The sequence below is a fragment of the Panulirus ornatus genome, chromosome 19, assembly GCF_036320965.1.
Source record: "Panulirus ornatus isolate Po-2019 chromosome 19, ASM3632096v1, whole genome shotgun sequence".
NCBI lineage: Eukaryota > Metazoa > Arthropoda > Malacostraca > Decapoda > Palinuridae > Panulirus > Panulirus ornatus.
Window position 1 is genome coordinate 26,012,543 of NC_092242.1, and position 72,089 is coordinate 26,084,631.

Here is a 72,089-nt window from a genome sequence, read left to right on the forward strand (position 1 = left end):
AAGTAACGTAAGGGTAAGAGAGATGTGTGGAAATAAAGAGAGCGTGGTTGAGAGAGCAGAAGAGGGTGTTTTGAAATGGTTTGGGCACATGGAGAGAATGAGTGAGGAAAGATTGACCAAGAGGATATATGTGTCGGAGGTGGAGGGAACGAGGAGAAGTGGGAGACGAAATTGGAGGTGGAAAGATGGAATGAAAAAGATTTTGTGTGATCGGGGCCTGAACATGCAGGAGGGTGAAAGGAGGGCAAGGAATAGAGTGAATTGGATCGATGTGGTATACTGGGGTTGACGTGCTGTCAGTGGATTGAATCAGGGCATGTGAAGCGTCTGAGGTGAACCATGGAAAGCTGTGTAGGTATGTATATTTGCGTGTGTGGACGTATGTATATACATGTGTATGGGGGTGGGTTGGGCCATTTCTTTCGTCTGTTTCCTTGCGCTACCTCGCAAACGCGGGAGACAGCGACAAAGCAAAAAAGAAAGAAAAAAAGATATATATATATATATATATATATATATATATATATATATATATATATATATATATATATATATATATATATATATATATATATATATATATTCCTAAGTACCACATGTGTCTGCTGCATTAAGTTCAACCTGTGTCTGTTGGCGTTTAGAAATATAACCAGGATGGGTCTGATGATTTTGCTCTTCAGCCAGGCTGGGTTCACGAGTGAAGCCTAGTCCCTGACGAAGACGAAGTCCTCCTTGAGGCTTGCTGTGAGGGTGAACCCCTTGGACTGAATCATATGAATGAAGGCTTCCCTGTCATCCTCACCCTTGTACTTCCGCTCCACCGCTAACATCTGTGGTAAACCAAAGGCTGTTAGTAAACCATGACGCATTATGTTATTATACCATTACGCACTGTGTTAGTAAACCATGACGCACCATGTTACTATACCATGACGCACTATGTTGGCATACCATGACACACTGTGTTAGCATACTATGACGCACTATGTTAGCATACCATGACGCACTACGTTAGCATATCATGACGCATTGTGTTAGTATACCATGACGTTCTGTGTTAGCATACCATGACGCACTGTCTTAGTGTACCATGATGCATTGTGCTAGGATACCATGACGCACTGTGCTAGCATACCATGACGCATTGTGTGAGCACACCATGACGCACTGTGTTAGCATACTATGATGCACTGTGTTAGCATACTATGATGCATTGTATTAGCATACCATGACGTACTGTGTTAGTATGCCATGACGCACTGTGTTAGTATATCACAACGCTCTGCGTTAGCACACCATGACGCACTGTTAACATACCATGATGCACTGTGTTAACATAAAATGACGCACTGTGTTAGCATACCATGACACATTGTGTTAGCATATCATGACGCATTATGTCAGCATATCATGACGCATAGTGTTAGCATACCATGACGCACTGTGTTAACATAACATGATGCACTGTGTTAGCATACCATGATGCACTGTGTTAGCATATCATGACGCACTGTGTCAGCATACAATGACGCACTGCGTTAGCATAACATGGTACACTATGTTAGCATACCATGACGCACTGTTGATGTACCATGACGCTCTGTGTTAGCATACCATAATGCACTGTGCTAGTATACCATGACGCACTGTGTTAGCATACCATGACGCACTGTGTTAGCATACCATGACGCATTGTGCTAGCATATTATGAGGCACTGTATTAGCATGCGATGACGCACTGTGCTAGCATACCATGACGCACTATGCTACCATAGAATAATAGCATACCACAGCTCACAGTGTTAGTACACAACAACGCGCGGTGTTAGTACACAACCACTCACAGTGTTAGTACACCACTACTCACAATGTTAGTACACCACTACTCATAGTATTAGTACACCACAACGCGCGGTGTTAGTACACCATCACTCACAGTGTCAGGACACCACCACTCACAGTGTTAGTAGACTAACACTCACATTGTTAGTACACTACCACTCACGGTGTGAGTACACCACCACTCACAGTGTTAGTATATTACCACTCACGGTGTTAGTACACCACCACTCACAGTGTTAGTACACCACCACTCACACTGTTAGTACACCACCAATCACGCTTTAGTACACCACCACTCACAGTGTTAGTACACCACCACTCACAGTGTTAGTACACCACCACTCACAGTGTTAGTACACCACCACTCACAGTGTTAGTACACCACCACTCTCAGTATTAGTACACCACCACTCACAGTGTTAGTATAACACTACTAATAGTATTAGTACACCACAACGCGCGGTGTTGGTACACCACCACTCACAGTGGTAGTACACCACCACTCACAGTGTTAGTACACCACCAATCACAGTGTTAGTACACTACCACTCACAGTGTTAGTACACCAACACTCAAAGTGTTAGTATATTACCACTCACGGTGTTAGTACACCACCACTCATAGTGTTAGTACACCACCACTCACACTGTTAGAACATCACCACTCACAGTGTTAGTACACCACCACTCTTAGTATTAGTACACCACCACTCACAGTGTTAGTACACTACTACTCATAGTATTAGTACACCACAACGCGCGGTGTTAGTAAACCACCATTCACAGTGTTAGTACACCACCACTCACAGTGTTAGTACACTACCACTCACAGTACTAGTACACTACCACTCACGGTGTTAGTACGCCACCACTCACAGTGTTAGTACACCACCACTCACGGTGTTAGTACACCACCACTCACACTGTTAGTACACCACCACTCACACTGTTAGTACGCCACCACTCACAGTTTAGTACACCACCACGCACAGTGTTAGTACACCACAGTTCACAGTGTCAGTACACCACCGCTCACAATGTTAGTACACCACCACACACAGTGTTCGTACATCACCACTCACGGTGTTAGTACACCACCACTCACAATGTTAGTACACCACCACAAACAGTGTTAGTACACCACCACTCAAAGTGTTAGTACACAACCACTCACAGTGTTAGTACACCATCACTCACAGTGTTAGTACACCACCACTCACAGTGTTAGTACACCACCACTCACAGTGTTAGTACACTACCACTCACGGTGTTAGTACACCACCACTCATAGTGTTAGTACACTACCACTCACGGTGTTTGTACACTACCAATCACAGTGTTAATACACCACCAATCACGGTGTTAGTACGCCACCAACACAGTGTTAGTACACCACCAGTAACAGTGTTAGTACACCACCACTCACACTGTTAGTACACTACCACTCACGGTGTTTATACACTAACACTCACAGTGTTAGTACACCACCACTCACGGTGTTTGTACACTACCACTCACAGTGTTACTACACTACCACTCACAGTATTAGTACACCATCACTCACAGTGTTAGTACACCACCTCTCACGGTATTTGTACACTACCACTCATGGTGTTAGTACACCACCACTCACTGTGTTAGTATATTACCACTCATGGTGTTAGTACACCACCACTCACAGTGTTAGTATATTACCACTCATGGTGTTAGTACACCACCACTCACAGTGTTAGTACACCACCGCTCACACTTATTACACCACCACTCACAGTCTAGTACACCACCGCTCAGTGTTAGTACACCACCACTCACAGTGTTGGTACACTACCACTCAGTGTTAGTACACCACCACTCTCAGTATTAGTACATCACCACTCACAGTGTTAGTACACCACTACTCATAGATTTAGTACACCACACCGCGCGGTGTTAGTACACCACCACTCACTGTGTTAGTACATCACCACTCACAGTGTTAGTACACTACCAGTCACAGTATTAGTACACTACCACTCACGGTGTTAGTACACCACCACTCACAGTGTTAGTATATTGCCACTCACGGTGTTAGTGCACCACCACTCACAGTGTAAGTACACCACCACTCACACTGTTAGTACACCACCACTCACAGTTTAGTACACCACCACTCACAGTGTTAGTACACCACCACTCACAGTGTTAGTACACCACCATTCACAATGTCAGTACACCACCGCTCACAGTATTAGTACAGTGCAACACACAGTGTTAGTACGTCACCACTCATGGTGTTAGTACACCACCACTCACGGTGTTAGTACACCACCACTCACAGTGTTAGTACACCACCACTCACACTGTTAATACACAACCACTCACGGTGTCAGTACATCACCACTCACATTGTTTGTACACCACCACTCACAGTGTTAGTATACCACCACTCACAGTGTTAGTACACCACCACTCATAGTGTTTGTACTCATGGTGTTTGTACACTACCACTCACTGTGTTAGTACACCACCAATCACGGTGTTAGTACACCAAAACTCACGGTGTTAGTACACCACCACTCACAGTGTTAGTGCACCACCACTCACACTGTTAGCACACACCACTCACGGTGTTAGTACATCACCACTCACATTGTTAGTACACCACCACTCACAGTGTTAGTACACCACCACTCACAGTGTTAGGACACTACCACTCACAGTATTAGTACACTACCAATCACAGTGTTAGTACACTACCACTCACGGTGTTTGTACACTACCACTCACAGTGTTAGTACACCACCACTCACGGAGTTTGTACACTACTACTCACAGTGTTAGTACACTACCACTCACACTATTAGTACACCACCACTCAGAGCGTTAGTACAAAACCACTCACGGTGTTTGTACACTACCACTCACGGTGTAGGTACACTACCACTCACGGTGTTAGTATATTACCACTCACAGTGTTAGTACACCACCACTCACAGTGTTAGTACACCACCACTCACACTGTTAGTACACCACCACTCACACTGTTAGTACACCAACACTCACACTGTTAGTACACCACCACTCACAGTGTTAGTACACCACCACTCACAGTGTTAGTACACAACCACTGACAGTGTTAGTACACCACCACTCACAGTCCTAGTACACCACTACTCATAGTATTAGCACAGCACACCGCGAGGTGTTATTACACTACCACTCACAGTGTTAGTACACCACCACTCACAGTGTAAGTACACCACCACTCACAGTGGTAGTATATCACCACTCACGGCGTTAGTACACCACCACTCATAGTGTTAATACACCACCACTCATAGTGTTGGTACAAAACCACTCACAGTGTTAGTACACCACCACTCGCACTGTTAGTACACCACCACTCACAGTTTAGTACACCACCACTCACAGTGTTAGTACACCACAACTCAGTGTTAGTACACCACCACTCAAAGTGTAAGTACACCACCACTGTCAGTATTAGTACATCACCACTCAGTGTTCTAGTACATCACTACTCATAGTATTAGTACACCACAACGCGAGGTGTTAGTACACTACCACTCACAGTGTTAGAACACCACCACTCACAGTGTAAGTACACCACCACTCACAGTGTTAGTATATTACCACTCACGGTGTTAGTACACCCCCACTCATAGTGTTAGTACACCACCACTTATAGTGTTATTACAAAACCACTCACAGTTTAGTACACCACAACTCACAGTGTTAGAACATCACCACTCACAGTGTTAGTACACCACCACTCAGAGTCAGTACACCACCGCTCACACTGTCAGTACACCGCCACACACAGTGTTAGCACACAACCACTCACGGTGTTAGTACACCATCACTCACAATGTTAGTACACCACCACTCACAGTGTTAGTACACCACTACTCACAGTGTTAGTACACCATCACTCACAATGTTAGTACACCACCACTCATATTGTTAGTACACCACCACTCACAGTGTTAGTACACCACCACTCACAGTGTTAGTACACCACCACTCACAGTGCTAGTACACCACCACTCACGGTGTTAACACACCACCACTCACAGTGTTAGTACACTACCACTCACAGTGTTTGTACACTACCACTCACAGTGTTAGTACACCACCAATCACGGTGTTAGTACACCAGCACTCACAGTGTTAGTGCACTACCAGTCACGGTGTCTGTACACCACCACTCACAGTGTTAGTACACTTCTACTCACGGCGTTTGTACACCACCACTCACAGTGTTAGTACACTACCACTCACAGTGTTAGTACACCACCACTGACGGTGTTTGTACACTACCACTCACGGTGTTAGTACACCACCACAGAGAGTGTTAGTATATTACCACTAACGGTGTTAGTACACCCCCACTCACAATGTTAGTACACCACCACTCACACTGTTAGTACACCACCACTCACAGTTTAGTACACCACCACTCACAGTGTTAGTACACTTCCACTTACAGTGTTAGTAAAGCACCACTTACAGTGTTAGTACACCACCACTCACAGTGTTCGTACACCACCACTCTCAGTATTAGTGCACCACCACTCACAGTGTTAGTACACCACCACTCACAGTGTTAGTACACCACCACTCAGGGTGTTAGTGCACCACCACTCACAGTGTAAGTACACTACCACTCACAGTTTTTGTACACTACCACTCACACTGTTAGTACACCACCAATCACGGTGTTAGTACACCAGCACTCACAGTGTTAGTACACTACCACTCACGGTGTTTGTACACTACCACTTATGGTGTTAGTACACTACCAATCACGGTGCTAGTACACCACCACTCACAGTGTTAGTACACCACCACTCACGGTGTTTGTACACCACCACTCACAGTGTAAGTACACTACCACTCACGGTGTCTGTACACTACCATTCAGTGTTAGTACACCACCACTCGCGTGTTAGTACACCACTCAGTGTTACTACACTACTACTCACGGTGTTAGTACGCCACCACTCACAGTGTTAGTACACTACCACTCACGGAGTTTGTACGCTACCACTCACGGCGTTAGTACACCACCACTCATGTTGTTTTATCACCACCACTCACTGTGTTAGTACACCACCACTCACACTGTAGTACACCACCACCCACACTGTTAGTGCACTACTACTCACGGTGTTTGTACACTACCACTCACAGTGTTAGTACACTCCCACTCACGGTGTTTGTACACTACCACTCACAGTGTTAGTACACTCCCACTCAGAGTGCTAGTACACTACCACTCACACTGTTAGTACACTACCACTCACGGTGTTTGTACACTACCACTCACAGTGTTAGTACACTCCCACGCATGGCGTTTGTACACTACCACTCACAGTGTTAGTAGAGCACCACTCACGAGGTTTGTACACTAACACACATAGTGTCAGTACACCAACACTCACGGTGTTAGTACACCACCACTCACAGTGTTAGCACACTACCACTCACGGTGTCTGTACACTACCACTCACTGTGCTAGTACAAAACCATTCACAGTGTTCGTACACCAACACTCACAGTTCAGTACTCCATCACTCACAGTGTTAATACACAACCACTCACAGAGTTAGTACACAACCATTCACAGTGTTAGTACCCCACCTCTCAGTGTTAGTACACTACCCCTCACAGTGTTAGTACACTACCACTCACGGTGTCTGTACACTACCACTCAGTGTTAGTACACTACCACTCACGTGTTAGCACACCACCACTAACAGTGTTAGTACACCACCACTCACGGTGTTAGTACACAACCACTCAAAGTGTTAGTACACTACCACTCACGGTGTTTGTACACTACCACTCACGGCGTCAGTACACCACCACTCACGTTGTTTTATCACCACCACTCACAGTGTTAGCACACCACCACTCACAGTTTTAGTACAACACCACTCACGTGTTAGTACACCACCACCCACAGTGTTAGTACACTACCACTCAAGGTGTTTGTACACTACCACTCACAGTGTTAGTACCCTCCCACTCACGGTGTTTGTACACTCCCACTCATGGTGTTAGTACACGACCACTCGCGGAGTTTGTACACTACCATTGACAGTGTTAGTATACCTACACTCATGGTGCTAGTACACCACCACTCACAGTGTTAGTACAATACCACTCACGGTTTTTGTACATCGCCACTCACAGTGTTAGTACACCACCTCTCACAGTGTTAGTACACCACCACTCACAGTTCACTACACCATCACGCACAGTGTTAGTACACCACCACTGACAGTGTTAGTACACAACCACTCAGTGTTAGTGCACCACCACTCATAGTGTTAGTACACTACCACTCACAGTGTTAGTACATAACCACTCACAGTGTTAGTACACCACCACTCACAGTGTTAATACACCACTACTCACAATGTTAGTTCACAACCAATCAGTGTTAGTACACCACAATTTAATGTTAGTACACAACCACTTACTGTTTAATACACTACCAATCATAGTTTAATACAGTACCACTCACAGTGTTAGTACAACACCACTCAAAGTGTTAGTACACCAACACTCACAGTGCTACTAAACCACCACTTACACTATTAGTACACCACCACTCATAGTGTTATGACACCACCACTCAGCGTTAGTACGCCACAACTCACAGTGTTAGTACACCACCACTCACGGTGTTACTACACGACCACTCACGGTGTTTGTGCACCACCACCCACAGTGTTAGTACATCACCAATGACAGTGTTATACACCACCACTCACGGTGTTAGTACATCACCACTAACAGAGTTAGTACACTACCACTCACAGTGTTATTACACCAGCACTCACAGTGTTAGTACACCACCCCTCACAGCGTTAGTACACCATCACTCACAGTGTTAGTACACCACCACTCAGTGTTAGTACACCACCACTCACAGTCTAAGTACACCACTACCCAGAGTGTTTGTACACCACCACTCACAGTGTTAGTACACCACCACTCACAGTGTTAGGACACCATCACTCAGAGTATTAGTACACCACCACTCACAGTTTTGGTACCCCACCACTCACAGTGTTTGTACACAACCACTCACAGAGTTAGAACACCACCACTCACAGTGTTAGTACACCACCACTCACAGTGTTTGTACACCAATACTCACAGTGTTAGTACACTACCATTCACAGTGTTAGTACACCGCCACTCACAGTGTTAGTACACCACCATTCACAGTTTAAGTACACCACTACTCACAGAGTTTGTACACCACCACTCACAGTGTTAGTACACCATCACTCACAGTGTTAGTACACCACCACTCACAATGTTAGTACACCACCACTCACAGTATTAGCACACCACCACTCACAGTGTTTGTACACCACCACTCACAGTGTTAGTACATCACCACTCACTCAGTTAGTATAGGAAAACTCACAGTGTTGGTACACCACCACTCATAAGGTTAGTACACCACCACTCACAGTGTTAGTACACCACCATTCACAGTTTAAGTATACCACTACTCACAGAGTTTGTACACCACCACTCACAGTGTTAGTACACCATCACTCACAGTGTTAGTACACCACCACTCACAATGTTAGTACACCACCACTCACAGTGTTAGCCTACCACCACTCACAGTGTTTGTACACCACCATTCACAGTGTTAGTACATCACCACTCACTCAGTACAGGAAAACTCACAGTGTTGGTACACCACCACTCATAAGGTTAGTACACCACCACTCACAGTGTTAGTACACCACCAGTCATGGTGTTAGTACAGCACGACTCACGGTCTTAGTACACCACCACTCACAGTGTTAGTGCACCACCACTCACAGTGTTAGTACACCACTATTCCTATGTGAGTACAGCACCACTCACAGTGTTTGTACACCACCATTCACAGTGTTAGTACACCACCACTCACAATATTAGTACACCATCACTAACAGTGTTAGTACACCACCACTCACACTGTTAGTACACCACCACTCATAGTGTGAGTACACTACTACTCACGGTGTTAGTACACGAACACCCACGATGTTAGTACACCACCATTCACAGTGTTAGTACACCACTACTCACAGTGTTAGTACACTGCCACTCACAGTGTTAGTACACCACCATTCACAGTGTTAGTACACCACCACTCACAGTATTTGTACACCACCACTCATAGAGTTAGCACACTACCACTCACAGTGTTAGTACACCACCACTCACAGTGTTAGTATACCACCACTCACAGTATTTGTACACCACCACTCATAGAGTTAGCACACTACCACTCACAGTGTTAGTATACCACCACTCACAGTGTTAGTACACCACTGCTCACTGCGATTGTACACCACTACTCACAGTAATAGTACATCACCACTTACGGCGTTAGTACACTACCCTAAGTGTTTGTACACCACCACTTAGGGTGTAAGTACACCATCACTCATAGTGTTAGTACATCATCACTCTCAATGTTAGCATACCCCCACTCAAAGTGTTAGTACGCCACCACTCACAGTGTTAGTACACCACCACTCACAGTGTTAGTACCTCACCCCTTATAGTGTTAGTACACCACCACTCACAGTGTTAGTGCACCATCACTCACAGTGTTAGTACACCACCACTCACAGTGTTAGTACACCACCACTCACAGTGTTAGTACACCACCACTTACAGTGTTAATACACCTTCACTCATACTGCAAGTACATTACCTCTCACAGTGTTAGTGCACCATCACTCACAGTGTTAGTACATCACCACTCACAGTGTTAGTACACCACCACTCAAAGTGTTAGTACACCACCACTCACAGTGTTAGTACACTACCACTTATAGTGTTAGTACACCACCAAGCACAGTGTTAATACACCACCACTCACAGTGTTAGCACATCACCACTCACAGTGTTAGTACACTATCTCTCACAGTTTTAGTACACCACCACTCACAGTGTTAGTACACTACCACTCACAGTATTAGTGCACCACCACTCACGGTGTTAGTACATCACTACTCACAATGTTAGTACACCACCACTCACAGTGTTAGTACAGCACCACTCACAGTGTTTGTACACAATTACTCACAGTACACAATTACTCAACCACTCATGGTGTTAGTACACCACCACTCACGGTGTTAGTACACCACCACTCACAGTGTCAGTACACCACCACTCACAGTGTTAATACACCACCACTCATACTGTTAGTACACCAACACTCACAGTGCAAGTACACGACCACTCAGAGTGTTAGTGCACCATCATTCACAGTGTTAGCACACCATCACTCACACTGTTAGTACACCACAATTCACAGTGTTAGTACACCACCACTCACAGTTTTAGTACACCACCACTCACAGTGTTAGCACACCACCACTCACAGTGTTAGTACACTACCAGTCACAGTGTTAGTACACTACCACTCAAGTTGTTGGTACACAACCACTCACAGTGTTAGTACACCACCACTAAGAGTGTTAGTACACAACCACTCACAGTGTTAGTGTACCATCACTCACAGTGTTAGTACACCACCACTCACAGTGTTACTACACTACTACTCACGGTGTTAGTGCGACACCACTCACAGTGTTAGCACACCACCACTCACAGTGTTAGTACACTACCTCTCATAGTTTTAGTACACCACCACTCACAGTGTTAGTACACTACCACTCACAGTATTAGTACATCACCACTCACAGTGTTAGTACACCAGCACTCACAGTGTTAGTACACCACCACTCACAGTGTTAGTACAGCACCACGCACAGTGTTTGTACACAATTACTCACAGTGTCGGTACACTACCACTCAGTGTTGATACACTACCACCCACGGTGTTAGTCCACCACCACTCACAGTGTTTTGTACACCACAACTCACAGTGTTAGTACGTCAAAACTGACAGTGTTAGTACACCACCACTCACAGTGTTAGTACATCACCAGTCAAAGTGTAAGTACAACACTCCTCAAAGTGTTTGTACACCACCACTCACAGTGATAGTACACCACCACTCACAGTATTAGTAGAATACCAATCACAGTGTCAGTACACCACCACTCACAGTGTTAGTACACCACCACCCAGTGTTTGTACACCACCACTCACGGTGTTAGTATATCACCACTCAAGTGTTAGTACATCACCACTGACAGTGTTATTATACCACCACTCGCAGTGCTAGTACACCACCACTCACAGTGTTGGTGTACTACCACTCACAGTGTTAGTATACCACCAATCACAGTGTTAGTACACCACCACTCACAGTGTTAGTACACCACCACTCACAGTGTTAGTACACCACCACTCAAAGTGTTAGTACACCACCACTCACAGTGTTAGTACACCAACATTCACAGTGTTAGTACACCACCACGCACAGTGTTAGTACACCACCACTCAGTTTTAGTACACCACCACTCACAGTGTTAGTACACTACCACTCACGGTGTTAGTACACCACCTCTCGCGGTGTTAGTACATCACCACTCACAGTATTAGTACACCAACACTCACAGTGTTAATACACTACCACTCACAGTGTTAGTACACCACCACTCACAGTGTTAGTACACTACTACTCACAGTGTTAGTACACCACCACTCACAGTGTTAGTGCACTACCACTCCCGGATTTAGTACACCACCACTCACAGTGTTATTACACCACCACTCACAGTGTTAGTGCATCACCATTCACAGTGTTATTACACTACCACTCACGGTGTTTGCACACTACCACTGACAGTGTTAGTACACCACCACTCACAGTGTTAGTACACTAACACTCACAGTGTTAGTACACCACCAATCACAGTGTTAGTACACCACTACTCACATTGTTAGTACACCACCACTCACAGTGTTAGTACACCACCACTTACAGTTTTAGTACACCACCGCCCACAGTGTTAATACACTAACACTCACAGTGTTAGTACACCACCACTCATGGTGTTAGTACACCACCACTGAGAGTGTTAGTACACCAACACTCACAGTGTTATGACACAACCAATCACAGTGTTAGTACACCACCACTCACATTGTTAGTACACCACCACTCACAGTGTTAGTATACTACCACTTACAGTTTTATTACACCACCGCTCACAGTGTTAATACACTAACACTCACAGCGTTAGTACGCCACCACTCACGGTGATAGTACACCACCACTGACAGTGTTAGTACACCACAACTCACAGTGTTAGTGCACCAACACTCACAGTGATAGTACACCACCACTCAGTGTTAGCACACCACCACTCACAGTGTTAGTAAACCACCACTCACAGTGTTAGTACACCACCACTCACAGTGTTAGTACACTGCCACTCACAGTGTTAGTACACCACCACTCACAGTGTTAGTACACTACCACTCACAGTGTTAACACACTACCACTCAGTGTTAGCACACCAGCAATCACATTGTTAGTACACAACTACTCACAGTGTTAGTACACCACCACTCGCAGTTTTAGTACACCACCACTCACAGTGTTAGTACACCACCACTCACAGTGTTAGTACACCACCACTCACAGTGTTAGTAACCACCACCTACAATGTTAGTACACTACCACTCACAGTTTTGGTACACCACCACTCACAGTGTTAGTACACCACCACTCAGTGTTAGTACACCACCACTCACAGTGTTAGTACACTACCACTCCCAGTGTTAGTACACCAACAATCACAGTGTTAGTAAACCACCACTCACAGTTTTAGTACACTACCACTCACAGTGTTAGCACACTACCACTCACGGTGTTAGTACACCGCAACTCACGGTGTTAGTACACCACCACTCACAGTGTTAGTACACCACCACTCACAGTGTTAGTACACTACCACTCACAGTGTTAGTACACCACCACTCACAGTGTTAGTACACCACCACTAACAGTGTTAGTACACCACCAATCAGTGTTTGTACACCACCACTCACAGTGTTAGCACACCACCACTCACAGTGTTAGTACATCACTACTCACGGTTTTAGTGCATGGCCACTGACAGTGTTACTACACCATCACTCACATTGTTAGTATACCACCACTCACGGTGCTAGCACACCACCATTCACAGTGTTAGTACACTACCACTCACGATGTTTGTACATTACCACTCAGTGTGTTAATACACCACCACTCACATTGTTAGTACACCACCACTCAGTGTTAGTACACTACCACTCACGGTGTTAGTACACCACCTCTCACGGTGTTAGTACATCACCACTCACAGTGTTAGTACACCACCACTCAGTGTTAGTGCACTACCACTCACAGTGTTAGTACACCACCACTCAGTTTATTACACTATCACTTACAGTGTTAGTACACCACCACTCAGTGTTAGTACACTACCAATCACAGTGTTAGTACACCACCACTCAGTGTTAGTACACCACTACTCAGTGTTTGTACACCACCACTCACAGTGTTAGTACACCACCACTCACAATGTTAGTACACTACCACTCAGTGTTAGTACACCACCAATTACAGTGCTAGTACACTACTATTCACAGTGTTAGTACACCACCACTCACAGTGTTACTATACCAACACTCACGGTGTTAGTATATCACCACTCACAGTGATAGTATACCACCACTCACAGTGTTAGTACACCACCACTCACAATGTTAGTACACCACCACTCATAGTGTTAGTACACCACCACTCACAGTGTTAGTACACCACCACTCACAGTGTTAGTACATCACCACTCACGGTGTTAGTACACCACATCTCACGGTGTTAGTACATCACCACTCACAGTGTTAGTACACCACCACTCAGTGTTAGTACACTACCACTCACAGTGTTAGTACACCACCATCAGGTTAGTACACTACCACTCACAGTTTTAGTACACCACCACTCACAGTGTTAGTACACTACCACTCACAGTGTTAGTACACCACCACTCACAGTGTTAGTACACCACCACTCAGTGTTTGTACACCACCACTCACAGTGTTAGTACACCACCACTCACAATGTTAGTACACTACCGCTCAGTGTTAGTACACCACCAATTACAGTGTTAGTACACTACTATTCACAGTGTTAGTACACCATCACTCACAGTGTTACTATACCAACACTCACGGTGTTAGTACATCACCACTCACAGTGATAGTACACCACCACTCACAGTGTTAATACACCACCACTCACAGTGTTAGTACACCACCACTCATAGTGTTAGTACCCCACCACTCACAGTGATAGTACACCACCACTCACAGTGTTAGTAAACTACCACTCACGGTGTTAGTACACCAACAATCACAGTGTTAGTACATCACCACTCACAGTGTTAGTACACCACCACTCACAGTGTCAGTACACTACCACTCACAGTGTTAGTACACCACCATCAGGTTAGTACACTACTACTCACAGTTTTAGTACACCACCACTCATAGTGTTAGTACACTACCACTCACAGTGTTAGTTCACCACCACTCACAGTATTAGTACACCACCACTCAGTGTTTGTACACCACCACTCACAGTGTTAGTACACCACCACTCACAATGTTAGTACACTACCACTCAATGTTAGTACACCATCATTTACAGTGTTAGTACACTACTATTCACAATGTTAGTACACTACCACTCACAGTGTTAGTACACCACCATCAGGTTAGTACACTACCACTCACAGTTTTAGTACACCACCACTCACAGTGTTAGTACACCACCACTCACAGTTTTAGTACACCACCACTCACAGTGTTAGTACACCACCACTCAATGTTTGCACACCACCACTCACAGTGTTAGTACACCACCACTCACAATGTTAGTACACTACCACTCAGTGTTAGTACACCACCAATTACAGTGTTAGTACACTACTTTTCACAGTGTTAGTACACCACCACTCACAGTGTTACTATACCAACACTCACGGTGTTAGTACATCACCACTCACAGTGATAGTACACCACCACTCACAGTGTTAGTACACCACCACTCACAGTGTTAGTACACCACCACTCACAGTGTTAGTACACCACCACTCACAGTTTTAGTACACCACCACTCACAGTGTTAGTACACTACCACTCACGGTGTTAGTACACCACCTCTCACGGTGTTAGTACATCACCACTCACAGTGTTAGTACACCACCACTCACAGTGTTAGTACACTACCACTCAGTGTTAGTACACCACCATCAGGTTAGTACACTACCACTCACAGTTTTAGTACACAACCACTCACAGTGTTAGTACACTACCACTCACAGTGTTAGTACACCACCACTCACAGTATTAGTACACCACCACTCAGTGTTTGTACACCACCACTCCAAGTGTTAGTACACCACCACTAACAATGTTAGTACACTACCACTCAGTGTTAGTACACCACCATTTACAGTGTTAGTACACTACTATTCACTGTGTTAGTACATCACCACTCACAGTGTTAGTACACTACCACTCACAGTATTAGTACATCACCACTCACAGTGTTAGTACACCACCACTCACAGTGTTAGTACACCACCACTCACAGTGTTAGTACACCACCACTCATATTGTTAGTACACCACCACTCACAGTGTTAGTACACTACCACCCACGGTGTTTGTACACCACCACTCACAGTGTAGTACACCACCACTCACTGTGTTAGTACACCACCAATCACAGTGCTAGTACACTACCACTCACGGTTTTAGTACACCACAACTCACAGAGTTTGTATACCACCACTCACTGTTAGTACACTATCACTGTGTTTGTACACCACCACTCACAGTAGTTACATCTACATTCGTCAAACAGAATATTCGTAAGGAAACATTTTCATGTGATTCTATAAAAAAAACGATTAAGTGTTTGTAAATTGCTCTAAGACTTACGAAGAAAAAGTTAAAGGAACGAAGTCGTGAACTTTCAAATGACATCGGTCAAAAAGATTGCACAGGGCTACAGGAGCTGGACGAGACCATAACTGACATATTTTGGAAATAACGAAAATAAGGTACACATGGGCTCCTTAGGAAAGCTTGAGGTAATGATGATTATATTCATTCCCAGGTAATTGTAAATAAATCATATTCAACCCCAAATTTCATCTCATCGTCAATGGTCTACAAGTTTCCTGGCAATAAGTTGTTTGAATGCCAATTGATTTCCAAGTCAACTCCACAGGGAAAAGTGTTCCACTATGTACTTGCAGAAAATCGATTGACTTGAATTTCGTCGTGGAAAAATATCTCACAATATTTACAACTTCTGTGACACTACTTACGTCAACAGTGATCTTGTCGAAGGGGAAGAGGTCGATGACGCCCCACTCCACACCTTCCACGTCCAGCACGAACAGGTCGATGTGCGTCCTGTCTAGGGCTTTGAGGAGTGACAGGAGTGGCATGCAGTGTACAGTGACCACGTTGCCCGTCTCCCGCTGCTCAGGCTGTCAACACACCGTACCACAAAGTAGAATTAGCGACCACGCCTACATCAGGGTCACCCGCCACCGAAACACAGTGCACACCTCACTGATAGAGATCATGTTTACACCCTCAAATACATGTCTGTACACTTCCAGCCTCTGCTACATGACTCCGCCTGTCAAACGTGTCATGGTAACTTAGTGTGGTTAACAAGGCTAGATTCCTACGGCACCAGAAACTCATGACACTAAACACTCACGACACCAGACACTCATGACACTCACGACACCAGACAATCACGAATGATTTGGTACTCTGGGGTTGTATCATCTTTCCCTATAACTTCCGTTGTTAGGTAAGCTGGGACTGCATCATCTTTTCCTATAACTACCTTCGTTATATAAGCTAGGGTGGTATCATTTTCATCAGTCTCTCCCCTTTTCTCCATCAACAGTGGTGTCTCTCAAGGTTCTGTCCTTTCCCCTACACTTTTTCTCCTTTTTGCAACGACTTTCTCTCCACAGATAACCTTCAATTCTGGTTCTTCTCTCACTCGATCTGCATGTCGTCTTGACACAGCCTCCCCAATAAACTCAGACTTGGACAGGATATCTCAGCGTGGTAGACGAAATCTAATTAAGCATAATGCCTCCAAGACCCAGTTTCAACCCATCTCTATCGGGAACTCATCACAAACTCTCGTTTTTACTTTAACGATTCTGTAATTCCACCTCTCGACTTCATGCATATACTTGGTATTGCTGTTGCTCCGATTATACAAGGGATTGATTCGTCCTTGTATGGGGTACTGCTCTGATATCTTGGGTGGTTCTAGCTCTGCATCCTTGCTTGATAGAGTTGAGTCGAAAGCGATCCGCCATATAAACTGTCCCAGGCTAACTTCCAAACTTGTCTACCTTACCCTACGCCGCAATGTTGGTTCACTTTCCCCTCTTCTATAGGTATTACTTTGGTTTTTGCTCTAGAGAGCTGACTGCTTGTGTGCCCACACTACTAGCTAGACCACGCAATACTCGGCAAGCTGCTGCGTCACATGACCACTGTGTGGCCATCAGCAACTCAAGGATGGGCCGTTTTGATACCTGCTTCTTTCCCTACACATGGAAGTTTTCGAACTCTCTACCGTCTTATGTTTTTCCCAATAACTATGACCTGGCACATTTCAAGACAGGTTCTTCACTTCCTCAAAAATCCGTAAATACTTTCCCTTGTCTTTTCCTTTTCCGTTTTATAAATCAATATTTCAATTAAGGCCTGGCCTTGATGTAGCCTTTGTCCGTAACTGGAGCCTTCAACATAAAAAACACAACCCCCCCTTTGTTAAGTAATCTGGGGTTGTACCACCTTTCCATACAATTCTTTGTTAGGTAAGCTGGGGTTATATCATCTTTCCATATAACTCTCTTTGTTAGGTAAGCTGGGGTTGTATAATCTTCCCATATAATCAACTTTGTTAGGTAAGCTTGGGTTGTATCATCTTTCCATATAATCAACTTTGTTAGGTAAGCTGGGGTTGTATCATCTTTCCATATAATCAACTTTGTTAGGTAAGCTGGGGTTGTATCATCTTTCCACATAATTCCCTTTGTTAGGTAAGCTTGGGTTGTATCATCTTTCCATATAATCAACTTTGTTAGGTAAGCTTGGGTTGTATCATCTTTCCATGTAATCAACTTTGTTAGGTAAGCTGGGGTTGTATCATCTTTCCACATAATTCCCTTTGTTAGGTAAGCTGGGGTTGTATCATCTTCCCATATAACTCCCTTTGTTAGTTAAGTTGGAGTTGTATCATTTTCCCATATAACTCCCTTTATTAGGCAAGCTGAGGTTGTATCATCTTCCCATATAAATTCCTCTGCTAGGTAAGCTGGATTTGTATCATTTTCCCATATAACTTCCTCTGTTAGGTAAGCTGGGGTTGTATATGTTTCCATATAACTCCCTTTGTTAGGTAAGCTGGGGTTGTATCATCTTTCCATATAACTCCCTTTGTTAGTTAAACTGGGGTTGTATCATCTTCCCATATAACTCCCTTTGTTAGGCAGGCTAAGGTTGTATCATCTTCCCATATAACTTCCTCTGCTAGGCAAGCTGGGGTGGTATCATCTTCCCATATAACTTCCTCTGTTAGGTAAGCTGGGGTTGTATCATCTTCCCATATAACTCCCTTTGTTAGGTAAGATGGGGTTGTATCATCTTTCCATATAACTCCCTTTGTTAGATAAGCTGGGGTTGTATCATCTTCCCATATAACTCCCTTTGTTAGGTAAGCTGGGGTTGTATCATCTTCCCATATAACTCCCTTTGTTAGGTAAGCTGGGGTTATGTCATCTTCCCATATAACTCCCTTTGTTAGGTAAGCTGGGGTTGTATCATCTTCCCATATAACTCCCTTTGTTAGGTAAGCTGGGGTTATGTCATCTTCCCATATAACTCCCTTTGTTAGGTAAGCTGGGGTTGTATCATCTTCCCATATAACTTCCTCTGTTAGGTAAGCTGGGGTTGTATCATCTTCCCATATAACTCCCTTTGTTAGGTAAGATGGGGTTGTATCATCTTTCCATATAACTCCCTTTGTTAGGTAAGCTGGGGTTGTATCATCTTCCCATATAACTCCCTTTGTTAGGTAAGCTGGGGTTATGTCATCTTCTCATATACCTTTCTCTGTTAGGTAAGCTGGGGTTGTATCATCTTCCCATATAACTCCCTGTTTTAGGTAAGCTGGGGTTATGTCATCTTCTCATATAACTTTCTCTGTTAGGTAAGCTGGGGTTGTATCATCTTTCCATATAACTCCCTTTGTTAGGTAAGCTGGGGTTGTATCATCTTCCCATATAACTTCCTCTGTTAGGTAAGCTGGGGTTGTATCATCTCCCCATATAACTCCCTTTGAAAGGTAAGCTGGGGTTGTATCATCTTCCCATATAACTCCCTTTGAAAGGTAAGTTGAGTTGTATCATCCTCCTATACAACATCCTCGTCTGGCGTTCTCATGTATTTCCAATTTTTTTTTCCATACAACCGGTTGTTAGTTCGTCAGTAACTCACAGGAATATTTTGTTTTGCCTAATGTGGATATCGACATCTGAGGAGGATAGTACTTCCTTTGTTAAGTGGTTGACCTGACTGACGTGTGTTCCATGTTACTCTGACCTGGCCAACACAGCATAAAGTACTGCGGCTATGATGACTACATATTTGAAAAACTTGTTTTTGACTTTGAATTTCTTACTGTGTCGAGCTATGACCTTAGTTCTGGAAGGAGTGTATCAAAAAATTATTCAAGATTTGAATGTTTTATCCTTACCGTGCGAAAGATAGCTAAGGTTGTAAGACTTACCATACGAGAGATAGCAAAGGTTGTAAGACACCGTGCGAAAAACAGCAAAGGTTGTAAGACTTACCGTGCGAGAGATGGCAAAGGCTGTAAGAGTTACCGTGGAAGAGGCAACAACAGAAGGGAGAACACTAACATGAACTTTGTTAAGGAGTTGACTGCCGACGGCACTGTATGCCACACTCTCCTTGACGTAGTCTGGGCTCATCCAGAAGCTGGTCTGACGAGAAGGACGTGCATTAGACTATAACACACACACACACACACACACATATATATATATATATATATATATATATATATATATATATATATATATATATATATATATATATATATATATATATATATATATATCATAGTGAATCATAGGGTGGGGGAGGGGGCGAAAATCCTGGGAGCCTTGAAGAATGTTTGGAAGTCGAGAACATTATCTCGGAAAGCAAGAATGGGTATGTTTGAAGGAATAGTGGTTCCAACAATGTTGTATGGTTGCGAGGCGTAGGCTATGGATAGGGTTGTGCGCAGGAGAGTGGATGTGCTGGAAATGAGATGTTTGAGGACAATATGTGGTGTGAGGTGGTTTGATCGAGTAAGTAATGTAAGTAATATATACATATATATATATATATATATATATATATATATATATATATATATATATATATATATATATATATATATATATAATGTATATATATATCATAGTGAATCATAGGGTGGGGGAGGGGGCGAAAATTCTGGGAGCCTTGAAGAATGTATGGAAGTCGAGAACATTATCTCGGAAAGCAAGAATGGGTATGCTTGAAGGAATAGTGGTTCCAACAATGCTGTATGGTTGCGAGGCGTGGGCTATGGATAGGGTTGTGCGCAGGAGAGTGGATGTGCTGGAAATGAGATGTTTGAGGACAATATGTGGTGTGAGGTGGTTTGATCGAGTAAGTAATGTAAGGGTAAGAGAGATGTGTGGAAATAAAAAGAGCGTGGTTGAGAGAGCATAAGAGGGTGTTTTGAAATGGTTTGGGCACATGGAGAGAATGAGTGAGGAAAGATTGACCAAGAGAATATATGTGTCAGAGGTGGAGAGAACGAGGAGAAGTGGGAGACCAAATTGGAGGTGGAAAGATGGAGTGAAAAAGATTTTGAGTGATCGGGGCCTGAACATGCAGGAGGGTGAAAGGAGGGCAAGGAGTAGAGTGAATTAGATCGATGTGGTATACCGGGGTCGACGTGCTGTCAATAGATTGAATCAGGGCATGTGAAGCGTCTGGGGTAAACCATGGAAAGTTCTGTGGGGCCTGGATGTGGAAAGGGAGCTGTGGTTTCGGTGCATTATTACATGAAAGCTAGAGACTGAGTGTGAACGAATGTGGCCTTTGTGTTCTTTTCCTAGCACTACCTCGCACACATGAGGGGGGAGAGGGTTGTTATTCCATGTGTGGCGAGGTGGCGATGGGAATAAATAAAGGCAGACAGTATGAATTATGTACATGTGTATATATATGTATATGTCTGTGTGTGTATATATATGTGTACATTGAGATGTATAGGTATGTATATTTGCGTGTGTGGACGTGTATGTATATACATGTGTATGTGGGTGGGTTGGGCCATTCTTTCGTCTGTTTCCTTGCGCTACCTCGCTGACGCGGGAGACAGCGACAAAGCAAAAAAAAAAAAAATAAATGAATATATATATATATATATATATATATATATATATATATATATATATATATATATATATATATATATATCCCTTGGGATAGGGGGGAAAGAATACTTCCCACGCATTCCTCACGTGTCGTAGAAGGCGACTAAAGGGGACGGGAGCGGGGGGCTGGAAACCCTCCCTTCCTTGTATTTTAACTTTCTAAAAGGGGAAACAGAAGAAGGAGTCACGCGGGGAGTGCTCATCCTCCTCGAAGGCTCAGATTGGGTGTCTAAAAAAGGAGAGATAGGTAGTATGTTTGAGGAAAGAAACCTAGATGTTTTGGCTCTGAGTGAAACGAAGCTCAAGGGTAAGGGGGAAGAGTGGTTTGAGAATGTCTTGGAGTAAAGTCAGGGGTTAGTGAGAGGACAAGAGCAAGGGAAGGAGTAGCACTACTCCTGAAACAGGAGTGGTGGGAGTATGTAACAGAGTGTAAGAAAGTAAACTCTAGATTGATATGGGTAAAATGGGTAAAACTGATGGAGAGAGATGGGTGATTATTCGTGCATATGCACCTGGGCATGAGAAGAAAGATCATGAGAGGCAAGTGTTTTGGGAGCAGTTGAGTGAGTGTGTCAGTAGTTTTGATGCACGAGACCGGGTTGATGGGTGATTTGAATGCAAAGGTGAGTAATGTGGTAGTTGAGGGAATAATTGGTGTACATGGGGTGTTCAGTGTTGTAAATGGAAATGGTGAAGAGCTTGTAGATCTATGTGCTGAAAAAGGAATGGTGATTGGGAATACCTGGTTTAAAAAGAGAGATATACATAAGTATACGTATGTAAGTAGGAGAGATGGCCAGAGAGCGTTAATGGATTACGTGTTAATTGATAGGCGCGCGAAAGAGAGACTTTTGGATGTTAATGTGCTGAGAGGTGCAACTGGAGGGATGTCTGATCATTATCTTGTGGAGGCGAAAGTGAAGATTTGTAGAGGTTTTCAGAAAAGAGGAGAGAATGTTGGGGTGAAGAGAGTGGTGAGAGTAAGTGAGCTTGGGAAAGAGACTTGTGTGAGGAAGTACCAGGAGGGACTGAGTACAGAATGGAAAAAGGTGAGAACAAAGGAGGTAAGGGGATTTGGGGAGGAATGGGATGTATTTAGGGAATCAGTGATGGCTTGCACAAACGATGCTTGTGGCATGAGAAGCGTGGGAAGTGGGCAGAAGAGAAAGGGTAGTGAGTGGTGGGATGAAGAAGTTAGATTATTAGTGAAGGAGAAGAGAGAGGCATTTGGACGATTTTTGCAGGGAAAAAATGCAAATGACTGGGAGATGTATAAAAGAAAGAGGCAGGAGGTCAAGAGAAAGGTGCAAGAGGTGAAAAAGAGGGCAAATGAGAGTTGGGGTGAGAGAGTATCGTTAAATTTTAGGAAGAATAAAAAGATGTTCTGGAAGGATGGAAATAAAGTGCGTAAGACAAGGGAACAAATGGGAACATCACTGAAGAAGGCTAATGGGGAGGTGATAACAAGGAATGGTGATGTGTGAAGGAGATGGAGTGAGTATTTTGAAGATTTGTTGAATGTGTTTGATGACAGAGTGGTAGATATAGGGTGTTTTGGTCGAGGTGGTGTACAAAGTGAGAGGGTTAGGGAGAATGATTTGGTAAATAGAGAAGAGGTAGTAAAAGCTTTGCGGAAGATGAAAGCTGGCAAGGCAGCGGGTTTGGTTGGTATTGAGGTGGAATTTATTTAAAAAGGGGGTGACTGTATTGTTGACTGGTTGATAAGGTTATTTAATGTATGTATGACTCATGGTGAGGTGCCTGAGGATTGGCGGAATACTTGCATAGTGCCATTGTACAAAGGCAAAGGGGATAAAAGTGAGTGCTCAAATTACAGAGGTATAACTTTGTTGAATATTGCTGGGAAATCATATGGGAGGGTATTGATTGAGAGGGTGAAGGCATGTACAGAGCATCAGACTGGGGAAGAGCAGTGTGGTTTCAGAAGTGGTAGAGGATGTGTGGATCAGGTGTTTGCTTTGAAGAATGTATGTGAGAAATACTTAGTAAAGCAAATGGATTTGTATGTAGCATTTATGGATCTGGAGAAAGCATATGATAGAGTTGATAGAGATGCTCTGTGGAAGGCATTAAGAATATATGGTGCGGGGGTGGGGGGGGGGGGAGCAAGTTATTAGAAGCAGTGAAAAGTTTTTATCGAGGCTGTAAGGCTGTGTACGTGTAGGAAGAAAGGAAAGTGATTGGTTCTCAATGAATGTAGGTTTGTGGCAGGGGTGTGTAATGTCTCCATGGTGGTTTGATTTATTTATGGATGGGGTTGTTAGGGAGGTGAAAGCAAAAGTTTTGGAAAAAGGGGCAAGTATGCAGTCTGTTGTGCATGAGATAGCCTGGGAAGTGAGTCAGTTGTTCTTCGGTGATGATACAGCACTGGTGGCTGATTCGTGTGAGAAACTGCAGAAGCTGGTGACTGAGTTTGGTAAAGTGTGTGAAAGAAGAAAGTTAAGAGTAAATGTGAATAAGGTTATTAGGTACAGTAGGGTTGAGGGACAAGTCAACTGGGAGGTAAGTTTGAATGGAGAAATACTGGAGGATGTGAAGTGTTTTAGATATCTGGGAGTAGATCTGGCAGCGGATGGAACCATGGAAGCAGAAGTGAATCATAGGGTGGGGGAGAGGGCGAAAGTTCCGGGAGTGTTGAAGAATGTGTGGAAGTCGAGAACATTATCTCGGAAAGAAAAATGGGAATGTTTGAAGGAATAGTGGTTCCAACAATGTTATATGGTTGCGAGGCGTGGGCTATTGATAGGATTGTGCGGTGGAGGGTGGATGTGCTGGAAATGAGATGTTTGAGGACAATATGTGGTGTGAGATGGTTTGATCGAGTAAGTAAATATAGGGTAAGAGAGATGTGTGGTAATAAAAAGAGTGTGGTTGAGAGAGCAGAAGAGGGTATTTTGAAATGGTTTGGTCACATGGAGAGAATGAGTGAGGAAAGATTGACCAAGAGGATATATGTGTCAGAGGTGGAGGGAACGAGGAGAAGTGGGAGACCAAATTGGAGGTGGAAAGATGGTGTGAAAAAGATTTTGAGTGATCGGGGCCTGAACATGCAGGAGGGTGAAAGGCTTGCAAGGAATAGAGTGAACTGGAACGATGTGGTATACCGGGGTCGACGTGTTGTCAATGGATTGAACCGGGGCGTGTGAAGCGTCTGAGGTAAACCATGGAAAGTACTGTGGGGCCTGGATGTGGAAAGGGAGCTGTGGTTTCAGTGCATTATACATGACAGCTAGAGACTGAGTGTGAACGAATGTGGCCTTTGTTGTCTTTTCCTAGCGCTACCTAGCGCACATGCGGGGGGAGGGGGTTGTTATTTCATGTGTGGCGGGGTGGCGATGGGAATGAATAAAGGCAGAGAGTATGAATTATGTACATGTGTATATATGTATATGTCTGTGTGTGTATATATATGTATACGTTGAGATGTATAGGTATGTATAGTTGCGTGTGTGGACGTGTATGTATATACATGTGCATGTGGGTGGGTTGGGCCATTCTTTCGTCTGTTTCCTTGCATTACCTCGCTAACGCGGGAGACAGTGATAAAGTAAAATGAAAATTATAATAAAAAAGTAATATATATATATATATATATATATATATATATATATATATATATATATATATATATATATATATTTTTTTTTATCATACATGGCCGCTGTCTCCCGCGTTAGCGAGGTAGCGCAAGGAAACTGACGAAGAAATGGCCCAACTCACCCACATACACATGTATACACATAAACGCCCAAACACGCAGATATACATACCTATACATTTCAACCTATACATACATATACATACACAGACATATATATATATACACAGTACATATTCATACATGCTGCCTTCATCCTTTCCTGCCGGACCTCGCCACACATGATATGGCATGCCCCCCTCACCACGGTGCGCGCGAGGTAGCGACAACAAAGGCCACATTTGTTCACACTCAGTCTCTAGCTTTCATGTGCAATGCACCGAAACCACAGCTCCCTTTCCATATCCAAGCCCCACAGCTCCCTTTCCACACACAGGCCCCACAGTTCGCCTTTGGCTGCTGCTTCCCACAGTTTCTGTGAGAAGTCTAGCCACTCGAGAATTAGTTATTTTGGTATGTCCTTCTTCCCTCGAACAGCAGAGTTGTGGGATTCTCTTCCATCTTTCCCTCTCCATATAACCATTAAGAGTATGGTCTACAAACACCTGCAGAGCCATAATTAGTTTCAGATCTTTTCCTTTAACCTTTCTCGTTTACCCGAGATGGCCTCTAATGAGGCATGGTTTGCTCGTGCCATGTTGGTTACTATGTGAGAAAGAAGAGTAAATGAAGGATGTCTTGGTAGGTTCAGACAACATACAGAAATGGAAAAAAGTCATATGGTAACAGAGAATGGTGAAGAGACGGGGCCCCACGAATGTACAGCTCCCTTCTCGTACGACACAGTCATATCTACAGTGCAACAGTTAAGAGTAACAGAAACAATGGAAAAATAGACAGATTCTTGAGTAAAAAAGAATTAGAATAATTGTTTTCAGATTTTTCTTCACCTTGTGTGGGTAGGAGTTGTCTGAGAGGCAGAACCTGGCAGCGTGGGCCCTGCGGTGCTTGTGGAGCAACTGTTGGAACATGTCGGGTCTGGGCTCCACCAGGAGGCCAGTCCAGGACAGATGCTGCTCCAGGGCGAGAGTGGGCGAGAGTAACACTCCGTCCAGCGCTCCAGCCTCGACGAAGAAACCTTCCTCCTGCACACACACACACACACACACACACACACACACACACACCACGCCAACAAAGACAGGAATAACGTACCATCAGTACAACATGACTAAAGCAAAAGGTCATAACACAAATGTTCTCCACCAAAGATACATGAAATTAATCTTCGTTTTTATTCGGTTAAACCAAGCATTACCTGAACCTTGTAAGTTACGTGTGAAGTTAAGGATAATCATCTAAGGTGTCAAGCCCTTGTACTACATTCTCTGTACTAACCAAATTACCTCTAATGTCGTATCATTTGTATCACAAATTGGTCTTCCAGATCGTAAATGGTCGTTTTAGCAACTGGAAATGTGATTTTCTGGTTCTGTGGACAGCTGTCGCTCAGGAAAACATAACTGTCCTAACTTAGTGATGTCCGGAACCGTCTTAAGTGTCAGTAGGTTGTAGACAGCAGCCGCCCGGAACCATCTTACATCCTCAGTGTCAGTAGGTTGTAGACAGCGCAGCACGGAACCATCCATGTCACTAGGTTGCTGTCTTTTTATGTATGTCACTAAACCTGAGTTACTAAGTTCGTCCTGTTGGAGATGAAGCAAGAGTTGGCTCTAAGTGCTAATGATGTGCCTGAGGGTGCCCTTATTGTCTCTCTGCTGCCTGTAAACACCCAGGTTCCACTGCTTGCCCAGTGTGGACTCAGCCTTGGACGTCTTACTTGACGAATCACATATGTTTCTTCTCATTACCTTCCTTGATGAAACACCAGTTAATCTCTCCAGTTAAAGTTACGTCAATGTCTCTCACATACCGTCCTGGCCACCGTGTTATCAGGTGGTCGTCTTTGATGTTGGTCTGAATCACTTGCTTCTGTCGCTACACAAATATACCGGATACACGAAATCCGGTGGGAATTTTATGAAATGTGTGAACACATAGACTGTGCCCCAAAAGGCATAAATGTTTGAACACATACTCTGTATCCCTAAAGTTACCGATGTTTAAAACCGTAGTCTATATCTCTAAAGCCATAGACGGTTGTACTTAAAATATCTCCCTAAAGGCATTAATGTTTAAACAGATTGTATCCCAAAGAAACAGATATCTGTACTCAGACTGTGTCCCTAAAGGCATGAACATCTAAACAGACTGTATCCCTAAACATATAAATATTTGTACTTAGACTGTATCCCTGTACTTAGACTGTATTCACTTATAATGTTCTCTATTCATGAGCAACTCAAATTCATTGCCAGTGTCATGACATCTCTTTATTTCAGTCGGAGCTTTCCTGTCTTGCTGCTAACCCATCTAAACAGACTGTATCCCTAAAAATATAAATATTTGTACTTAGACTGTATCCCTAAAGTCTTGAATATTCAAACAGACTGTATTCCTAAAGTCGTAGATATTTGTATTCAGACTGTATTCCTAAAGGTATAAATGCTTAAACACAGACTGTATCACTAAAGCTATAATTGGTAAAAGTAATTCCTTTTTGTATTTCAAATCCGCTGTGATGTCACTGAAGAAAATATTTTGAGTGGCAGAACAAAAACCGTCTGTGTTCAGGCTTCGGGAAACGTCAATGTGCTGGAGGTAGCTGAGCTGAGACCCTAAACCACAACCACACAGAGGACAGGAAAGCTCGCGTTCCACGTGATTCCCAGAGTTTTAATTTTCTGGCGATTCAACAGATGACGCTAGCGTCATTTCCATTTTCTGGGGTGTTTACCAGAGGCTATACAGATAGTATTTTGGTCTTTACTCTGGAATTCAGAGGGAAACGTCAATGTCAGACCGTCAGTACATGAAAATGGGTGGAAGAGCGCATGAATGTGTCCTTTGTGAAAAATGACACTGGCCCAGAGTACATTTATCATTCTTGCTTTCACTTATAATGTTCTCTATTCATGAGCAACTCAAATTCATTGCCAGCGTCATGACATCTCTTTGTTTCAGTCGGAGCTTTCTTGTCTTGCTGCTAACCCATCCCGTCCCTGCTGGCGGGCCCTCGTCATGTAGCTCATACCATGACAATCATTAACCCAAACATACTCACTTCTCCCCTTAGTTTCTATCCTTCTCGTTCCCTTCTTACTAGACAGTCTAAGTACCTTCTTGCCGAAGTAACTGTTGATCATCTTGACGTAAAACTTCCACACGGGGGAGTCTCTCCAGCCGCCAGTGTTGTCCACGGTGATGTTGTAGGGCAGGTCGGACGGAGGGAAGATGCGATCTCCTCCGCCCTGTCGCAGCCACGCCACCAGCCGGTTGTCGGCTGCATCCAAGGGCCCCTCCAACAGCACCTCCACCACATCTGCAACCTCTCATACATGGTTTACTAACCCCAGGACATGCACTTACTGGGGGTCAATATTATCCTACATAAAACAATTTAGACCTCTAACACATATATCCTCTTTGTCAACCTTTCCTCACTCATTCTTTCCATATGTCCAAATCATTTCAACACACTCTCTTCTGCTCTCTCAACCTTTTTTCGATAAAGATAAACCGCTCAGGAGAGCAAATCACGGTTTAGCAAAGGAAGGAACTAGGAGAGTGAGGGAGTAGGTGTGTGTGTGTGTGTGTGTGTGTGTGTGTGTGTGTGTGTGTGTGTGTGTGTGTGTTGGGGAGGACGGTGAGGGGGAATCTGAGTGTGAACGGGATCTGAGGAACAAGGCGTCCAGTTTGGTAGCGGTATAAAGGATGGATGGGACCTTGGCGGTAGGGATCCTTGGAAAGTAGCGTTAACCTCACAGACAGAGGAATAAGAAATGAGAAGGTCAAGTAGGGACAACTTAGGCAGTATAAGTAGCGGGTTAGCACAGCTACAGGTCAACTCTCAGGTAACTTTTATGAACAAGGCTGGTAGGGTCCAGTGTGGGGAGGGTCAGAGTTAGGCGGCGAACCCAAAACAGATGGAGAACCGTCTCTTTCCCGCTGCTGCACACGCAGACATTAACAGTCAAATTTCAAACATGCATATCGACAGTAAAAAAATGGCAAATTCAGTTCAGAATTCAACTTCATAGAAAAAAAGTTTAATACACACAAATGCCCGGAGCATCATTACGAAACGCGATGAACTTATATCCTACGCAGTTACTGGAAAACCGAACAGTACTGCCATCTCAGAGACGTGGGTAAACTCTGACAATAAACACTGAATCGTCGAGTTAGCAACACCAGGATACAAACTATTTACGAAAGATCGCTTGTACAGGGTAGGTGGTGGAGTTCTGATCTACGTTCATAACATCCTAAGTGCTATTAAGATAAAAGTAGACACACACACACACACACACACACACTTACAACTCTCTTTATATTGACACTACAGTAAAGAGGTTATAATAGTAGGAGACTTCAACGGTCCAAACATTAACTGGAACACGTTAACAGGTGACCGAGAGGGAACGAGACTAACGGAACTGATTGAAGACGCTTTTCTGGAACAGTAAATTAGAAAACCAACTGGAGGTAAAAACATTCTTGATCTTGTCCTCACCAGTGAGACAAACTTAACTCTTGCGAAGTAGAGGGGAGTTTGCCAAACAGCGATCAGTGCTAAATTATTCTTTTAACTCCGTATTCACAGTTGAAGAAACATCTCGACTACCGCAACCAATGAAAATGCTTCAAGGATCTGATGAAGAAGAGATGAAGGTCAGAGAATATAAAGAGCTCTGAAGTACTTAAGTACCTGGAGCAATTAAATACGAACAAATCCAACGGCCCAGATAACTTAGCTTCAAGATTTGTAAAGGTCAGGAGACAGCTGATATACCCCATAACGAAAATATTCAACAAATCTCTCTCGGATGGTCAAGTGCAAACTGACTGGAAACCAGCAAATGTTACTCCTATGTATAAAAAAGGAGACAAAAAGTGTGCCTTGAACTACCGCCCAATTAGCCTTACGTCAGTGCCAGGTAAAATGATGGAAAAATAATACGAGATAGAACTCACATTTCTAGAACAAAATCATATCGGACAACCAACACGGTTTCCGCTATAGAAGATCCTGCCTGACGAATTTGCTGGAATTTTTTGATGTTATTTAGCAGAAATGGGACGAAAATTTACCGTCTGATGTAGTATATTTAGATTTCCAAAAGGTTTTCCATAAAGTACCTCACAAGTGACTTTTGAATCAACTTAAAACACATGGAATCGATGTACATGGATCAGAGAGCGGAAGAAAGCAGCGTGTAGTAAAGAGGGAAGCTTCAGATTGGCTAGACGTAACGAGTGGTGTTCCACAGGGGTCAGTTCAAGGCCTAATTCTTTTCATGAAATACATTAATGACCGAAAACTTGATCTCATATCTAAGATCTTCAAATTTGCTGACGATACTAAACTAAGAGGTAGAGCTGTAAACAGCCCGGACTGCGAAATGATTCAGAGATCTTAACTTACTAGTAGAGTGATGAGACAGATGGCAAATGACGTTTAATGCACACAAGACTATACGTTACGATTACAAACTATTCGGAAACTCTCTAACTACAGTAAATGAAAGAAAGGACCTTGAAGTTGTCATTAGCAACAATCTGAAATACACTAAACAGTGTCAAGCAGAAAGTAAAAATGGCAACCGAATGTTAGGTTTCACAGCCAGGAACATAGATTACAAGGCTCCAGAAACAATTTTAACACTATGAATACCTAGTAAGACCACACCTTGAATATTCACTTCAATTTTGGTCCCCAAACTATAAAAAAAAAACTGAAGAAAGATTAGAGCAAGTACAAAGACGGGCGACAAAATTGATCCCATCCCTTAGGAATCTGGCATACGAAGAGAGGCTAGAACGACTGAATCTCTTCTCACTTAAAAAACGTAGACTTCGCGGCGACTTAATCCAAGTGTTCAAAATTTCTGAACAAGTTTGATAAAGTAAATCACGAACAAAATACAAGAAAATACGGAACAAATGGAATAAAACTCAAGCTAAAATATGTAGTATGGACGTGGGAACAGCTCCTTTTTCCTACAGGTGTGTTGAGCACTGGAATATGTTATGGTCAGACGTAGTAAATGCAAAGACTACAAATACCTTCAAAAGTCGTTTAGACAGATATCTTATAAATTCAGGTATACTCTGAGTAAAACACCAGATATAGACTGTATGAACGACAGCGGTAACAGGAACACTTCAAGGCTAATGTGCAGCAGCGGGGAGTCGATGATAACTTACAAAACTGCTGAGAGAATTACATTTTCTCAAGTTAAACTCCTTCCATTTACCATACAACAGTCGTGGGCCAATCAGGCCTCCTGTTGCCTCTTTTCCCATGTAAACTCATGTAAACCACACTCTTTTCATTACCACACAACTCTCTTACCCTTTCATTACTTACTCGATCAAACCACCTCACACCACATATTGTACTCAAACATTTAATTTCTAACACATCCACCTACCTCCGTACAATCCTATATATAGCCTACGCCTCGCAACCATATAACATTGTCGGATTTACTACTCTATCAAACATACCCATTTTTGCCCTCCGAGATAACGTTCTCTCTGTCCACACATTCTTCATCGCTCTTAGGACCTTCGCCCCCTCCCCTACACTATGACTCACTTCCGCTTCCATGGTTCCATCCGCTGCCAAATCCACTCCTAGGTATCTAAAACATATCACTTCCTCAAACTTTTCTCCATTCAAACTTACCTCCCAACTCACTTGTCCCTCAACCCTGCTGAACCTAATAACCTTGCTCTTACTCTCATATACTCTCAACTTTCTCCTTTCACACACTTCGAAACTCAGTCACCAACTTCTGCAGTTTCTCACTCGAATCAGGCACCATTGCTGGTCATCGGCGAACAACAAATGAGTCATTTCCCAGGCCCACTCATCACCAACAGACTGCGTACTCGCCCCTCTCTCTAACACACTTGCATTTACCTCACTCATCATCTCCATAAACAAATTAAACAACCATGGTGGCATCACACATCCTTGCCGCAGAACGACCTTTACTGGGAACCAATCACTCTCCTCTCCTCTTACTAATACACTAATACACGTTTGATAAAAACTTTTTCATATGCCTTCCCCAGATCCATAAATGCTACATAAAAATCCATCTGATTTTCTAAGTATTTCTCACATACATTCTTCAGTGCAAACACCTGATCCACACATCCTCTACCGCTTCTGAAACCAAATTGCCCCTCCCCAATCCGATGCTCTGTACATGCCTTTACTCTCTCAATCGACACCCTCCCATATAATTTTCCAGGTATACTCAACAAACTTATGCCCCTGTAGTTTGAACACACCTTATGCTCTTTGCCTTTATACAGTAACACTATACATGCATTCCTTCAGTCCTCAGGCACTTCACCATGATCCATACATACACTGAATATCCTTACTAACCAATCAACAACACAGTCACCCACTTTTTTTAATAAATTCCACTGCAGTACCATCCAATCCCGCTGCCTTGACGGATTTCATCTGTAAGGCTGTTACCACCTCTTCTCTTTCCATCAAACCACTCTCCATGAATCTCTCACTTCGCACACCACCTGCGACTAAAGTACCCTACATCTGCCACTCTCTCGTCAAACACATTCAACAATCTTTCAAAATACTCACTCCATCACTGCCTGTTATCACTTCCCCCATTGCCCACTTTACCGATGTTTCCGCTAGTACTCATGTCGTTTGCACATTATTTACCTCCTTTCAAAACATCAATATTCTTCCTAAAGTTTAATGATACTCTCACACAAACTCCCATCTGGCCTCTTTTTCAACCCCTGCATCTTCCTCTCGACCTCCTGCCGCTTTCTCGTATACATCTCTCAGTCATTTGCACTCCTTCCTTGTAAGTGCCGTCCAAAAGCCTCTCCTTTCTCTTTCACTAGCAGCTTTACTTCTTCATCCCACCACTCATTACCCTCTCTAATCTGCCCACATTCATATCTTGTTCATGCCATCACTGTTTCCCTAAATACATCCCATTCCTCACCCACTCCCCTCACCTTTTGCCATTCTACTCTAAATCTCTCCTGGTGTTTCTAAGCTCACTTACTCTCAACACTCTCTTCTCCCCAACATTCTCTCTTATTTTTTGAAAACCTCTACAAATCTTCACCTTCGCCTCCACTAGTGATCAGTTATCCAACCAGTTACTCCTCTTAGCACTTTTACATCCAAAAGTCTCTCTTTCACACGCCTATCAATCAACACGTAATCTAATAATGCCAGTTGACCAACTCAGCTATTCATTCTAACTCCTTTACCACGAAAAATATCATTGAATCTTCTATCATCAAATACACAAAGAATTGTAACATAAATATCACTGTTGTGATTTTAGACAAAAGTAACTGTTTATCTAAAATGAATGATCTTCTAAATGATAACACAACATATTCTAAACTTAGTAAAAATCCCTTAGAAGCAATTAATTCTCACTTCAATAAAGAAATGAAGTTGTTGTTGAAAGGTAACATTTCTCTTATCAAAAATTTGTCATCTTTGTCCCCTTCACTGCCATATATGTATGGACTTATCAAAACACATAAACAAAATTTTCCAGTAGGCTCCATCACATATAAATTATCAAAATGGTTAGTTTCCTTATCAAGCCCTTTAGTGGGTAAGGTATCAAATTCTAATATCATGAACAATGTAGATTTAGTCAACAAGCTAAACAATATCAATATTAATTTTGATTTCAAACTAGTTAGCTTTGATGTTTCCTCACTTTTCACTAAAGTTCCAGTTGATGACCTTTTGGAACATTTATATGATGTCTTGGATGATATTCAATTACCTGTTTCAAAGTCTAATTTCATTGAACTGATAAAATTGTGTATAAAAGACTGTGTATTTCAATTTAATGGAGATTATTATGCTCAAAAATTTGGTATGGCAATGGGTAACCCTCTTTCACCTGTACTAAGTAATCTTTATATGGAATTTTTTTTAAACAAAATTACTAAAGGATATCTTACCTTCTAATGCAATTTGGTTTAGGTATGTAGATGATGTTCTTTGTGTTTGGCCAACAAATGAAAATTTACAAATATTTCTCCCCTTACTTAACAATTTAGTACCTTCCATCAAATTTATTGTAGAAAATGAAAGTAATGGTATGTTACCATTTTTAGATTGCATGATCCATAGAGAAGGAAACAAGTTTAAGTTTAGCATATACAGAAAACCCACCAATGTATGCTCATATATCCATTATTACTCATCTCAACATGACAGAGTTAAATTACCATCATTTCAATCTATGTTCCTAAGGGCATTACGTATTTGCAGTCCAGAGTTTATTGATGATGAGTTTGAGAAGATATATTGTATTGGATCTAAGTTAAAGTACCCTAGATCTTTCATTGATAAATCCCTTAAGTTAGCAAAGAAATCATTTTATAGAGTTAAGCCCAAACCTCCCATTGACACCAAGAATCTTTTAGTTCTCCCTTTTAATAATAATTTCACTTTGCTTCCCATGTTGCTTAAATCCTTTAATGTAAATGTTGCCTTTAGCAACAATAATATTATAAAGAATATCTTAATCAGGAATTCACCAGAAAATTCTCTTGGATGCATCTATAAAGTTCCTTGTGGAAACTGTGATAAATTTTATGTTGGTCAGACTGGTAAGGATCTTTCTGTTAGACTTAAGCAACATAAATATAGTATGAGGACGGGACAAGAATCAAATACCTTGTTTAATCATGTTAAAAACTATGATCATTGTACTGACTGGAGTAACGCCATCTCAGTTGTTAACTCTAACTCTGTTACCAAGAGAAATATCATTGAATCTTCTATTATTAAATACACAAAGAACTATAATCTTAATATTAGTGATGGTCTGTACAAATTAGATAACTTTATTGTTGATAAGATTTGTAAAATGATAAGTTTATGAACGCTCGTTGTATGTTTTGGACAATCACATGTTTCCCAAATGGCGTCCTAGCTTCGTCTCTTAGATGTATATCAACTGACTGTTATATTCCTCTCTTGTGTCTCCCCTGATGTGATTATTACACGAAAGTGCACTTGGGAACTTTTCGTGTTTCATTTTCCCCGTGGACTCATAGGAATATATATATATGTTTCTTTCTTTCAAACTATTCGCCATTTCCCGCGTTAGCGAGGTAGCGTTAAGAACAGAGAACTGGGCCTTTGAGGGAATATCCTCACCTGGCCCCCTTCTCTGTTCCTTCTTTTGGAAAATCAAAAAAAAATAATGAGAGGGGAGGATTTCCAGCACCCCGCTCCCTCCCCTTTTAGTCGCCTTCTACGACACGCAGGGAATACGTGGGAAGTATTCTTTCTCCCCTATCCCCAGGGATAGAATATATATATATATATATATATATATATATATATATATATATATATATATATATATATATATATATATATATATATATATATATTGTTGACTGGTTGGTAAGGTTATTCAATGTATGTATGACTCATGGTGAGGTGCCTGAGGATTGGCGGAATGCGTGCATAGTGCCATTGTACAAAGGCAGGGGGGATAAGAGTGAGTGCTCAAATTACAGAGGTATAAGTTTGTTGAGTATTCCTGGTAAATTATATGGGAGGGTATTGATTGAGAGGGTGAAGGCATGTACAGAGCATCAGATTGGGTAAGAGCAGTGTGGTTTCAGAAGTGGTAGAGGATGTGTGGATCAGGTGTTTGCTTTGAAGAATGTATGTGAGAAATACTTAGAAAAGCAAATGAATTTGTATGTAGCATTTATGGATCTGGAGAAGGCATATGACAGAGTTGATAGAGATGCTCAGTGGAAGGTATTAAGAATATATGGTGTGGGAGGAAAGTTGTTAGAAGCAGTGAAAAGTTTTTATCGAGGATGTAAGGCATGTGTACGTGTAGGAAGAGAGGAAAGTGATTGGTTCTCAGTGAATGTAGGTTTGCGGCAGGGGTGTGTGATGTCTCCATGGTTGTTTAATTTGTTTATGGATGGGGTTGTTAGGGAGGTAAATGCAAGAGTTTTGGAAAGAGGGGCAAGTATGAAGTCTGTTGGGGATGAGAGAGCTTGGGAAGTGAGTCAGTTGTTGTTCGCTGATGATACAGCGCTGGTGGCTGATTCATGTGAGAAACTGCAGAAGCTGGTGACTGAGTTTGGTAAAGTGTGTGGAAGAAGAAAGTTAAGAGTAAATGTGAATAAGAGCAAGGTTATTAGGTACAGTAGGGTTGAGGGTCAAGTCAATTGGGAGGTGAGTTTGAATGGAGAAAAACTGGAGGAAGTGAAGTGTTTTAGATATCTGGGAGTGGATCTGGCAGCGGATGGAACCATGGAAGCGGAAGTGGATCATAGGGTGGGGGAAGGGGCGAAAATCCTGGGGGCCTTGAAGAATGTGTGGAAGTCGAGAACATTATCTCGGAAAGCAAAAATGGGTATGTTTGAAGGAATAGTGGTTCCAACAATGTATGGTTGCGAGGCGTGGGCTATGGATAGAGTTGTGCGCAGGAGGATGGATGTGCTGGAAATGAGATGTTTGAGGACAATGTGTGGTGTGAGGTGGTTTGAGCGAGTGAGTAACGTAAGGGTAAGAGAGATGTGTGGAAATAAAAAGAGCGTGGTTGAGAGAGCAGAAGAGGGTGTTTTGAAGTGGTTTGGGCACATGGAGAGGATGAGTGAGGAAAGATTGACCAAGAGGATATATGTGTCGGAGGTGGAAGGAACAAGGAGAAGAGGGAGACCAAATTGGAGGTGGAAAGATGGAGTGAAAAAGATTTTGTGTGATCGGGGCCTGAACATGCAGGAGGGTGAAAGGAGGGCAAGGAATAGAGTGAATTGGAGCGATGTGGTATACCGGGGTTGACGTGCTGTCAGTGGATTGAATCAAGGCATGTGAAGCGTCTGGGGTAAACCATGGAAAGCTGTGTAGGTATGTATATTTGCGTGTGTGGACGTATGTATATACATGTGTATGGGGGGGGGGTTGGGCCATTTCTTTCGTCTGTTTCCTTGCGCTACCTCGCAAACGCGGGAGACAGCGACAAAGTATAATAAGAAAAAAAAAATATATATATATATATATATATATATATATATATGTATATATATATATATATATCCCTTCCGATGATGTAATTTCTGTTGTCGATTCATTTCATTTTAGTTACTTGTGAAGACCTGTTGATATATATATATATATATATATATATATATATATATATATATATATATATATATATATATATATATATATATATATATATATATATATATATATATATATATATGTATATATATATATCCCTGGGGATAGGGGAGAAAGAATACTTCCCACGTATTCCCTGCGTGTCGTAGAAGGCGACAAAAAGGGGAGGGAGCGGGGGGCTGGAAATCCTCCCCTCTCGTTTTTTTTGATTATCTAAAAGAGGGAACAGAGAACGAGGCCAGGTGAGGATATTCCCTCAGAGGCCCAGTCCTCTGTTCTTAACGCTACCTTGCTAACGCGGGAAATGGCGAATAGTATGAAAGAAAGAATATATATATATATATATATATATATATATATATATATATATATATATATATATATATATATATATATATATATATATATATATATATATATATATATATATATATATATCGGTATATGGTTTCAGAAGTGGTAGAGGATGTGTGGATCAGGTGTTTGCTTTGAAGAATGCATGTGAGAAATACTTAGAAAAGCAAATGGATTTGTATGTAGCATTTATGGATCTGGAGAAGGCATATGATAGAGTTGATAGAGATGCTCTGTGGAAGGTATTAAGAATATATGGTGTGGGAGGCAAGTTGTTAGAAGCAGTGAAAAGTTTTTATCGAGGATGTAAGGCATGTGTACGTGTAGGAAGAGAGGAAAGTGATTGGTTCTCAGTGAATGTAGGTTTGCGGCAGGGGTGTGTGATGTATCCATGGTTGTTTAATTTGTTTATGGATGGGGTTGTTACGGAGGTGAATGCAAGAGTTTTGGAAAGAGGGGCAAGTATGAAGTCTGTTGGGGATGAGAGAGCTTGGGAAGTGAGTCAGTTGTTGTTCGCTGATGATACAGCGCTGGTGGCTGATTCATGTGAGAAACTGCAGAAGCTGGTGACTGAGTAGGTAAAGTGTGTGAAAGAAGAAAGTTAAGAGTAAATGTGAATAAGAGCAAGGTTATTAGGTACAGTTGGGTTGAGGGTCAATTCAATTGGGAGGTGAGTTTGAATGGAGAAAAACTGGAGGAAGTGAAGTGTTTTAGATATCTGGGAGTGGATCTGGCAGCGGATGGAACCATGGAAGCGGAAGTGGATCATAGGGTGGGGGAGGGGGCGAAAATTCTGGGAGCCTTGAAGAATGTGTGGAAGTCGAGAACATTATCTCGGAAAGCAAAAATGGGTATGTTTGAAGGAATAGTGGTTCCAACAATGTTGTATGGTTGCGAGGCGTGGACTATGGATAGAGTTGTGCGCAGGAGGATGGATGTGCTGGAAATGAGATGTTTGAGGACAATGTGTGGTGTGAGGTGGTTTGATCAAGTAAGTAACGTAAGGGTAAGAGAGATGTGTGGAAATAAAAAGAGCGTGGTTGAGAGAGCAGAAGAGGGTGTTTTGAAATGGTTTGGTCACATGGAGAGAATGAGTGAGGAAAGATTGACTAAGAGGATATATGTGTCGGAGGTGGAGGGAACGAGGAGAAGAGGGAGACCAAATTGGAGGTGGAAAGATGGAGTGAAAAAAATTTTGTGTGATCGGGGCCTGAACATGCAGGAGGGTGAAAGGAGGGCAAAGAATAGAGTGAATTGGAGCGATGTGGTATACTGGGGTTGACGTGCTGTCAGTGGATTGAATCAAGGCATGTATATGGGGGTGGGTTGGGCCATTTCTTTCGTCTGTTTCCTTGCGCTACCTCGCAAACGCGGGAGACAGCGACAAAGCAAAAAAAAAAAAAAAAAAAAAATATATATATATATATATATATATATATATATATATATATATATATATATATATATATATATATATATATAACCTTTGTCGCAGTCTCCCGCGTTAGCGAGGTAGCGCAAGGAAACAGACGAAAGAATGGCCCAACCCACCCACATACACATGTATATGCATACATGTCCACACACGCAAATATACATACCTATACATCTCAACGTATACATATATATACACACAAAGACATATACATATATACACATGTACATAATTCACACTGTCTACCTTTATTTATTCCCATTGCCACCCGTCACACATGAAATAACAACCCCCTCCCCCTCATGTGTGCGAGGTAGCGCTAGGAAAGGACAACAAAGGCCACATTCGTTCACACTCAGTCTCTAGCTGTCATGTAATAATGCACCGAAACCACACCTCCATTTCCATATCCAGGCCCCACAGAATTTTCCATGGTTTACCCCAGACGCTTCACATGCCCTGGTTCAATCCATTGACAGCAAGTCGACCCCGGTATACCACATCGTTCCAATTCACTCTATTCCTTGCACGCCTTTCACCCTCCTGCATGTTCAGGCCCCGATCACTCAAAATCTTTTTCACTCCATCTTTCCATCTCCAATTTGGTCTCCCACTTCTCCTCGTTCCCTCCACCTCTGACACATATATCCTCTTGGTCAATCTTTCCTCACTCATTCACTCCATGTGACCAAACCATTTCAAAACACCATCTTCTGCTTTCTCAACTACACTCTTTTTATTACCACACATCTCTCTTACCCTATTATTACTTACTCGATCAAACCACCTCACACCACTTATTGTCCTCAAACATCTCATCTCCAGCACATCCACTCTCCTGCGCACAACTCTGTCTATAGCCCACGCCTCGCAACCATATAACATTGTTGGAACCACTATTCCTTCAAACATTCCCATTTTTGCTTTCTGAGATAACGTTCTCGACTTGCACACATTTTTCAACGCTCCCAGAACTTTCGCCCCCTCCCCCACCCTATGATTCACTTCCGCTTCCATGGCTCCATCCACTGCCAAATCCACTCCCAGATATCTAAAACACTTCACTTCCTCCAGTTTTTCTCCATTCAAACTTACCTCCCAGGTGACTTGTCCCTCAATCCTACTGTACCAAATAACCTTGCCCTTATTCACATTAACTCAGCTTTTTTCTTTCACACACTTTACCAAACTCAGTCACCAGCTTCTGCAGTTTCTCACACGAATCAGCCATCAGCGCTGTATCATCAGCGAACAACAACTGACTCACTTCCCAAGCTCTCTCATCCACAAAAGACTGCACACTTGCCACTCTTTCCAAAACTCTTGCATTCACCTCCATAACAACCCCATCCATAAACAAATTAAACAACCATGGAGACATCACACACCCCTGCCGCAAACCTACGTTCACTGAGAACCAATCACTTTCCTCTCTTCCTACACGTACACATGCCTTACATCCTCGATAAAAACTTTTCACTGCTTCTAACAACTTGCCTCCCACACCATATATTCTTAATACCTTCCACAGAGCATCTCTATCAACTCTGTCATATGCCTTCTCCAGATCCATAAAGCTACATACAAATCCATTTGCTTTTCTAAGTATTTCTCACATACATTCTTCAAAGCAAACACCTGATCCACACATCCTCTACCACTTCTGAAACCACACTGCTCTTCCCCAATCTGATGCTCTGTACATGCCTTCACCCTCTCAATCAAAACCCTCTCGTATAATTTCCCAGGAATACTCAGCAAACTTATACCTCTGTAATTTGAGCACTCACTCTTATCCCCTTTGCCTTTGTACAATGGCACTATGCACGCATTCCGCCAATCCTCAGGCACCTCACTATGAGTCATACATACATTAAATAACCTTACCAACCAGTCAACAATACAGTCACCCCCTTTTTTAGTAAATTCCACTGCAATACCATCCAAAACTGCTGCCTTGCCGGCTTTCATCTTTCGCAAAGCTTTTACTACCTCTTCTCTGTTTACCAAATCATTTTCCCAACCCTCTCACTTTGCATACCACCTCGACCAAAACACCCTATATCTGCCACCCTATCATCAGACACATTCAACAATTCCTCAAAATACTCACTCCATCTCCTCACATCACCACTACTTATTATCACCTCCCCAATAACCCCCTTCACTGAAGTTTCCATTTGTTCCCTTGTCTTACGCACTTTATTTACTTTATTTACCTCCTTCCAAATTATCTCTTTATTCTCCCTAAAATTCAATGATACTCTCTCACCCCAACTCTCATTTGCCCTCTTTTTCACCTCTTGCACCTTTCTCTTGACCTCCTGCCTCTTTCTTTTATACATCTCCCACTCATTTGCATTATTTCCCTGCAAAAATCGTCCAAGTGCCTCTCTCTTCTCTTTCACTAATAATCTTACTTCTTCATCCCACCACTCACTACCCTTTCTAATCAGCCCACCTACCATGCTTCTCATGCCACAAGCATATTTTGCGCAAGCCATCACCGCTTCCCTAAATACATCCCATTCCTCCCCCACTCCCCTTACCTCCTTTGTTCTCACCTTTTTCCATTCTGTACTCAGTCTCTCCTGGTACTTCCGCACGCAAGTCTCCTTCCCAAGCTCACTTACTCTCACCATTCTCTTCGCCCCAACATTCTCTCTTCTTTTCTGAAAATCTCTACAAATCTTCACCTTCGCTTCCACAAGATAATGATCAGACATCCCTCCAGTTGCACCTCTCAGCACATTAACATCCAAAAGTCTCTCTTTCTTGCGCCTATCAATTAACACGTAATCCAATAACGCTCTCTGATCATCTCTCCTACTTACATACGTATACTTATGTATATCTCTCCTTTTAAACCAGGTATTCCAAATCACCAGTCCATTTTCAGCACATAAATCTACAAGCTCCTCACCATTTCCATTTTCAACACTGAACATCCCATGTACACCAATTATTCCCTCAACTGACACATTACTTACCTTTGCATTCAAATCACCCATCACTATAACCCGGTCTCGTGCATCAAAACTACTAACACACTCACTCAGCTGCTCCCAAAACACTTGCCTCTCATGATCTTTCTTCTCATTCCAGGTGCACATGCACCAATAATCACCCATCTCTCTCCATCCACTTTCAGTTTTACCCATATCCATCTAGAGTTTACTTTCTTACACTCTACCACATACTCCCGGGATTCCTGTTTCAGGAGTAGTGCTACTCCTTCCCTTGCTCTTGTCCTCTCATTAACCCCTGACTCTACTCCCAAGACACTCCCAAACAACTCTTCCCCTTTACCCTTGAGCTTCGTTTCATTCAGAGCCAAAACATCCAGGTCCCTTTCCTCAAACATACTACCTATCTCTCCTTTTTTCTCATCTTGGTTACATCCACACACATTTAGACACCCCAATCTGAGCCTTCGAGGAGGATGAGCACCCCCCTTGTGACTCCTTATTCTGTTTCCCCTTTTAGAAAGTTAAAATACAAGGAGGGGAGGGGAGGGTTCCCCCCCCCCCCCCCCCCGCCCGCTTCCGTCCCCTTTAGTCGCCTTCTACGACACTTGAGGAATGCGTGGGAAGTATTCTTTCTCCCGTATCCCCAGATATATATATATATATATATATATATATATATATATATATATATATATATATATATATATATATATATATATATATATATATATATATATATATTTATATTATATATATATATATATATATATATATATATATATATATATATATATATATATATATATATATATATATATATAGATGTTCTGGAAGGAGGGAAATATATTGCGTAAGACAAGGGAGCAAATGGGAACTTCAGTGAAGGGCGCTAATGGGGAGGTGATAACACGTAGTGGTGATGTGAGAAGGAGATGGAGTGAGTATTTTGAAGGTTTGTTGAATGTGTTTGATGATAGAGTGGCAGATATAGGGTGTCTTGGTCGAGGTGGTGTGCAAAGTGAGAGGGTTGGGGAAAATGATTTGGTAAACAGAGAAGAGGTAGTAAAAGCTTTGCGGAAGATGAAAGCCGGCAAGGCAGCAGGTCTGGATGGTATTGCAGTGGAATTTATTAAAAAAGGGGGTGACTGTATTGTTGACTGGTTGGTAAGGTTATTTAATGTATGTATGACTCATGGTGAGGTGCCTGAGGATTGGCGGAAAATGCGTGCATAGTGCCATTGTACAAAGGCAAGGGGATAAGAGTGCTCAAATTACAGAGGTATAAGTTTGTTGAGTATTCCTGGTAAATTATATGGGAGGGTATTGATTGAGAGGGTGAAGGCATGTACAGAGCATCAGATTGGGTAAGAGCAGTGTGGTTTCAGAAGTGGTAGAGGATGTGTGGATCAGGTGTTTGGGTTGAAGAATGTATGTGAGAAATACTTAGAAAAGCAAATGGATTTGTATGTAGCATTTATGGATCTGGAGAAGGCATATGATAGAGTTGATAGAGATGCTCTGTGGAAGGTTCTAAGAATATATGGTGTGGGTGGCAAGTTATTAGAAGCAGTGAAAAGTTTTTATCGAGGATGTAAGGCATGTGTACGTGTAGGAAGAGAGGAAAGTGATTGGTTCTCAGTGAATGTAGGTTTGCGACAGGGGTGTGTGATGTCTCCATGGTTGTTTAATTTGTTTATGGATGGGGTTGTTATGGAGGTGAATGCAAGAGTTTTGGAAAGAGGGGCAAAAATGAAGTCTGTTGTGGATGAGAGAGCTTGGGAAGTGAGTCAGTTGTTGTTCGCTGATGATACAGCGCTGGTGGCTGATTCATGTGAGAAACTGCAGAAGCTGGTGACTGAGTTTGGTAAAGTGTGTGAAAGAAGAAAGTTAAGAGTAAATGTGAATAAGAGCAAGGTTATTAGGTACAGTAGGGTTGAGGGTCAAGTCAATTGGGAGGTAAGTTTGAATGGAGAAAAACTGGAGGAAGTAAAGTGTTTTAGGTACCTGGGAGTGGATCTGGCAGCGTATGGAACCATGGAAGCGGAAGTGAATCATAGGGTGGGGGAGGGGGCGAAAATCCTGGGAGCCTTGAAGAGTGTGTGGAAGTCGAGAACATTATCTCGGAAAGCAAAAATGGGTATGTTTGAAGGAATAGTGGTTCCAACAATGTTGTATGGTTGCGAGGCGTGGGCTATGGATAGAGTTGTGCGCAGGAGGGTGGATGTGCTGGAAATGAGATGTTTGAGGACAATATGTGGTGTGAGGTGGTTTAATCGAGTAAGTAATGTAAGGGTAAGAGAGATGTGTGGAAATAAAAAGAGTGTGGTTGAGAGAGCGGAAGAGGGTGTTTTGAAATGGTTTGGGCACATGGAGAGAATGAGTGAGGAAAGATTGACCAAGAGGATATATGTGTCGGAGGTGGAGGGAACGAGGAGAAGTGGGAGACCAAATTGGAGGTGGAAAGATGGAGTGAAAAAGATTTTGAGTGATCGGGGCCTGAACATGCAGGAGGGTAAAAGGCGGGCAAGGAATAGAGTGAATTGGATCGATGTGGTATACCAGGGTTGACGTGCTGTCAGTGGATTGAATCAGGGCATGTGAAGCGTCTGGGGTAAACCATGGAAAGCTGTGTGGGGCCTGGATATGGAAAGGGAGCTGTGGTTTCGGGCATTATTGCATGACAGCTAGAGGCTGAGTGTGAACGAATGAGGCCTTTTGTTGTCTTTTCCTAGCGCTACCCCGCACACATGAGGGGGGAGGGGGATGGTATTCCATGTGTGGCGAGGTGGCGATGGGAATGAATAAAGGCAGACAGTGTGAATTGTGTGCATGGGTATATATGTATGTGTCTGTGTGTGTATATATATGTGTACATTGAGATGTATTGGTATGTATATTTGCGTGTGTGGACGTGTGTGTATATACATGTGTATGGGGGTGGGTTGGGCCATTTCTTTCGTCTGTTTCCTTGCGCTACCTCGCAAACGCGGGAGACAGCGACAAAGCAATATATATATATATATATATATATATATATATATATATATATATATATATATATATATATATATATATATATATATTATTTTTTTTTTATTATACTTTGTCGCTGTCTCCCGCGTTTGCGAGGTAGCGCAAGGAAACAGACGAAAGAAATGGCCCAACCCCCCCCATACACATGTATCTACATACGTCCACACACGCAAATATACATACCTACACAGCTTTCCATAGCTTACCCCAGACGCTTCACATGCCTTGATTCAATCCACTGACAGCACGTCAACCCCGGTATACCACATCGCTCCAATTCACTCTATTCCTTGCCCTCCTTTCACCCTCCTGCATGTTCAGGCCCCGATCACACAAAATCTTTTTCATTCCATCTTTCCACCTCCAATTTGGTCTCCCTCTTCTCCTCGTTCCCTCCACCTCCGACACATATATCCTCTTGGTCAATCTTTCCTCACTCATCCTCTCCATGTGCCCAAACCACTTCAAAACACCCTCTTCTGCTCTCTCAACCACGCTCTTTTTATTTCCACACATCTCTCTTACCCTTACGTTACTCACTCGATCAAACCACCTCACACCACACATTGTCCTCAAACATCTCATTTCCAGCACATCCATCCTCCTGCGCACAACTCTATCCATAGCCCACGCCTCGCAACCATACAACATTGTTGGAACCACTATTCCTTCAAACATACCCATTTTTGCTTTCCGAGATAATGTTCTCGACTTCCACACACTCTTCAAGGCTCCCAGGATTTTCGCCCCCTCCCCCACCCTATGATTCACTTCCGCTTCCATGGTTCCATACGCTGCCAGATCCACTCCCAGGTACCTAAAACACTTTACTTCCTCCAGTTTTTCTCCATTCAAACTTACCTCCCAATTGACTTGACCCTCAACCCTACTGTACCTAATAACCTTGCTCTTATTCACATTTACTCTTAACTTTCTTCTTCCACACACTTTACCAAACTCAGTCACCAGCTTCTGCAGTTTCTCACATGAATCAGCCACCAGCGCTGTATCATCAGCGAACAACAACTGACTCACTTCCCAAGCTCTCTCATCCCCAACAGACTTCATACTTGCCCCTCTTTCCAAAACTCTTGCATTTACCTCCCTAACAACCCCATCCATAAACAAATTAAACAACCATGGAGACATCACACACCCCTGTCGCAAACCTACATTCACTGAGAACCAATCACTTTCCTCTCTTCCTACACGTACACATGCCTTACATCCTCGATAAAAACTTTTCACTGCTTCTAACAACTTTCCTCCCACACCATATATTCTTAATACCTTCCACAGAGCATCTCTATCAACTCTATCATATGCCTTCTCCAGACCCATAAATGCTACATACAAATCCATTTGCTTTTCTAAGTATTTCTCACATACATTCTTCAAAGCAAACACCTGATCCACACATCCTCTACCACTTCTGAAACCACACTGCTCTTCCCCAATCTGATGCTCTGTACATGCCTTCACCCTCTCAATCAATACCCTCCCATATAATTTACCAGGATATATATATATATATATATATATATATATATATATATATATATATATATATATATATATATATATATATATATATATATTTTTTTTTTTAAACTATTCGCCATTTCCCGCGTTAGCGAGGTAGCGTTAGGAACAGAGGACATATATACATATCCCCGTGGTAGGGGAGAAAGAATTCCCCGCGTGTAGTAGAAAGTGACTCAAGGTGGCGAGAGCGGGGGATTGGAAACCCTCCCCTTCTTATATTGCAATTTCTAAAAGAGGAAATAGAAGAAGGAGTCAAACGGGGAGTGCTCATCCTCCTCAAAGACTCAGGCTGGGGTGCCTGAATGTGTGTGGATGTAACCAAAATGAGAAAAGAGGATAGATATGTATCGTGTTTGAGGAAAGAAACCTGGATATTCTGGCTTTGAGTGAAAAGAAGCTGAAGGGTAAAGGGGAAGAGTGGTTTGGGAGTATCTTGGTAGTAGAGTCAGGGGTTGGTGAGAGGACAAGAGCTAAGGAAGGTATAGCACTACTCCTGAAGCAGGAGTTGTGGGAGTTTGGGATAGACCGTAAGAAAGTAAACTTTAGACTGATGTAGGTAAAATTGAAAATGGAGGGAGTGACATGGGTGATTGTTGGTGCTTATGTACCTAGTCATGAGAAGAAAGATCATGAGAAGGAAATGTTTCGGGAGCAGATGAGTGAGTGTTTCAGCAGTTTTGTTGCAAGTCCAGGTATTTGTGATGGGTGATTTAAATGCAATGGTGACTAACGTGGCAGTTGAGGGTATAATTGGTGAGTATAGGGTATTCAGTGATATGAATGGAAATGGTGGGGTACTGTGCTGAAAAAAGACCGGTAATTGGGAATGCCTGGTATAAAAAGAGATACACACAAGTATACGTATATTAGTAGGAGAAATGGTCAACGTGCATTATTAGATTGCGTGTTAATTGATAGGCATGTAAAAGAGAGACTTCTAGATGTAAATGTGCTGAGGGGGGAAGCTGGTAGGATGTCTGATCACTATCTTGTGGAAGGGAAGGTGAAGATTTGTTGGGGGCTTCGAAAATGAGGAGACTATGTCGGGGGGAAGGGAGGGGTGAGAGTAAGTGAGCTTGGAAAGGAGATTTGTATGAATAAATGCCAGGAAAGATTGAGTGTAGAATGGCAAAAGATGAGAGCAAATGAAGTGAGCAAAGTGGGTAAAGGGAGGTATTTGGAAAACAATAATAGCATGTTCATTAGATGCATGTGGCATAGGACAAATGGGAGGTAGGCAGATTAGAAAAGGCAGTGAGTAGTGGTATAAAGAAGTATGGGAAAGGTGAGAGGTAGGCAGATTAGAAAAGGTATTGAGTGGTGGTATGAAGAAGCAAAGTTGCGTTTGGACGATACTTACAAAGAAGGAGCGCAATGACCGGGAGATGTATACGAGAAAGCGATAGGAGGTCAAGAGCAAGGTGAAGGTGTTGAAAAAGAGGATAAATGAGAGTTGGGGTGAGAGAGTATAATTAGACTTAAGGGAGAATAGGAATATGTTTTGGAAGGAGGTATAAAATGTGCGAAAGACAACAGAACAAATGGGACCATCGGTAAAAGGAATAAAAGAGGAAGTGATAACAAGTAGTGATGGAGTGAGGAGATGAGGTGAGGAGGAGATGGAGCGAGTATTTCAAAGGATTGGTGAGTGTGTTTGATGATAGAGTGGCAGATGTAGGGGTATTTAGGTAGGGGAAGTATGCGAAGTGAGAGGGTCAAGGAGAGTGATTTGGTGAAAGGAGAAAAGATACTGGCAACCTTGAGGAAGATGAATCCGGCAAAGTGGCGGGATTGGAGGGTATTGCAGTTGAATTTCTTAAGGAAGTGACTGTGTTGTTGATTGGTTGATAAGGAAATTCAAGGAATGTATGGATCATGGTGAAGTGCCTGAAGATTGGAGGAATACAGGCAAAGTGCCACTGTACAAAGGCAAAGGGGATAAAGGTGAGTGTTCAAACTACAGTGGCATAAATTTGTTGAGTATATCTAAAAAACTGGGGTGAAGAGAGTGGTGAGAGTAAGTGAGATTGGAAAGGAGACTTGTGTGAGGAAATACCTGGAGAGATTGAGTGCAGAATGGAAAAAGGTGAGAGCAAATGACGTAAGGGGAGTGGGAGAGGAATGGGATGTATTTAGGGAAGCAGTGATGGCTTGCGCAAAAGATGCCTGTGGTATGAGAAAGGTGGGAGGTGGGCAGATTAGAAAGTGTAATGAGTGGTGGGATGAAGAAGTAAGATTGTTAGTGAAAGAGAAAAGGGAGGCATTTGGATGATTTTTGCAGGCAAATAGTGCAGATGACTGGGACATGTATAAAAGAAAGAGGCAAGAGGTCAAGAGAAAGGTGCAATAGGTGAAAAAGAGGGCAAATGAGAGTTGGGGTGAGAGAGTATCGTTAAATTTTAGGGAGAATAAAGAGATGTTTTGGAAGGAGGTAAATAAAGTGCGCAATACAAGAGAACAAAGGAGAACATCGGTGAAGGGGGCTAATGGGGAGGTAATAACAAGTAGTGGTGAAGTGAGGAGATGGAGTGAGTATTTTGAAGGTTTGCTGAATGTGTTTGATGATAGAGTGGCAGATATAGGATGTTTTGGTCAAGGAGGTATGCGAAGTGAGAAGGTCAGGGAGAATGGTTTGGTAAACAGATAAGAGGTAGTGAAAACTTTGCGGAAGGTGAAAGCCGGCAAGGTGGCGGGTTTGGATGGTATTGCAGTGGAATGTATCAAAAAAGGGAGGTGACTGTGTTGTTGACTGGTTGGTGAGGATATTCAATGTATGTGTGGTCATGGTGAAGTGCCTGAGGATTGGCGGAATGAATGCAAGATGCCATTGTACAAAGGCAAAGGGGAAAAAGGTGAGTGTTCAAATTACAGAGGTATAGGTCTGTTGAGTATTCCTGGGAAATCATATGGGAAGGTATTGATTGAGAGGGTGAAGGCATGTACAGAGCATTAGATTGGGGAAGAGCAGTGTGGTTTCAGAAGTGGTAGAGGATGTGTGGATCAGGTGTTTGCTTTGAAGAATGTATGTGAGAAATACTTAGAAAAACAAATAGATTTGTATGTAGCATTATGGATCTGGAGAAGGCATATGACAGAGTTAATAGAGATCCTCTGTGGAAGGTATTAAGAGTATATGGTGTGGGATGCAAGTTGCTAGAAGCAGTGAAGTTTTTCTCGAGGATGTAAGGCATGTGTACGAATAGGAAGACAGAAAAGTGATTGGTTCCCGGTGAATGTCGGTTTGCTGCAGGGGTGCGTCATGTCTCCATGGTTGATTAATTTGTTTATGGATGGGGTTATTAGGGAGGTGAATGCAAGAGTTTTGGAGAGAGGGGCAAGTTGTTGTTCGCCGATGATACAGCGCTAGTGGCTGATTCAGGTGAGAAACTGCAGACGTTGATGACTGAGATTTCGTTAAAGTGTGTGAAAGAACAAAGCTGAGAGTAAATGTGAATAAGAGCAAGGTTATTAGGTTTAGTAGGGTGGAGGGACAAGTCACTTGGGAGGTAAGTTTAAATGGAGAAAAACTGGAGGAAATGAAGTGTTTTAGATATCTGGAAGTGGATTTAGCAGACGATGGAACCATGGAAGCGGAAGTGAGTCACAGGGTGGGGGAGGAAACGAAGGTTCTGGGAGCGTTGAAGAACAAAAATGGGTATGTTTGAAGGAATAATGGTTCCAACAATGTTATATGGTTGCGAGGTGTGTGCTATAGATATGGTTGTGCGGAGGAGGGTGGATGTGTTGGAAATGAGATGTTTGAGGACAATATGTGGTGTGAGGTGGTTTGATTGAGTAAGTAATGAAATGGTAAGAGAGATGCGTGGTAATAAAAAGAGTGTGGTTGAGAGAGCAGAAGAGGGTGTATTGAAATGGTTTGCTCACATGGAGAGAATGAGTGAGGAAAGATTGACAAAAAGAATATATGTGTCAGATGTGAAGGAAACGAAGAGAAGTGGGAGACCAAATTGGAGGTAGAAGGATGAAGTGAAGAATGTATGGAAAGAGAGAAAGTTATCTCGGAAAGCAAAAGTGGGTATGTCTGATAGAACAGTAGTTCCAACAATACTATACAGTTGCGAGGCATAGGGTTGTCCGGAGGAGGGTTGGTGTGCTGGAAATGAAATGTTTAAGGCCAATATGTGGTGTGAGGTGGTTTGATCGAGTAAGTAATGAAAGGGTAAGAGAGATGTGTGGGAATAAAAAATGTGTGGTTGAGTGAGCAGAAGAGGGTGTGTTGGAATGGTTTGGACATATGGAGAGAATGAGTGAGGAAAGGTTGAGAGAGAGAGGATATATGTGTCAGAGTTGGAGGGAACAAGGAGAAGCGGGTGACCAAATTGGAGGTGGAAGGATGGAAAAAGATTTTGAGCTATCGGGGCCTGAACATGCAGGAGGGTGAAAGGCGTGCACGGAATAGAATGAATTGGAACGATGTGATATACTGGGGTCGACGCGCTGTCAATGGACTGAACCAGGGCATGTGAAACATCTGAGTTAAACCATGGAAAAGTCTGTGGTGCCTGGATGTGGTTGGGGAGCTGTGGTTTCGTTGCATTACATATGACAGCTAGAGAATGGATGTTAGCGGATGTGGCCTTTCTTCGTATCTTCCCTGGCGCTATCTCCCTGTCGCCTGTGGGGTGTGGTGGGGTGGAGTCGGAAATGGATAAAGGAGAGCAAGCATGATTATGTACGTGTATTTATGTGTATGTATATGTATATTCATGTATGTGTATTTATATATGTACGTGGATGTGTGTATATATGTGTATGAGAGTAGATGGGTCTTTCTTCGTCTGTTTCCTGGCGCTTCCTCGCTAACGCTGGAAACGGCGATCAAGTATTATAACAACAACAACAACAACAACAACAACAACAACAACAATGATGATAATAATAATAATAATAATAATAATAATAATAATGATAATAATAATAATAATAATAATAATAATAATAATGATAATAATAATAATAATAATAATAATAATAATAATAATGATGATGATAATAATAATAATAATAATAATAATAATAATAATATACTGTAATATGCAGAAGATCTCAAGTCACAAGCGAATAATTTCAAATATTTGAGAGTAATATTTGAGGAGAAAAATCTGCAGGAAAGGGCAATGAACGACAGAATCTTTAAATACAATGTAAACTTCAGTGTGCCTAACTCTAAATATAACCCAGTGAAATTCAAAATCGTCTTGTATAACACCAGTCTAAGACTCAAGTTTGATTTGTGGAACCTTGTCACACAACCACAATAGGTTCACAGATCCAGGCTGCCGAAATGAGAGCACTGAGGTTGATCAGATCAGTAAGGTTACAAGAATTGATAAGAAACACCAAGATACGAGATATCAAATGCTACATTTGTGTTAGAAATATCTGAAAAGAACAAGTTGAGGTGGCACGACCCTGGGCAATGAACGGAGGACGCGAGATATGCCGGGAAGTACTTGAAGTGGGGACCTGAGGGAAGACGTCTAGCAGGACCGATGGACTGAAGGCATCAAGAACTGGCTTCGAAGAAGCGGGAAGACAGAGGAAGAAGATGAAAAAACTGAGGGAACGAGGACAAGGACGATTGACTGGGAGGCTGGCGACTGATGTACTTACTATACCTGGCATCTTGTGAGAAGGGTGAACAGTTCCCGAAAAGCTTCCAGTAAAGTACCAGTGAAAAGTGTGTTGGGTAAAACTCTGGTACATATAAATGAACCTGTGCACCATCGATAGTGTCCAAGTTGATAGACAGAATACATTGTTATTAAGTGGGAAACAATCTGTCTAGTTCAGTGTAAAGGTAGACTATTACAAAGCTCAGTGCCAGGATGCATACTGTCTGCTGTCCACATCGGTCGTGCCAGCAACTGACAGAACATAAAAAGTTTGCTGATGACACGAAATCTGGAAATAAAAGGCGACGGAAGGAAGTCTATACAAAGTGATTTAGACGTAGTGGTCATGTAAACGGTTCTTGAACTAAATGTAGACAAATGTAAAGTAATGGATTTTGGTGGGAAAATATTAATTACGAATATGAAATGTTCGGTGAGCCATAATTAGAAGCACAAGAAGAGAGAGTCTTTGGAGTGATAACTGCCAATGACCTGAACTACGCAAAGTAATATACTGTTGCATATAAAAGGCAAAGTGTCATGATTCATAGCTAGAAATATCAACAATAAAAATAAAGACACAATACTTACTCTTTACAAGACCCTAGTAAGATCTTATTTAGCATACGCTCTCCAGCTCTACTTCCCAGCGTGACCAAGAGCGATGAAAAACTAAAAGCGGATGAAAGCATGAAAGTCATGGGCACTAAATGTTGTATGACTGATGATGGTGAGTGAGTTGTAGGACACTGGAAGACCCTGTCATAAGCTACTGTCAAGGTAAAGGCTAAACAAATATTTCAGTGGTGTCAGTTATCAGTAAATGAATTTGTTCATGAAGGAAGATCATTCAATCAAACGCATTCTGTACTTTTTGATTATGTGATTCAACCTCTTCTTCACTCCAGAGTTAAGGGTCTTCCCCGTAAGCTCCTGCTAGAGTAAATAGATTAGGATATATTTTTTCAATAATCACACTTTCCTATAAACATTCCACGGCAGTGTACTCTCATAACTATATAGTGATCCTTCTTACGCAAGTTGGAGAGACCCGGAATGAGCAAGTGATGTGTGACGACCAAAGCTATAATTGGTCCATCAACCTGACACCTAACATCAATTTGTCACATTTCGATAATCAAGTGATGAATTTATCCAGACAACATCATGGGGTTAATTGGTACTTGGGACGGTTGTTTAAGACGCAAGCTATGTTCACTGGAGGTGTTTACTTGCTAGTGCAGAAAATCTTAACATCAAAACACCATCAGTTCGACAACAGTGATGTAAAAAGTCTTTGGATGCCTAAAAGATAACTGAAAAACAAAAAGGCTTTTGTACAGAATTAGCTCAAATAGCCGGTCGGCCAACTTATATGAAATTTCCTCCGTAAAATCGTTAATGATGGAAAGAAATCGCGAACTGAGATCATATCTGCTGAGCAAAATTTGCATATGTAACGTTGCTTACCTCTGTGTCAGACGTATTGTTTGTGGGAAATTGTAGTGCAGGAATTAACAGATGTTTACATATTTTGCTTCCGTTGAATGTTATGAATTGGTAATCCAATAATATTAGTGATAAAGACAATAGTAGTTTTATTCTTCATTTTCTTTCATACTTGTTCGCAGTTTCCTGCGTTAGCGAGGTAGCGCCAGGAACAGTAGAAGAGAAGACTCTTTCGCTCACATTCAATCTATAGCTGTCACATATAATACACCGAAACCACAGCCTCCTGTCCACAACCAGGTTCCACACACCTCTCCATGATTTCCCTAGACTGCTTCATGTGTCCTGAGCGGTCCATTGTTAGCACGTTGACCCCTCAATACCACATTATTCCAGTTCACTCTATCCCACGTATGTCTTTCACCCTCCTGCATGTTCAGGCCCCGGTTACATATAATCTTTTACACTCCAACCCTCCACCTCTAACTTGGTCTCTTGCTTCTCCTTGCTTCCTCAACTTCTGACACATATATCCTCTTTGTCGACCTTTCCTCCCCATTCTTTCCATACATCCAAACCATTTCAGCTCTCTCAACTACACGCTTCTTATCATAACACCTCTGTCTTACCGTAACATTCCTTACTTGATCAACCCTCGTCCATCACATATGGTCCTCAAACATTTCATTTTCAACACATCCACCCTCCTCCGTACAATAACCCATGGCTCGCATCCACCCTACATCGCTGGAACTACTACGGTTTCACACATACCCATTTTTGCCTTCCCGGATAACGACCTCTCTTTCCACACATTCTTCATCGCTCCCATAACCTTCTCCCCCTCACCCACCCAATGACTTACTTCCGTTTCCATGGTTCCACATCGTGTGGCAATACCAGGTTCCCTATACCTACAGTATATCTACTGATTCCCTGCTGTTTTACGTTTGGGAGGATACACTTATATGATTAATCAAATAACACAAGAGTGTGGCTCTTACCGTGGGGTGTGCTGGGGGACACTACCACCTCTTGACCACCGCCAACCTCGTCTGTCACCACCAGGCTCTGCGGCTCCATCTGCCCCGGACACCACAGCTGCACCACAGTAACCACAGTCAACCCCGTCAGCCACGCCGATAGAACCCGCGCCTGCTGCCGTTCCGTCATGCACATCCGACCCATCCTGTGGATCATAATAGAATAGCAGTACGCGTAGGGTGGGTGTCATGTTATGGGTGACGGAGAGTGGGTGTCATGCGGGGTGTGACAGAGGGTGGCTATCATGCGGTAGGTGATGGAGGGTGAGTGTCATGCGGGATGTGACGCAGGGTGGGTGTCATGCTGGATGTGACGGCGGATGGGTGTCATGCGGGAGGTGACGTAAGGTGGGTGTCGTGCGGGAGGTGACGGAGGGGGGTGTCATGCGGGAGGTGACAGAGGGTGGGTGTCGTGCTGGATGTAACGAAAGATGGGTGTCGTGTGGGAAGTGACAGAAGGTGGGTGTCATGCTGTAGGTAACGGAGGATGGGTGTCATGTGGAAGGTGACGGAGGGTGGGTGTCGTGCGGGAGGTGACGGAGGGTGGGTGTCATGCGGAAGGTGACGGAGGGTGGGTGTCATGCGGAAGGTGACGGAGGGTGGGTGTCGTGCGGGAGGTGACGGAGGGTGGGTGTCATGCGGAAGGTGACGGAGGGTGGGTGTCATACGGAAGGTGACGGAGGGTGGGTGTCGTGCGGGAGGTGACGGAGGGTGGGTGTCGTGCGGGAGGTGACGGAGGGTGGGTGTCATGCGGAAGGTGACGGAGGGTGGGTGTCATGCGGAAGGTGACGGAGGGTGGGTGTCGTGCGGGAGGTGACGGAGGGTGGGTGTCATGCGGAAGGTGACGGAGGGTGGGTGTCATACGGAAGGTGACGGAGGGTGGGTGTCGTGCGGGAGGTGACGGAGGGTGGTTGTCGTGCGGGAGGTGACGGAGGGTGGGTGTCATGCGGAAGGTGACGGAGGGTGGGTGTCATGCGGGAGGTGACGGAGGGTGGGTGTCGTGCGGGAGGTGACGGAGGGTGGGTGTCGTGCGGGAGGTGACGGAGGGTGGGTGTCATGCGGGAGGTGACGGAGGGTGGGTGTCGTGCGGAAGGTGACGGAGGGTGGGTGTCATGCGGGAGGTGACGGAGGGTGGGTGTCGTGCGGGAGGTGACGGAGGGTGGGTGTCATGCGGGAGGTGACGGAGGGTGGGTGTCATGCGGAAGGTGACGGAGGGTGGGTGTCGTGCGGGAGGTGACGGAGGGTGGGTGTCGTGCGGGAGGTGACGGAGGGTGGGTGTCGTGCGGAAGGTGACGGAGGGTGGGTGTCATGCGGGAGGTGACGGAGGGTGGGTGTCGTGCGGGAGGTGACGGAGGGTGGGTGTCATGCGGGAGGTGACGGAGGGTGGGTGTCGTGCGGGAGGTGACGGAGGGTGGGTGTCGTGCGGAAGGTGACGGAGGGTGGGTGTCATGCGGGAGGTGACGGAGGGTGGGTGTCGTGCGGGAGGTGACGGAGGGTGGGTGTCATGCGGGAGGTGACGGAGGGTGGGTGTCGTGCGGGAGGTGACGGAGGGTGGGTGTCGTGCGGAAGGTGACGGAGGGTGGGTGTCATGCGGGAGGTGACGGAGGGTGGGTGTCGTGCGGGAGGTGACGGAGGGTGGGTGTCGTGCGGAAGGTGACGGAGGGTGGGTGTCGTGCGGGAGGTGACGGAGGGTGGGTGTCGTGCGGGAGGTGACGGAGGGTGGGTGTCGTGCAGGAGGTGACGGAGGGTGGGTGTCATGCGGAAGGTGACGGAGGGTGGGTGTCGTGCGGGAGGTGACGGAGGGTGGGTGTCGTGCGGGAGGTGACGGAGGGTGGGTGTCGTGCGGAAGGTGACGGAGGGTGGGTGTCGTGCAGGAGGTGACGGAGGGTGGGTGTCATGCGGGAGGTGACGGAGGGTGGGTGTCGTGCGGGAGGTGACGGAGGGTGGGTGTCGTGCGGGAGGTGACGGAGGGTGGGTGTCGTGCGGGAGGTGACGGAGGGTGGGTGTCGTGCGGAAGGTGACGGAGGGTGGGTGTCGTGCAGGAGGTGACGGAGGGTGGGTGTCGTGCGGGAGGTGACGGAGGGTGGGTGTCATGCGGGAGGTGACGGAGGGTGGGTGTCATGCTGGATGTCTTACTGATGGTGTTGCTTTCCAGTACAATAACACCATCACTAAGACTTTAATAAACAGTAGGCCAAATCATGCAACAACTGGGAGTGTTTACGACGTCAAATGCAAGGCATCATAATGTATTCATATAGGCCAGACAGGTAGAACTGTAACGGAGAGGGGTTCTTGGCACCGTTATTCAGTAAGCAGGGATGACCACAAAAATGCGATCGCTAAAACACTGTAATGAAAATATCTATCTCATAGATCTTGAAAATCCCGTTATTCTATACCCCTCTGCTGATTATGCCACATGCAACGTCTCTGAATCTGTCTTAATTGCTAATACTAAGAACTTTAATATGTCCCCGGGCAATTCTAAAGCCCATCCTAGCATTAACCAAATCATTATGAGAGAATTGACAAAAAACGAAAACAAAAAAGTTGTTCAAGACACACCCAGCTACCCAGGTCAACCCCCGCCACCTGACCCTCCGTAATCACGCTCCTTTACAACGGTTAAGACCAGACAAAGCAGACAGTGCTTGGTCTATACAGACTGGTGTTGGACGCTGGGATTCAAGTGTGATGTTGGGATTTGAATAACTTTAAGTACTGGCACCTGATGAGGTGGACTGTCTCCACGAAACATGTGCCACATGCAAAGAAAAATTAAATGTTGAATATTATTGTATGAACAACTGAAGTGCGATTTCACCTTCATATACATATATATATATATATATATATATATATATATATATATATATATATATATATATATATATATATATATATATATATATATATATATAGTATATGATGTAATGAATACATGTGAACCAAGTTATGCATACCTGTACATGCCGTTTGTGTGGTTCGGCTGAAGTGATGTGTGAGGCAGGCGGGACTGACCGGTCACCACGGCGGATGTGTACGTATAGCTGCACAACACCGCCCGCCAACACACTGGTACACCAAGCTCTCTGTCCAGTACTCACTGGCAAAATATTTGTATCTAGTTTAGCAAAACTGCATGACAAGTTTCCTGATGTAGACAGTAATAGTGTTCATTCAAAGTATATCTGACTTCACTATAAGTGTTTTCATTAGAGAAAGGAATTGTTTAGCGAAGTACGTGAGAGAAATGTGTCGTGTGCCTGAGGCGGCCACCACGTCATACCTGCACTTGGGGAAGGAGGAAAACTGTAACATTATTCTATACTCACCTATGGCCACAGCTTAATCCCTAGTCTTGTATTCACTCTTTCCATACTTTTCTGCATGTTTACCTTACTGACTCTATTTACCACATTGGTATGTATGTTTACCATACTGACTATATTTACCATTCTGGTCTGCATGTTTCCCATACTGACTCTATACCAAAGATTTGTTATTGGATCTTTGCCCTATATTTACCATATTGGTCTGTATGTTTACCATACTGATCCTATATTTACCATATTGGACTGTTTGATTACCATATTGGTCTATATGTTTACCATACAGATCTATATGTTTACCAAGCTGATGTGAATGCTTACCAAACTGATTTGTATGTTTACTGGTCGGTACGTATGTTCATCGTACTACTCTATATGTTTACCATACTCATATGTATATCTGCCATACTGGACTGTATATTTAACTATATTGTTCTTTATATTCACACTTCTATTCTGTGCGTTTACCATATTAGACTATCTTACTGGTCTCAATGGTTATCATACTGGCCTGTACGCTTTACAACTTGGTTTCTAGTGTACCGTAATGGTCTGTATTTTACAATATTTTGTGTCATGATTGTTTGTATGTTTATCTTAATGGTCTGTTTGTTAATGACACTGGCCTATATGTTTACCATACTGGTTCTTATATTTACCATTATGCTCTTACGTTCATTATACTGGACTGTAAGTTTACCATATTGGTCTGTATGTTTACAATACGGCTTTATATATTTACCAAGCTCCTCTGTATATTTATCCTACTGATTTGTACGTATATTTACTAATCTGGATTATGTGTTCATCATGTGGCACTATACGTTTACTATAATGGTGTGCATGATTGCCATACTAATTTTTATGTTTACCATACTGCTCTGCATTTCTAACCTGTTGATCTGTATATTCAGCTTACTGCTTTAGATTCTTACTATACTTATCTGTATGCATATACATTTTTTTTAATGTACACTATTGTTCCCTACGTTTACCACACTGGTCTGTATATTTACACACTAGCATCTTTCTTATAGGTCTCATGTTTTCAATACTGCCATCTGTGTTTACCATACTGGTCTGTATGTTTACCATCTTATGTTATCAATACTGCCATCTGTGTTTACCATACTGGTCTGTATGTTTATCATACTAGTGTTTACTGCACTGGTGTCCAATCTCACCACATTGGCGTTTATGTTTACCATAAAGGTCTGCATGTTTATTATACTGGTGTGTATGTTTACCATACTGCTCTGCATATTCATTATCCTGTCTTCTCTGTATCCTTACCATACTGCTCTGTGTGTTTGCCTTGCTGTGCTGTGTCCTTACCATACTCCTCTGTATGGTTACCACAATGGTTCTTATGACTATCATATTGGTCTGTCTATCAACCACACTGCTCTGTATTCTTCCATTTTCCGTCGTCGGCGCTTGCCATACTGATGTTTTCCATGCTGGCTTACCATACTACCATCATTTTCGTTTGTATGTTTTTTTCGTGTTGTTCAGTGTGTTTACAATAGAAGGGTGTTCGTTTGACATGTATCTTGACTGTTTGGCATAAATGACAATAAATCAAAATAGTGATTAAATCTGGCAACATTTTATATATATATATATATATATATATATATATATATATATATATATATATATATATATATATATATATATATATATATATATATATATATATGCTCTGTGTAAGGTACTAAGAATATATGGCGTGGGAGGCAAGTTGTTGGAAGCAGTGAAAAGTTTTTATCGAGGATGTAAGGCATGTGTACGTGTAGGAAGAGAGGAAAAAGATTGGTTCTCAGTGAATGTAGGTTTACGGCAGGGGTGTGTGATGTCTCCATGGTTGTTTAATTTGGTTATGGATGGGGTTGTTAGGGAGGTGAATGCGAGAGTTTTGGAAAAAGGGGCACGTATGAAGTCTGTTGGGGATGAGAGAGCTTGAGAAGTGAGTCAGTTATTGTTCGCTGATGATAGAGCGCTGGTAGCTGATTCTTGTGAGAAACTGCAGAAGCTGGTGACTGAGTTTGGTAAAGTGTGTGAAAGAAGCAAGTTAAGAGTAAACGTGAATAAGAGCAAGGTTATTAGGTACAGTAGGGTTGAGGGTTAAGTCAATTGGGAGGTAAGTTTGAATGGAGAAAAACTGGAGGAATTAAGTGTTTTAGATATCTGGGAGTGGATCTGGCAGCGGATGGAACCATGGAAACGAAAGTGAATCATAGGGTGGGGGAGGGGGCGAAATTTTGGGAGCCTTGAAGAATGTGTGGAAGTCGAGAACATTATCTCCGAAAGCAAAAATGGGAATGTTTGAAGGAATAGTGGTTCAAACAATGTTGTATGGTTGCGAGGCTTGGGCTATGGATAGAGTTGTGCGCAGGAGGGTGGATGTGCTGGAAATGAGATATATGAGGACAATGTGTGGTGTGAGGTGGTTTGATCGAGTAAGTAATGTAAGGGTAAGAGAGATGTATGGAAACAAAAAGAGCGTGGTTGAGAGAGCGGAAGAGGGTGTTTTGAAATGGTTTGGGCACATGGAGAGAATGAGTGAGGAAAGATTGACCAAGAGAATATATGTGTCGCAGGTGGAGGGACCAAGGAGAGGTGGGAGACTAAATTGGAGGTGGAAAGATGGAGTGAAAAAGATTTTGAGTGATCGGGGCCTGAACATGCAGGAGGATGAAAGGCGGGCAAGGAATACAGTGAATTGGATCGATGTGGTATACCGGGGTCAACGTGCTGTCAATGGATTGAATCAGGGCATGTGAAGCTTCTGGGGTAAACCATGGAAAGTTGTGTGGGGCCTGGATGTGGAAAGGGAGCTGTGGTTTCGGGCATTATTGCATGACAGCTAGAGACTGAGAGTGAACGAATGGGGCCTTTGTTGTCTTTTCCTAGCGCTACCTCGCACACATGAGGGGGGAGGGGGATGTTATTCCATGTGTGGCGAGGTGGCGATGGGAATGAATAAAGGCAGAACGTGTGAATTGTGTGCATGTGTATATATGTATATGTCTGTGTGTGTATATATATGTGTACATTGAGATGTATGGTTATGTATATTTGCGTGTGTGGACGTGTATGTATATACATGTGTATGGGGGTGGGTTGGGCCATTTCTTTCGTCTGCTTCCTTGCGCTACCTCGCAACGCGGGAGACAGCGACAAAGCAAAATAAAATAAATAATAAATATATATATATATATATATATATATATATATATATATATATATATATATATATATATATATATATTTATTTTTATTTTAGTTTCCTTTGTCGCTGTCTCCCGCGTTAGCGAGGTAGCGCAAGGAAACAGACGAAAGAAATGACCCAACCCGCCCACATACACATGTATATACATACACGTCCACACACGCAAATATACATACCTATACATCTCAATGTACGCATATATATATATACACACACAGACATATACATATATACACATGTACATATTTCATACTGTCTGCCTTTATTTGTTCCCATCGCCACTCCGCCACACATGGAATAATATCCCCCTCCCCCCTCATGTGTGCGAGGTAGCGCTAGGAACGACACCAAAGGCCCCATTCGTTCACACTCAGTCTCTAGCAGTCATGTAATAATGCACCGAAACCACAGCTCCCTTTCCACATCCAGGCCCCACACAACTTTACATGGTTTACCCCAGACGCTTCACATGCCCCGATTCAATCCACTGACAGCACGTCGACCCCGGTATACCACATCGTTCCAATTCACTCCATTCCTTGCACGCCTTTCACCCTCCTGCATGTTCAGGCCCGGATCACTCAAAATCTTTTTCACTCCATTTTTCCACCTCCAATATGGTCTCCCACTTCTCGTTCCCTCCACCTCTGACACATATATCCTCTTGGTCAATCTTTCCCCACTCATTCTCTCCATGTGACCAAACCATTTCAAAACACCCTCTTCTGCTCTCTCAACCACACTCCTTTTATTTCCAAAAATCTCTCTCACCCTTACATTACTTACTCGATCAAACCACCTCACACCACATATTGTCCTAAAACATCTCATTTCCAGCACATCCACCCTCCTGCGCACAACTCTATCCATAGCCCATGCCTCAAAACCATACAACATTGTTGGAACCACTATTCCTTCAAACATACCCATTTTTGCTTTCCGAGATAATGTTCTCGACTTCCAAACATTCTTCAAGGCTCCCACAATTTTCGCCCCCTCCCCCACCCTATGATTCACTTACGCTTTCATGGTTCCATCCGCTGCCAGATCCACTCCCAGATATCTAAAACACTTTACTTCCTCTAGTTTTTCTCCATTCAAACTTACCTCCCAATTGACTTGACCCTCAACCCTACTGTACCTAATAACCTTGCTCTTATTCACATTTACTCTTAACTTTCTTCTTTCACACACTTTACCAAACTCAGACACCAGCTTCTGCAGTTTCTTACATGAATCAGCCACCAGCGCTGTATCATCAGCGAACAACAACTGACTCACTTCTCAAGCTCTCTCATCCACAACAGGCTGCATACTTGCCCCTCTTTCCAAAACTCTTGCATTCACCTCCCTAACAACCCCATCCATAAACAAATTAAACAACCATGGAGACATCACACACCCCTGCCGCAAACCTACATTCACTGAGAACCAATCACTTTCCTCTCTTCCTACACGTACACATGCCTTACATCCCCGATAAAAACTTTTCACTGCTTCTAACAACTTGCCTCCCACACCATATATTCTTAGAACCTTCCACAGAGCAATTCTATCAACTCTATCATATGCCTTTTCCAGATCCATAAATGCTACATACAAATCCATTAGTTTTTCTAAGTATTTCTCACATACATTCCTCAAAGCAAACACCTGATCCACACATCCTCTACCACTTCTGAAACCACACTGCTCTTCCCCAATCTGATGCTCTGTACACGCCTTCACCCTCTCAATCAATACCCTCCCATACAATTTACCAGGAATACTCAACAAACTTATACCTCAGTAATTTGAGCACTCACTCTTATCGCCTTTGCCTTTGTACAATGGCACTATGCAAGCATTCCGCCAATCCTCAGGCACCTCACCATGAATCATACATACATTAAATAACTTTTCCAACCAGTCAACAATAGTCACCCCCTTTTTTAATAAATTCCACTGAAATACCATCCAAACCTGCTGCTTTGCCGGCTTTCATCTGCCGTAAAGCTTTTACTACCTCTTCTCTATTTACCAAATCATTTTCCCTAACCCTCTCACTTTGCACACCACGTCGACCAAAAGACCCTATATCTGCCACTCTATCATCAAACACATTCAACAAACCTTCAAAATACTCACTCCATCTCCTTCTCACATCACCACTACTTGTTATCACCTCCCGATTTGCCCCCTTCACTGAAGTTTCAATTTGTTCCCTTGTCTTACGCACTTTATTTACCTCCTTCCAAAACATCTTTTTATTCTCCCTGAAATCTAATGATACTCTCTCACCCCAACTCTCATTTGCCGTTTTTTTCACCTCTTGCACCTTTCTCTTGACCTCCTGCCTCTTTCTTTTATACCTCTCCCACTCATTTGCATTTTTTCCCTGCAAAAATCGTTCAAATGCCTCTCTCTTCTCTTTCACTAGTAATCTTACTTCTTCATTCCACCGCTCACTACCTTTTCTAATCAACCCACCTCCCACGCTTCTCATGCCACAAGCATCTTTTGCGCAAGCCATCACTGCTTCCCTAAATACATCCCATTCCTCCCCCACTCCACTTACCTCCTTTGTTCTCAACTGTTTCCATTCTGTACTCAGTCTCTCCTGGTACTTCCTCACACAAGTCTCCTTCCCAAGCTCACTTACTCTCACCACTCTCTTCACCCCAACATTCTCTCTTCTTTTCTGAAAACCTCCACAAATCTTCACCTTCGCCTCCACAAGATAATGATCAGACATCCCTCCAGTTGCACCTCTCAGCACATTAACATCCTAAAGTCTCTCTTTCGTGCGTCTATCAATTAACACGTAATCCAATAACGCTCTCTGCCATCCATCCTACTTACATACGTATACTTATGTATATCTCGCTTTTTAAACCAGGTATTCCCAATCACCAGTCCTTTTTCAGCACATAAATCTACAAGCTCTTCACCATTTCCATTTACAACACTGAACACTCCATGTATACCAATTATTCCCTCAACTGCCACATTGCTCACCTTTGCATTCAAATCACCCATCACTATAACCCGGTCTTGTGCATCAAAACCACTAACACACTCATTCAGCTGCTCCCAAAACACTTGCCTCTCATGATCTTTCTTCTCATGCAGGGTGCATATGCACCAATAATCACCCATCTCTCTCCATCAACTTTCAGTTTTACCCATATCAATCTAGAATTTACTTTCTTACCCTCTATCACATACTCCCACCACTCCTGATTCAGGAGTAGTGCTACTCCTTCTCTTGCTCTTGTCCTCTCACTAACCCCTGACTTTACTCCCGGGACATTCCCAATATATATAAATATATATATATATATATATATATATATATATATATATATATATATATATATATATATATATATATATATATATATATATTTCTTTTATTTTGCTTCGTCGCTGTCTCCCGCGTTTGCAAGGTAGCGCAAGGAAACAGACGAAAGAATGGCTCAACCCGCCCACATACACGTGTATACATACACGTCCACACACACAAAATATACATACCTATACATCTCAATGTACACATATATATACACACACAGACATATACATATATACACATGTACATAATTCATACTGTCTGCCTTTATTTGTTCCCATCGCCACCTCGCCACACATGGAATAACAACCCTCTCCCCCCTCATGTGTGCGAGGTAGCGCTAGGAAAAGATACCAAAGGCCCCATTCGTTCACACTCAGTCTCTAGCTGTCATGTAATAATGCACCGAAACCACAGTTCCCCTTCCACATCCAGGCCCCACACAACTTTTCATGGTTTACCCCAGACGCTTCACATGCCCTGGTTCAATCCATTGACAGCACGTCGACCCCGGTATACCACATCGTTCCAATTCACTCTATTCCTTGCACGCCTTTCACCCTCCTGCATGTTCAGGCCCCGATCACTCAAAATCTTTTTCACTCCATCTTTCCACCTCCAGTTTGGTCTCCCACTTCTCGTTCCCTCCACCTCTGACACATATATCCTCTTGGTCAATCTTTCCTCACTCATTCTCTCCATGTGACCAAACCATTTCAAAACACCCTCTTTTGCTCTCTCAACCACGCTCTTTTTATTACCACACATCTCTCTAACCCTTACATTACTTACTCGATCAAACCACCTCACACCACAAATTGTACTCAAACATCTCATTTCCAGCACATCCACCCTCCTGCGCACAACCCTATCCATAGCCCACGCTTCGCAACCATACAACATTGTTGGAACCACTATTCCTTCAAGCATAACCATTTTTGCTTTCCGAGATAATGTTCTTGACTTCCAAACATTCTTCAAGGCTCCAAGAATTTTCGCTCCCTCCCCCACCCTATGATTCACTTCTGCTTCCATGGTTCCACCTGCTGCCAGATCCACTCCCAGATATCTAAAACACTTTACTTCCTCCAATTTTTCTCCATTCAAAATTACCTCCCAATTGACTTGACCCTTAACCCTACAGTACCTAATAACCTTGCTCTTATTCACATTTACTCTTAACTTTCTTCTTTCACACACTTTACCAAACTCAGTCACCAGCTTCTGCAGTTTCTTACATGAATTAGCCATCAGCGCTGCATCATCAGCGAACAACAACTGACTCACATCCCAAGCTCTCTCATCCACAACAGACTGCATACTTGCCCCTCTTTCCAAATCTCTTGCATTCACCTCCCTAACAACCCCATCCATAAACAAATTAAACAACCATAGAGACATCACACACCCGTGCCGCAAACCTACATTCACTGAGAACCAATAACTTTCCTTTCTTCCTACACGTACACATGCCTTACATCCTCGATTAAAACTTTTCACTGCTTCTAACAACTTGCCTCTCACACCATATATTCTTAAAACCTTCCACAGAGAATTTCTATCAACTCTTATCATATGCCTTCTCCAGATCCATAAATGCTACGTACAAATCCATTTGTTTTTCTAAGTATTTCTCACATACATTCTTCAAAGCAAACACCTGATCCACACATCCTCTACCACTTCTGAAACCACACTGCTCTTCCCCAATCTGAAGCTCTGTACATGCCTTCACCCTCTCAATCAATACCCTCCCATATAATTTACCAGGAATACACAAAAAATTTATACCTCTGTAATTTGAGCACTCACTCTTATCCCCTTTCCCTTTGTACAATGGCACTATGCAAGTATTCCGCCAATCCTCAGGCACCTCACCATGAATCATACATACATTAAATAACCTTACCAACCAGTCAACAAAACAGTCACCCCCTTTTTTTTTTAATATATATATATATATATATATATATATATATATATATATATATATATATATATATATATATATATATATATATATATATATATATATATATTATCCCTGGGGATAGGGGAGAAAGAATACTTCCCACGTATTCCCTACGTGTCGTAGAAGGCGACTAAATGGGGAGGGAGCGGGGGGGCTGGAAATCCTCCCCTCTCGTATCTTTTTTTTTTTTTTTACTTTTCCAAAAGGAACAGAGAAGGAGGCCGGGTGAGGATGTTTCCTCAGAGGCCCAGTCCTCTGTTCTTAACGCTACCTCGCTGAGGCGGGGAATGGCGAATAGTATGAAAGAAAGAATATATATATATATATATATATATATATATATATATATATATATATATATATATATATATATATATATATATATATATATATATATATTTATATATGAGTGAGTGTGTTCGTAGTTTTGATGCACAAGACCGGGTTATAGTGATGGGTGATTTGAATGCAAAGGTGAGTAATGTGGCAGTTGAGGTAATAATTTGTGTAAATGGAAGTGGTAAAGAACTTGTAGATTTATGCGCTGAAAAAGGACTAGTGATTGGGAATACCAGGTTTAAAAAGAGAGATATACATAAGTATACGTATGTAAGTAGGAGACATTGTCAAAGAGCGTTATTGGATTACGTGTTAATTGATAGGCGCGCGAGACACTTTTGGATGTTAATGTGCTGAAAGGTGCAACCGGAGGGATGTCTGATCATTATCTTGTGGATGCGAAGGTGAAGATATGTAGAGATTTTCAGAAAAGGAGAGAAAATGTTGGGGTGAAGAGAGTGGTGAGAGTAAGTGAGCTTGGGAAGGAGACTTGTGTGAGGAAGTACCAGGAGGGACTGAGTACAGAATGGAAAAAGGTGAGAACAAAGGACGTAAGGGGAGTGGGGAGGAATGGGATTTATTTAGGGAAGCAGTGATGGCTTGCGCAAAAGATGCTTGTGGCATGAGAAGTGTGGGAGATGGGCTGATTAGAAAGGTTAGTGAGTGGTGGGAAGAAGAAGTAAGATTATTAGTGAAAGACAAGAGAGAGGCATTTGGACGATTTTTGCAGGGAAATAATGCAAATGAGAGTTGAGGTGAGAGAGTATCATTAAATCTTAGGGAGAATAAAATGATGTTTTGGAAAGAGGTAAATAAAAAGCGTAAGACAAGAGAACAAATGGGAAGATCAGTGAAGGGGGCTAATGGGGAGGTGATAACAAGTAGCGGTGATGTGAGAAGGAGATGGAGTGAGTATTTTGAAAGTTTGTTGAATGCATTTGATGATAGAGTGGCAGATATAGTGTGTTTTGGTCGAGGTGTTGCGCAAAGTGAGAGGGTTAGGGAGAATGATTTGGTAAACAGAGAAGAGGTAGTAAAAGCTTTGCGGAAGATGAAAGTCGGCAAGGCAGCGGGTTTGGTTGGTATTGCAGTGGAATATATCAAAAAAGGGGGTGACTGTATTTTTGACTGGTTGGTAAGGTTATTTAATGTATGTATGACTCATGGTGAGGTGCCTGAGGTTTGGCGGAATGCTTGCATAGTGCCATTGTACAAATGCAAAGGGGATAAAAGTGAGTGCTCAAATTACAGAGGTATAAGTTTGTTGAGTATTCCTGGGAAATTATACGAGAGGGTTTTGATTGAGAGGGTGAAGGTATGTACAGAGCATCAGATTGGGGAAGAGCAGTGTGGTTTTCAGAAGTGGTAGAGGATGCGTGGATCAGGTGTTGGCTTTGGAGAATGTATGTGAGAAATACGTAGAAAAGCAAATGGATTTGTATGTAGCATTTATGGATCTGGAGAAGGCATATGATAGAGTTGATAGAGATGCTCTATGGAAGGTTCTAAGAATATATGGTGTGGGAGGCAAGTTGTTAGAAGCAGTGAAAAGTTTTTATCGAGGATGTAAGGCATGTGTACGTGTAGGAAGAGAAAGTGATTGGTTCTCAGTGAATGTAGGTTTACGGCAGGGGTGTGTGATGTCTCCATGGTTGTTTAATTTGGTTATGGATGGGGTTGTTAGGGAGGTGAATGCGAGAGTTTTGGAAAAAGGGGCACGTATGAAGTCTGTTGGGGATGAGAGAGCTTGAGAAGTGAGTCAGTTATTGTTCGCTGATGATAGAGCGCTGGTAGCTGATTCTTGTGAGAAACTGCAGAAGCTGGTGACTGAGTTTGGTAAAGTGTGTGAAAGAAGCAAGTTAAGAGTAAACGTGAATAAGAGCAAGGTTATTAGGTACAGTAGGGTTGAGGGTTAAGTCAATTGGGAGGTAAGTTTGAATGGAGAAAAACTGGAGGAATTAAGTGTTTTAGATATCTGGGAGTGGATCTGGCAGCGGATGGAACCATGGAAACGAAAGTGAATCATAGGGTGGGGGAGGGGGCGAAATTTTGGGAGCCTTGAAGAATGTGTGGAAGTCGAGAACATTATCTCCGAAAGCAAAAATGGGAATGTTTGAAGGAATAGTGGTTCAAACAATGTTGTATGGTTGCGAGGCTTGGGCTATGGATAGAGTTGTGCGCAGGAGGGTGGATGTGCTGGAAATGAGATATATGAGGACAATGTGTGGTGTGAGGTGGTTTGATCGAGTAAGTAATGTAAGGGTAAGAGAGATGTATGGAAACAAAAAGAGCGTGGTTGAGAGAGCGGAAGAGGGTGTTTTGAAATGGTTTGGGCACATGGAGAGAATGAGTGAGGAAAGATTGACCAAGAGAATATATGTGTCGCAGGTGGAGGGACCAAGGAGAGGTGGGAGACTAAATTGGAGGTGGAAAGATGGAGTGAAAAAGATTTTGAGTGATCGGGGCCTGAACATGCAGGAGGATGAAAGGCGGGCAAGGAATACAGTGAATTGGATCGATGTGGTATACCGGGGTCAACGTGCTGTCAATGGATTGAATCAGGGCATGTGAAGCTTCTGGGGTAAACCATGGAAAGTTGTGTGGGGCCTGGATGTGGAAAGGGAGCTGTGGTTTCGGGCATTATTGCATGACAGCTAGAGACTGAGAGTGAACGAATGGGGCCTTTGTTGTCTTTTCCTAGCGCTACCTCGCACACATGAGGGGGGAGGGGGATGTTATTCCATGTGTGGCGAGGTGGCGATGGGAATGAATAAAGGCAGAACGTGTGAATTGTGTGCATGTGTATATATGTATATGTCTGTGTGTGTATATATATGTGTACATTGAGATGTATGGTTATGTATATTTGCGTGTGTGGACGTGTATGTATATACATGTGTATGGGGGTGGGTTGGGCCATTTCTTTCGTCTGCTTCCTTGCGCTACCTCGCAACGCGGGAGACAGCGACAAAGCAAAATAAAATAAATAATAAATATATATATATATATATATATATATATATATATATATATATATATATATATATATATATATATATTTATTTTTATTTTAGTTTCCTTTGTCGCTGTCTCCCGCGTTAGCGAGGTAGCGCAAGGAAACAGACGAAAGAAATGACCCAACCCGCCCACATACACATGTATATACATACACGTCCACACACGCAAATATACATACCTATACATCTCAATGTACGCATATATATATACACACACAGACATATACATATATACACATGTACATATTTCATACTGTCTGCCTTTATTTGTTCCCATCGCCACTCCGCCACACATGGAATAATATCCCCCTCCCCCCTCATGTGTGCGAGGTAGCGCTAGGAACGACACCAAAGGCCCCATTCGTTCACACTCAGTCTCTAGCAGTCATGTAATAATGCACCGAAACCACAGCTCCCTTTCCACATCCAGGCCCCACACAACTTTACATGGTTTACCCCAGACGCTTCACATGCCCCGATTCAATCCACTGACAGCACGTCGACCCCGGTATACCACATCGTTCCAATTCACTCCATTCCTTGCACGCCTTTCACCCTCCTGCATGTTCAGGCCCGGATCACTCAAAATCTTTTTCACTCCATTTTTCCACCTCCAATTTGGTCTCCCACTCTCTCGTTCCCTCCACCTCTGACACATATATCCTCTTGGTCAATCTTTCCCCACTCATTCTCTCCATGTGACCAAACCATTTCAAAACACCCTCTTCTGCTCTCTCAACCACACTCTTTTATTTCCAAACATCTCTCTCACCCTTACATTACTTACTCGATCAAACCACCTCACACCACATATTGTCCTAAAACATCTCATTTCCAGCACATCCACCCTCCTGCGCACAACTCTATCCATAGCCCATGCCTCAAAACCATACAACATTGTTGGAACCACTATTCCTTCAAACATACCCATTTTTGCTTTCCGAGATAATGTTCTCGACTTCCAAACATTCTTCAAGGCTCCCACAATTTTCGCCCCCTCCCCCACCCTATGATTCACTTACGCTTCATGGTTCCATCCGCTGCCAGATCCACTCCCAGA

The 72,089-nt window shown here is 42.9% G+C and overlaps 1 protein-coding gene across 1 annotated transcript; it reads right to left on the reverse strand.

Moving 5' to 3' along the window:
* Nucleotides 1-601: 601 nt before the first annotated feature.
* Nucleotides 602-59,309, reverse strand: LOC139755463 (uncharacterized). The gene is made up of 7 exons (XM_071673792.1): nucleotides 58,767-59,309; nucleotides 55,762-55,946; nucleotides 29,254-29,456; nucleotides 26,965-27,159; nucleotides 20,818-20,901; nucleotides 17,179-17,343; nucleotides 602-830 (listed from the first exon to the last, which is right to left on the reverse strand). The coding sequence occupies exons 1-7, from the start codon at nucleotides 58,772-58,774 to the stop codon at nucleotides 705-707; spliced, it is 966 nt and encodes a 321-aa protein (XP_071529893.1). The 5' UTR covers nucleotides 58,775-59,309; the 3' UTR covers nucleotides 602-704.
* Nucleotides 59,310-72,089: the final 12,780 nt, after the last annotated feature.

Excerpts from the sequence above, each read along its gene's own strand:
- LOC139755463 (XM_071673792.1), bottom strand. Across the intron at positions 27,160-29,253 it reads ACAGTTACTTCGGCAAGAAG|GAGGAAGGTTTCTTCGTCGA; the intron begins GTACTTAGACTG and ends GTGTGTGTGCAG. Across the intron at positions 831-17,178 it reads TCGACAAGATCACTGTTGAC|ATGTTAGCGGTGGAGCGGAA; the intron begins GTAAGTAGTGTC and ends GGTTTACCACAG.